Here is a 72,089-nt window from a genome sequence, read left to right on the forward strand (position 1 = left end):
AATGTTCAAATTATATCGTAATGAAGTAGAAAAACAAACTGAAAAGAGTATTAAAACTCTTCGATCAGATCGAGGAGGTGAATACCTCTCCAGTGAATTTTTGACTTATCTAGGAGAAAATGGGATTCTCTCCCAATGGACTCCTTCTGGTACACCACAATATAATGGTGTGTCAGAAAGGAGAAATCGAACTCTGTTAGACATGGTTCGATCCATGATGGGGTTTGCTAATCTGCCCATATCTTTTTGGGGATATGCTCTTGAGTCAGCCTGCTATATTCTAAATAAGGTTCCAAGTAAGTCTGTAAATAAAACACCACATGAGATGTGGACTGGACGTAAGCCGATGCTCTCTCACCTTAGGATTTGGGGGTGTCCGGCGTACGTCAAACGTTTGAAGACAGACAAACTTGAACCCAAGTCTGACAAATGTTTCTTTGTTGGTTACCCTAAAGAAACTAAAGGATATTACTTCTACTTTGCTGAAGAACAAAAGTTGTTCGTAAGTAATAGAGCAATTTTCTTAGAAAAGGAATTCCTTGATGAAGGAACAAATAGCTCTAATGTTGAGCTTAGAGAAGTTCAACATGTAGAAGATCCGACACCATCTACTGAACCAGTTGAGTCGGATTTGATTAGATCAGATCCAGAACCCATATTAGATGCACCATTAAGGCGATCGGGTAGAGTACCACGTCAGCCGGACAGATACTACGGTTTCTTGGTCCGGGATGGGGATCCTATCGAACTTGATGAAAACGATGAGGATCCGATCACATATATGGATGCAATGCAGAGGTATGACTCTGATAAATGGCTTGGAGCCATGCAATCCAAAATGGAATCCATGAAGGTCAATGATGTTTGGACATTAGTTGACCCACCCGAAGGAATTAAATCCATAGGGTGTAAATGGATATTCAAAAGGAAACGGGGCGCAGACGGAAAGGTAGAGACCTATAAAGCCCGTTTGGTTGCCAAGGGTTATCGTCAACATTATGGTATTGACTATGACGAGACGTTTTCTCCTGTGGCAATGCTCAAGTCCATTCGGATTGTGCTTGCGATAGCAGCACATTTAGACTATGAAATCTGGCAAATAGATGTAAAGACCGCATTTCTAAATGGAGATTTAGAAGAGGAAGTGTATATGATACAACCTGAAGGTTTTACATCTGCAGATGAGTCTAAAGTGTGCAAGCTTCAAAAATCCATTTATGGATTAAAGCAAGCTTCACGGAGTTAGAATATACGTTTTGATAAGGTAATTGTTGCCCAGTAGATACAACCCAAGAGGGGGGGTGAATTGGGTCTTTTAAAACTTTTATGCTACTTCTAAAACTTTTTGATTAACTATGCTAAGTTGTATAGATGCACAGTGAAAGTTAAACTTAGCAAGGGTATGATGTATAAACTTCGACTTGATTAAATATGCTTGCAACTAAAGGATGTGCAGATAAGAATTAAGCAAGCAATTTATCTAAGTAAGTAAGTGTGTTAGTTAGACTATAACAAGAGGCATTACAAACACAAAAGACATATAGTGGTTCGGTGCACCCCAGCACCTACATCCACTCCCCAAGACCTCTTGGGAATTTCACTATAATCCTACCGATTACAGCCGGTTGTTTTACAAGCTCACAACCCAACTTGTTGTTTTACGAGCGCACAACGAACTCGGTCGGTTTTCCCAGGCTCACCGACTAGAACCACTCCGATTGTTTTCCCGGGATCACAATCGAACCCTACTCGTTGGTTTTACCCTCGGCTCACCAACAAACCTAACACAGTTGGTTTTCCCTTTGGCTCACCAACAAACCTTACACAGTTGGTTTTCCCTTTGGCTCACCAACAAACCTTACACAGTTGGTTTTCCCTTTAGCTCACCAACAAACCTTACACAGTTGGTTTTCCCTTTGGCTCACCAACAAACCTTAACCCCTTGATTCAATCCCTTGATTGAATCAAGTTACAAGATATTAAAACAAAGTATAAAACAAAACAAAGCTTCTTAAGCAAGCAAATATAACAATATAAACAAATAGAGTAAAGAGAAGCCCTCAAACGAGTTTTGAAGATGGAGGAGCTCGGCTTCTTCTTTACTTGACCCTCTTCTGATTTGGCACGAGGTAGAGGATCACTGAGGCAGCACACGGATGGAGACGAAGCTTTGGGATTCTCTTGGATGCTCTTCTTCTCTCTATTTCGCTTTGGATGGCCCTTTTGTGCTTATGGGAGATTTCCTTTATAATCTCTTTGAGATCTCTTTCCTAGATGATCTCTCCCACTTCCATTAGTTCTCCCCTAGCTCTCTTCTTGTTTTTATAGCTTTAGATGGCGTGGAAACAAGAATATAGCCGTTAGAGACAAAAATAGAGCCGTTGGACACAGTCTGCACTTCCTGACAATATTACCGTTGGGATCGGAGTCGACTCGCGCGATCAGGAGTCGACTCGCCTGTTGCAGGAGTCGGCTCGTGCTTTACTGGAGACGACTCGGCCACTGTTCCAAATTTGAATTAAAGTGCATGCCTTGACTGGGAGTCGACTCGTCTTAACCTGGAGTCGACTCGCCAACTTCTGGAGCTGACTTGGCAATTTCGGAGTCGGCTCATCCACTGAAGTCCGTGGATCCAATTTTGAATTTTGTCCACCCGAGTCGACTCGACTGTCCTTGGAGTCGACTCGAATCTCAGAGCCCGAACTCCCGATTCTCTGTCTTTTGGCTCATCCAGTCTTGGAGTCGACTCGAATTTCCTCGGAGTCGACTCGACTCTCAGTTTCTGAAAGTTGGTCTTCTGCCTTTTGACGTGAAGCTATCTTGGAGTCGACTCGAGCTGTCTGGGAGTCGACTCGAATCTCAGAGGCAGTAACTTGGTTTTCTGTCTGTTGATGGTCGCGGAGTCTCGGAGTCGACTCGTGTAATGTGGGAGTCGACTCGAATCTCAGAGTCCCAAAAATGCTCTCTGACTTTTTCCTTGTGTTCCGCTGAGAGTCGACTCTTGCTTTCTTTGGAGTCGACCTACCAACCATCGGAGTCGACTCGCGTTCCACTGGAGTCGACTCGAATCTCAGACCCGAAAACTGTTCTCTGACTTTTCTGCCTGTGACTCCTAGGAGTCGACTCAAACTTCTCCGGAGTCGACTCGGTAAACATTGGAGTCGACTCGAAATCCTCAGGAGTCGACTCGAAGACTATTCTTTTGAATTTTTCCTTTGATTTTACTCCTCCAAATTGAATCCTTTGAACTTTAAGCTTGGGCCAATAAATTGTAGCTTTCTTCCAACTTGAGAGCTTTGGAGGCCTTCTTCCAACTTGCTATGTTCCTTGCAAAATAAATATCTTTCTCCTTGCAACATAAACATTAGTATTTATACTTCAAGGTTTTGTGATCATCAAAATCAATCTTTGGGTCATCAATCTCCCCCTTTTTGATGATGACAAAACTTGGAGTATATGCAATATAAAAGATATTGTTTTCTAGAAGTAATACATAGCTAAGTTGCATGAAGTAGAAGACATGTATATTTAAAACATACTTCATGATAATGCTTTTAGATTTAATCAGCTTAACATAATCAACATATTTCAATTTCAGCTTTGTAATACAATTCAAAAACACAACGCATTATGAGCATATACTTAAAGATTTCTCCCTCTTTTTGACAACATCAAAAAGATAGTGAAACATTAAGCACAAAGATCAGAATGCTCATATATTTCTTTTCCTTATTGTACTCTGATTTGCAAGTCAAATTATTGCAAGGATATGAATCATATAACTCAAGGCAATAATATTAGAATCAGATTAATGAGCATAGATCAGAGCCAATTAAGATAATTTCAGAGCAGAACACATCGAATGTGATACCACAGATAGTTTTCTAAGCAAGTGTAGGTGGAATCTTTCTTAAGTTAATTCAAGAAGTACCACACGAATGAAAATCTAACCTCTCTTCAATAATAAGTATGAAAGCTTGTTCATTTAGGACCTTTTGCCCAATCTATTAAGTATTTTATCAACCATGAGAGCAATTTAATTAATTTTCTTAATGACTTCAAAGTTCTTTTATGATAATAGGAGCATTGGGGCACAAATATCAAAATATACATTCATGCAATTTTTGATACATCTTATAGCTCTTTTAAAGACTTTCTTTTATTTCTTTAGAAAATAAGCACAATTTGATACATAAAATAATGAATTTGCACAAAATTGAAGTTCCAAAAAGCAAGCCAATTAGAGCTCATTAGTGAAGTTTAAAAAATAGATTTTCTAAGAGATACTCAAGAAAATTTAACACATTATTCTCCCCCTTTTTCATTAAATTAGAGGCTCTTAAGATTTGCAATTTGGTTCAAGAGTGATACTAACCAAATAACACGCCTCAAGGTGTATCATAAAGATTTTCAGATTTAAATTTCAGATGATACATATTGGAGAGTATTAGAATCACTTTTCATTTAGTATTCTTTCTCTCTCCTTTAGTTATAGATTTATGCGATTAAGTTCCATAAGACCTCTCATTCTGAAATTTTCTTTCTCCCCCTCAATTGATCATTCCATTTAAGAGTTTAGAATCCTAAGATAATGTTCAATAAAATTGTCAATCTCAAAAATATATTTTCTATAAGTTTCAGCTTATTTTCATAAGACTCAAGGTTTGAGATAAGACAACCTTTATAGAACTCATCTCAAGGTAATTTAAAGCATGTCTTGCAATATAAGGAGGTTCATAAAAATCAATCCATAAGATTCAAGGTATGCATCAAATTAAAATATCTTTAGGATAAGATACTGAATATCTAAAACTCCCCCTCAAAAGATGCATTCCTCTTTAATCATTCTTTTCTTTTGATATCAAGAGTGTAGAGTGATCTAGAATTATTCAAAATTTATAGTAATCACTCTTCCTAATCCTTTAAGAACAAGTTATGAATCTTAGAGAAAATGTATAGAAATATTAATCAGAAAATGATTCAATTGAAGCTCAATTTCTTTCAAAAGCATTTACATTTTCTTTCTTTTAGAATCATTTGAGTGAGCTGGAATATTTCTAGTTTTAAGATCATTCACTCTATTGATGGAAGTTTTTAATAATGTAGGGGAGAAAAACATATAGATGATCATTGAGGTATATATATTTATAGAACTCAATTTCTTAATCATAGTTTTTCAGCAATGTATACATGAAACACAATAAATCCTTTTAATATCAAAATAAAATCATATATTTAGAAATTTTTGTTTGCAATCAAGATCATCGAAAGACACATCATTTGAACCAATATTAGTATACTTTGAAGATAAGAAATGATATGTTTCGGATGCGTATCGGAGCAATCACCAAAGGCATCAAAATTAATTCTGTTTTTCTTAAAGTAAGACTTTATTTAAAAATCACATTTAGTTTAAGCTTTTATACAAAATCAGATTCTGAATTACATAGGATTTTCAATAAAGGCTTTCAAAATCATACTTTGAGATATGTATCTTCCACATTATAGCTCATCTTAAATGATTACAATTGAAAATACATATTTCAAACATATAAGAGCATATTCAGAATCTTTGTATTAAATGTTGAGTTTTGGTACGAATTTGAACATTATATACCAAATTTAGGCAAGTTGAAGGATAAAACAAAATCAATTCATTTTTCCTAAATAGATATATCCTTCTCTTCCCCTTTTTTTTTACAAATTTTATTCTACTTTCAGATTTTAGAGATGATTGTGAATGACAAATCTGAAATAAAATAAAAATAACTTCATATAGTACTTCAAACATTCAATCATGGAACATTACAAAATATTGGGAATTCATAATTCAGAACATCAGGCCACATGCAAAATATGTTATGTGTTAAGTCATGCATTAAAATAATAAGAACACGCATGTCAAGGATCAAAATCAATTCTTTTCAAATAAACTCCCCCTATTTAAATATAATCTTGCATTGATTTCATCCTTAAATTATGTTTTCAAGTGATAAAAAAAAAACTTGATTCTTCTTATATACTTTCATTTACTTTGTCTTTCATTTTTTACTTTCTTATGCTCTATACTCTATTTACTCCCTATCCGGTGGAGTTGGGAAGGGGCACGAGGTACTACCACTAGCCTCCCTCTTGTGCCGTCCCTAATATGCCCTACACCGAATAGTTGGGTCAAATAGTGCCGGGTACTACCACTAGCCTCCCCATTGGCACCATCCCTATGATGAGCAATATAGAAAGGTTAAAATGTTCACTCCAAACTCTCCCTGTTTGAGTGTAATTAATTATAGATTTTATCCCTTCCAAATGTGCCGAATATATTATGCTTGTTTTGCTTTTTCTTAAGATTGAAGTACTTGCCTTTGCTCAGATTTTTCATCTCTTGAACAATGTCCATTTTCTTTTCTTTATCTCTCTCTCTTTTCGTTATTCTCAAGTAATTTACATGAAAGAGCAGAATAAAGAAATAATCTTATGTATCATATAGATGTATATCATGCAAACAACATTTTCATTGTGCTCAAGGATTCATAACTTCTCACAAGTTATTTTACATCAAAATTTTAAGCATATACTTGTGTATTTCATGGTTATGATATAGGCAAAGAAATAATTTAGTTTGGGCAAACCATGAAATAATTTCTAAAGTATAAGTCAGTCAATACATATATAGACATGATATCAAAAATTAATAATTAAAGAATTTAATCATGCCATAATAAGATTTAAGTTATTGACTTTGCTCAATTAATGTATGAGAGAGGTATCTAAAATTACCTATTCATTCTATATTCTTCAAGCCAAATACCTACTAGATTTCTTATGTACGAACTTTTGGCTGAAGGAGGTCCTCTCTCTTGTTTGCATGTGAATGTTTATTGTATCTTACATGGAGATATCCTTCAAGTTGAAATCTCTCATTTTCTTGCTCAAGGATCCTGCATTAATAACAAACTCCTTTTCTTTCTTGAAAGAAAGTCATTAGTTTCTTCAAGATACAAAACATTCATAAAGCATATTTCTTAACTAGGTAACTCAACATAAGATATGATAATAATTGAATGTCGAGTCACTTTACTCAAGAGATTGCCTAAAAATAAGCAAATATATGTCACTTGAACTAAGGAGATAGTTTCATTAACCAAGATGGTTCAAAGACAAGCATGTGAAGCAATGGAAAGATTCATCAAGATCAAATCGATTTCTTATTTTCAACATCAATTTAGCTTAGATTCTATTTGCTTAAGATAATTATCAATAAGGCATGCTAGCTAAGTTTTGATCAAATTGCCTTAAACAATTGTTTCTATCAAAATTTAGATTATGATTCATTTGTTATCAATAAATTATGATTCATTAGAGTTAGATTGAAGTCTTGCACAAGGGCACATAATGATCACACAATCTGGTCTATTAGGTATATGATAAAATAATTATTCTATCATGCTTTTGATGCTTGTTCCAAATCACAAATTGCTTTATCATATTTGTAATGAGTGTTTTCAAATATGGTGGTTATCTAACATATATAAAGTAAGCACATAGGAGTCCATTCTACACACTCATTTGATAGGATATAACGTTTATAAAGCAAACAAATGATAAAGGTGATTTTTACTTCTAATCATGCAAGAATCTTATCAAGATCTATTTCATCTTTTCTTGATTTAATCTTTTAGTAGTCATCATTAAGTGTATATCTGAAAAATCCAATTTGGTTCTAATTAACAAGTTTTTCAGATTGTTATATGTAAAAGATTTAACCATATAATTTGATTTTAGTATTTTGATAATAGATCATTAGTCTCATAAAGAATAAAATGAATTGATACTTTTACATCTAGAATTTTTCATGAATGTTCTATATGCATTGCTTGATGAATGATATCCAAGGATAGAAATATCTTTATTAGATTTGGCATTATTTTTCAAGAGAACATATCAAGCATAACATATACGACTGAAAAATATGAGAGATACGCAATAGTTCGTTTTCTATTTTTTAGAAGATCAAAAGAAGTTTTCATCAAAGATAGATCTAATAGAAGTCATATGTATGACAAGCAGTGATGATAGCTTTTAAAAATCATTTAAGTAGATGACTATCATACAACATTGCCTTTTTCAATTCTTCAAAGATTCTATTAATCCTATTTTACCTATAGTGTTCTTGGTGCAGAAAGAATTGTATTCAATATTATTTTCTGTGCACAACTTAACACAAAAATTGGTTTTCAAAACTATGCCGTGATTCATAGTTTGCAAACCTTTATCATTTGATCGCTTTTTGTGAGTTTGTGCCAATGCAGAAAATATTTCAATTTGAGTGCCAAGAACAAGGCTAATGTAAGCTTTTGAAAAATTAGTGTTGGAAACAACATCTCTAGATTTAGAAATTATTTTTGTTTGTTTCCTTAGTTAGCATGCATAGTAAAACTTTGACCTTTAAGAGGATAATCTAAGTAAGCCTATGGCAAGGTCTTTTGAGATTAAGTACATACTAGCATGAGCTGATTTCATATGCCAAATATGGTTTCTTTAATCTTGGTATTCATAGTGCATATATTCAAAAGCATACCAAGTACACATTATCATATCTATGATCAATAAACAATAATGCCATAGATAAAAACTCTCAATCAAGCATATAGAGAATTCATAGAGTTATTCTTAATAAGTTGATTAATCATTTAGCACCTTATCCAATAGTGAGTAAAATGAAATGATTTGATTATATTTCCAAAGTATTTTCTATATCACAAAATTGATCACTACTAGCAAATCATATCAAATACTAAAGCACAAATAATGATGAGATGCAAGAATTACTGATTTCATTATTTTATTTTGTTAATAACTTTTTAAGTTTCTTTATGTTCCATGGGTACCTTGGTACACCTATGTGTACATCCTCATTTTCTCATTTTGGGTACCCAAGCTTGCTTGAGTCCTTGAGAGTTAGGACATATGGTTCCTTTTGGAATCCATATCTGTTTAATAGTAATAACTTTACCATTTGATTTAATTATACTAGAACGATAGGTAAAGTTGTTATTCCCATCCTTTTCATTTTTGAAATAAGTTATCTTATTTAATGGTTTGCTTGGTAAATTGATAACCTTTTTCTCTAGAGATTTATGGTTAAGTGAAGGAGTCAAGCTAAATTTTGATTTATCAAAATCAGCATGTTGGCTTTCAAACATCATTTTTAATCTTTCTGAGCTTACGGTGAATTTGTTAATACAAGATTTTAATTGATTAATTTCTTCGCTTAAGTTTTGATTTTCTTTAATTAAGCTATGATTTTTCTGAATCAATTCTTCTGAAAATGACCTTAAGCTTTCATTTTCAGAATTTAGTTTCTCTTGTGTTTCATCATTAGAATTTCTTTCTTTTGAAATTTTCAGATTTAGTTTCTTAAGATTTTTATTCTTTACAGCTAATTTTCTACATTCACCATACAAATCATGGAAAGCATTTAATAATTCATCATTTCTTGAAAATTATTTGATGTAAGAGTAGATTCAGTTTTTACCTTGTCTTCTTGTGCCATAAAGCACAAGTCAGTTACCTCTTGTAGTTTCTTGGAGCTAATATCATCATTGTCGCTCCTAACTTTTATTTTCTGGCTTGACTCTTTCTTGGTCAAGGCTTTCTTCCTTTTTATCTCTTTCTTCCTTTCTTCTTGCTTCCTTTTCTTCTTTGTCTTTAGGAAGCTGATTTGCCTCGGAGTCGACTCGGACCTTATTGGAGTCGACTCGGTGAACTTGAGAGTCGACTCTGAGATACTTGGAGTCGACTCGACTGAGGGAGATTCAACACCCTTTTCTGCAGTCTCATTGTTAGTATATATTTGTAGCACATGTGAGCTAGTCTGAGATTTATCATAAATATTTTCTAAAGTATCCCAGATCTCCTTAGCAGATAAGCATGCAGAAATTTCATTAAACTTCGTTTCTTGAATAGCACAATATAACATGTTCATAGCATTAGCGTTCAATTGTGCTAAGTCCTTTTTATTAATAGTTTGTGAGAGTGTGTGAAGGTCATTTGTTATGATTTTCCATAAATAATAGTTTTGTGATTGAATAAAAATGCGCATGCGTATTTTCCAATGTGTATAGTTTATGCCATTAAATAGTGGAGGTGTATCAATTGATTGTCCTTCTCCTAGAAAACTATCTATTTGAGTTGTCATGATCTTTGGCTCTAGTCGGTTAAGACTACAAATAATATTTGAGCACCTGCTCTGATACCACTTGTTGCCCAGTAGATACAACCCAAGAGGGAGGGTGAATTGGGTCTTTTAAAACTTTTATGCTACTTCTAAAACTTTTTGATTAATTATGCTAAGTTGTATAGATGCACAGTGAAAGTTAAACTTAGCAAGGGTATGATGTATAAACTTCGACTTGATTAAATATGCTTGCAACTAAAGGATGTGCAGATAAGAATTAAGCAAGCAATTTATCTAAGTAAGTAAGTGTGTTAGTTAGACTATAACAAGAGGCATTACAAACACAAAAGACATATAGTGGTTCGGTGCACCCCAGCACCAACATCCACTCCCCAAGACCTCTTGAAAATTTCACTATAATCCTACCGATTACAGCCGGTTGTTTTACAAGCTCACAACCCAACTTGTTGTTTTACGAGCGCACAACGAACTCGGTCGGTTTTTCCAGGCTCACCGACTAGAACCACTCCGATTGTTTTCCCGAGATCACAATCGAACCCTACTCGTTGGTTTTACCCTCGGCTCACCAACAAACCTAACACAGTTGGTTTTCCCTTTGGCTCACCAACAAACCTTACACAGTTGGTTTTCCCTTTGGCTCACCAACAAACCTTACACAGTTGGTTTTTCCTTTGGCTCACCAACAAACCTTAACCCCTTGATTCAATCCCTTGATTGAATCAAGTTACAAGATATTAAAACAAAGTATAAAACAAAACAAAGCTTCTTAAGCAAGCAAATATAACAATATAAACAAATAGAGTAAAGAGAAGCCCTCAAACGAGTTTTGAAGATGGAGGAGCTCGGCTTCTTCTTTACTTGACCCTCTTCTGATTTGGCACGAGGTAGAGGATCACTGAGGCAGCACACGGATGGAGACGAAGCTTTGGGATTCTCTTGGATGCTCTTCTTCTCTCTATTTCGCTTTGGATGGCCCTTTTGTGCTTATGGGAGATTTCCTTTATAATCTCTTTGAGATCTCTTTCCTAGATGATCTCTCCCACTTCCATTAGTTCTCCCCTAGCTCTCTTCTTGTTTTTATAGCTTTAGATGGCGTGGAAACAAGAATATAGCCGTTAGAGACAAAAATAGAGCCGTTGGACACAGTCTGCACTTCCTGACAATATTACCGTTGGGATCGGAGTCGACTCGCGCGATCAGGAGTCGACTCGCCTGTTGCAGGAGTCGGCTCGTGCTTTACTGGAGACGACTCGGCCACTGTTCCAAATTTGAATTAAAGTGCATGCCTTGACTGGGAGTCGACTCGTCTTAACCTGGAGTCGACTCGCCAACTTCTGGAGCTGACTTGGCAATTTCGGAGTCGGCTCATCCACTGAAGTCCGTGGATCCAATTTTGAATTTTGTCCACTCGAGTCGACTCGACTGTCCTTGGAGTCGACTCGAATCTCAGAGCTCGAACTCCCGATTCTCTGTCTTTTGGCTCATCCAGTCTTGGAGTCGACTCGAATTTCCTCGGAGTCGACTCGACTCTCAGTTTCCGAAAGTTGGTCTTCTGCTTTTTGACGTGAAGCTGTCTTGGAGTCGACTCGAGCTGTCTGGGAGTCGACTCGAATCTCAGAGGCAGTAACTTGGTTTTCTGTCTGTTGATGGTCGCGGAGTCTCGGAGTCGACTCGTGCAATGCGGGAGTCGACTCGAATCTCAGAGTCCCAAAAATGCTCTCTGACTTTTTTCTTGTGTTCCGCTGAGAGTCGACTCTTGCTTTCTTTGGAGTCGACCTACCAACCATCGGAGTCGACTCGCGTTCCACTGGAGTCGACTCGAATCTCAGACCCGAAAACTGCTCTCTGACTTTTCTGCCTGTGACTCGTAGGAGTCGACTCAAACTTCTCCGGAGTCGACTCGGTAAACATTGGAGTCGACTCGAAATCCTCAGGAGTCGACTCGAAGACTATTCTTTTGAATTTTTCCTTTGATTTTACTCCTCCAAATTGAATCCTTTGAACTTTAAGCTTGGGCCAATAAATTGTAGCTTTCTTCCAACTTGAGAGCTTTGGAGGCCTTCTTCCAACTTGCTATGTTCCTTGCAAAATAAATATCTTTCTCCTTGCAACATAAACATTAGTATTTATACTTCAAGGTTTTGTGATCATCAAAATCAATCTTTGGGTCATCAGTAATCAAAACATATGGCTTCATTAAAAATGAAGAGGAACCTTGCATTTATAAATGGGCAAATGGTTCAGTTATTATATTCCTTATTTTGTATGTGGATGACATTCTTTTAATCGGGAATGACATTCCTGCATTACAAGGAATAAAGGTTTGGCTATCATCTCAATTTGCCATGAAGGATTTGGAAGAAGCATCTTACATCCTAGGGATGAAGATCTATAGAGATAGATCTAGAAGATTGCTTGGATTATCCCAATCCACATACATTGATACTATACTGAAGAGGTTCAGTATGATTAATTCCAAGAAAGGCTATCTTCCGATGGGCCATGGAATTAACCTCTCTAAAAGGGATTGTCCGACAAGCCCTCAAGAAAGAGAGAGTATGGATAGAATTCCATATGCTTCGGCAGTGGGATCTATAATGTATGCCATGACATGTACTAGACCAGACGTGGCATACTCACTAGGAGTAGTGAGCAGATACCAGTCTGATCCAGGGAGCAACCACTGGAAGGTTGTAAAAACCATCCTTAAGTATTTGAGAAATACTAAAGATCAGTGGCTTGTCTATGGTGATTCTGACTTAAAACTTGAGGGATATACTGATTCAAGTTTTCAGTCAGATCAAGATGATAGCAAGAGCGTGTCAGGATATATCTTCACTCTTAAGGGTGGGGCCATCTGCTGGAAGAGTTCCAAGCAGCATACAGTGGCAGATTCTACATGTGAAGCAGAATATATCGCAGCATCTGATGCCGCCAAGGAAGCTGTATGGTTGCGGAAGTTCATCACCGAGCTTGGAGTGACACCCTCCATTGATGGTCCAGTGCCTGTATTTTCTGACAATACTGGGGCCATAGCTCAAGCAAGGGAACCCAAAGCACATCAGCGGACCAAGCATATTCTACGTCGCTACCACCTGATTCGAGAGATCATCGATCGAGGTGATATTGATCTTCAGAAGATTGACACAAAAGAAAATCTGGCTGACCCATTTACCAAAGTCCTCGGCATCAAAGAGTTCGACGAACACAAGTCGAAGATGGGTATTAGATACTGTGCCGATTGGCATTATGCCAAGTGGGAGTTGTTGGAATTTGTATCCTAAATGTCAATCGTCAGCATATTGATGATTGAATTTTGTAAATGAATTGACAAATTAATAAAGTGTTATTTGGCATTATTCATCATTTTATCTTCAAATGAACTCTTATATGATGAAGTCCTTAGGACTTATGTTATGATAAAGAAGGATTTATCTTTGAGTCCTTAAACTTGTTTGCGACGAAATGATATGTTGTTACTAGGACGACAACATTATCGAGATTAGGTCGTTGTGTGACATATACGTTGGTTGTCCTCTTAACCAAGGAGTGTGGAGACACTGGTATGCCACACAAGTGAAGTGTAGAAGTACATTTCACTAAACATGACCAATTCCGGAACGCTCTACTGTCGAGAGATGTTCCGAGTGGATATGGGTATAAGTTTGGCCCTCTGACCTGAGACCGCAACCTGTGACTAGCAAGCAACTCACTGTACTTTGGTACCGGACTACCTGAATTTCTAATTCAGTGACGGAAGGTCACTGGGTGCAGTCAAGTACTTGCGTAGTCAGTTGTGAGTCAAGATGGAATTGACCCCTCCTGAAAACAGGAGATAATGTCTTGTGATTAATTTAGCAAAACTTTGGCCAGGGTAATCCCAGTGAGGAGTCACGGGATATCTAAAGTTAATCACATAATGGATGTACTAATTATAGGGTTGACAGTGAGCTCTAAGTCATCCTGGCATTAGGAGTCAAAGGGATTGAATTATACAGTAACCATAGTTCAGGGTTCCAGAATATTTGCTTCGCATATATTCGACCTATCCGGACGTCGGGTACCATTGCTAGATGGTCACATCGATTAGTGTAGAAAATTGTTCCTATACTACCGGCTTAGGTTCGAACCTATGAGGTCACACGCATAGAAGATTCCTGATTGATCAAGAAAGCTGATGAATGATTAAGAATCATTCAGGAGTAATTTGGTCAATTTGATTGACAAATTATCTTATAAAATAATTAAAGTAATTATTGAAGGATTAATTAGTAATTAAATTACTAATAAACTCAATTTGATTAAGTAATTGTGCTAAGGATGAGCCAAATTGAATTAGATTCAAGTTTGGGCTCAATCAGGGTTTTGACCTGATTGGATTAGGTCAGAACCAAAAAGGACTTAAGCTGATCAAATTAATTTTAAATTAATTTGTTCTTAATTGGGGATTGACCTAATTGAATTAGGTCCAACACAAAGTAATAATTCAATTTGATTGAGTTTGCATGAGCCAAAATTGAATTGGATTCAATTTGAGCTCAATCAGGGTCTAACCTGATTAGATTGGGTTCAACCAAATTGCTTTGTTTTAATTCGGGTTTGACCAAATTTGATTAGGTGCAACCCAAGGGGATTAGGCTCAGATGATGTGGCAATTATTGGTGACATGGAATTGGATTTCATGAATTTTAAATAAACCAAAATTATTGCATGGCACATGGACCCATTGCTTGACACATGGCGACATTGTTTGTTATTTGAATTTAAATTCAAACATTAAGCAATGTGTTAAATGATTTTAATCACTCAAACCATCAGCCAAGGTGGCGTCTGAGTTTTTGAATGGATTAAATTTGAATTTCAAGAGGTGATTTCAAAATTATGAAGTGTTTTACCTTGCCGCATGGATTTCAAATTCCTTCCCTCTTGCACATGTGTTTAAAATTTGAATTTAAATCAAATTTGGTTGAGATCTGATTTGGGTTGTTCCTATTCCTTTGCATGTGCCAACTAAAAGAGGTTTTCTGAAAATAAATTTTGAATTTTGAATGAAAATTCGGAGGCCATTAAAAGGGGTCAAACATGGGCACCAAAAACATATCCTTTGCAGCCTTCTTCCTCACCCGCCTCCTCCTCCTCTTCTTCTCCATTTTAGATAGGGTTTTCAGGGTGAATATCTAGAAGATTCAAGATCAGATCTGAGTCCTCTACTTTCCTTACAAACCTCATCTCTATCTGCTTCAAGACGATTGATCAAGAGTTGATTGAATCCCGGTGGGCAGATTTCAGCTTTCAAGTGTTCTGCAGCTGCTAGCACTGTTGCAGAAGAAGATCCTTCAGGACTTCGCGTGTACTTCTCGTAGAGGCCATTCGTGTGCGTGGCTGCGAAGTCAAGAATCAGATTCACAACTTTCATCCATCATAAAAGGTATTAATCTAGCATTAATCATTTATTATGGTGTCAAGGTCTAGGTCCAATTTTCCGAGGTTTTACCCTCTTTTGGGGCTCCTCACGGAGATATCTCCAGAATCCATTCGATGAATATTCGGAGATTAATTGGAATAGAGTTCTTAAGTTTCAGATCTGATAGTTAATCATGCATAAAAGTTTTAGCATAATTGTTTAAACGATTCCGGCATAATCCTATATGTTCTTAAGGTGCTGATTTCTAGATTTGATCTTGTAAGCATGCATGAATTAAATTGTTTGATTCGGTTTTTCCGCTGCGTTTTAAAACTTAAAAAGAACTACGTATGGCTTGATCCCCCTTATGAAGGGGTACGTAGGCAACCCGATCAGGTTCAGCCATGGTTTTCAAAAAAAAAAAAAAAAAATTCAGCATGCTAAACACTTCTTGTCATATATTAAATAGAGTTTTATTAAGACCCATCATAAAGAAAACACCTTATGAACTTTGGAAAAACAGAAAACCAAAAGTGAACTATTTTCATATTTTTGGATGTAGGTGTTTTGTTCATAATAATGGGAAAGATAATCTAGGAAAATTTGACTCTAAATCTAATGAGGGTATATTCTTGGGGTACTCCACAACTAGTAAAGCCTATAGAATCTTTAATAAAAGAATCCTAGTTATAGAAGAATCCATACATGTTGTTTTTGATGATTTTAGTGATATCTCTTCTAGCAAGAGAGTTAATTTTGATGATGATGGTGAAATTCTTGAAGAGAAGATAGATGAGATGACATTATAAGATGATAATCAAAAATTAATTGGAAATGCATCATCAAGCCAACAGGCTATTATGGATCATGGGCTGACTAAGGCTTGGAGGTTTGCTCACGGGCATCCTAAGGAATTAATTCTAGATGATCCATCTCAACCTGTTAGGACTAGAGCATCTCTTAGGAACTTAAACAATCATCTAGCTTTCGTTTCACATTTTGAGCCCAAACACATAGAAGAAGCTGAAAAAGATGTAAATTGGATAAATGCAATGCAAGAAGAATTAAACCAATTTACTAGAAACAAAGTATGGAATCTAGTTGAAAGACCTACTGAATATTCAATTATAGGTACCAAATAGATTTATAAAAATAAACTTGATGAAAATGGAATTGTAATAAGGAATAAGGCTAGACTAGTAGCAAAGGGTTATAATCAAGAAGAAGGTATAGATTTTGATGAAACCTTTGCTCCTGTAGCTAGACTTGAAGCAATTAGACTTTTACTAGCATTTGCATGCTCTAAGGACTTCAAATTATTTCAAATGGATGTAAAAAGTGCATTCTTAAATGAGTATATTAATGAGGAGGTATATGTAGAACAACCTCCTGGTTTTGAAAATCATCAATACCCTAATCATGTATATAAATTGAACAAGGCACTTTATGGTTTGAAACAAGCACCTAGAGCATGGTATGAGAGGCTTAGCAAATTTTTATTAGAACATGAGTTTTCTAGGGGTAATGTAGATACAACATTGTTTCTAAAGAAGAAAAACAAAGATATGTTGTTAGTACAGATTTATGTTGATGATATTATTTTCGGTGCTACTAACAATCGCCTCTGCGAAGAATTTGCTGACTTAATGCAGAGTGAATTTGAAATGAGCATGATGGGAGAGCTGAATTATTTTCTCGGGCTTCAAATCAAACAATCTGAAGAAGGCATCTTCATCAATCAAGCTAAGTACATCAAGGAGATGCTTAAGAAGTTTGATATGGAGGGGAACAAGTCAATCAGCACCCCCATGAGCTCATTATGCAAATTAGACCAAGATGAATCAGGTAAATCTGTAGATCAGAAATTATATAGAGGTATGATAGGATCTTTATTGTATCTTACTGCAAGTAGACCTGATATCATGTTTAGTGTTTGCATGTGTGCTAGATATCAGTCTAATCCTAAGGAATCTCATCTAATTGCAGTCAAGAGAATCTTTAAATACCTAATAGGAACAAAGAATATAGGGTTATGGTATTCTAAAGAATCTAGCCTAAACTTAATAGGATACACAGATTCAGACTTTGCTGGATGTAAACTTGATAGAAAAAGCACCAGCGGGTCATGTCAATTCCTAGGAGAAAACTTAATCTCATGGTTTAGCAAGAAACAAAACTCGGTTGCATTATCTACTGCTGAAGCTGAATATGTTGCAGCCGGGAGTTGTTGTGCTCAAATCTTGTGGATCAAACAACAATTGGAAGATTATGGCATTAAACAAGATAAAATTCCCATTAATTGTGATAATACAAGTGCCATTAACCTAACTAAAAATCCAATTCAGCATTCAAGAACTAAACATATTGAGATAAGACATCACTTCATAAGAGATCATGTACTGAATGGTGATGTGACACTTCAATTTGTTTGCACTGATGATCAATTAGCTGACATTTTTACAAAACCCTTAAGTGAAGAGAGATTTAGTGTGCTTAGGAGGGGATTAGGAGTGATTGATCCATCCTAGTGGTATTTTCCACTAGTTTATTGATTTTGATGATTAAAAATAGAGTTTCTCAACTATGATCATCAAATTGGATCATAACTTTGTGAGTGTCGCTGGTTTGGTACGAAAATAGCATAACTTTTAGGTGCGTGCCAGAGTTCGAGTCGACTCGAGTAAGTTTTGGAGTTGGCTCATAAGAAGGAGTCGACTCGCACACAGACGGGAGTCGACTCGAGGAAGATGAAGCATAAGAGGAGTCGACTCGCACATTGACGGGAGTCGACTCTAAGTCGATGGCTCATGAGGGGGAGTCGACTCGCGCATACTTTGGAATCGACTCGAGGTCGAGTCGACTCGCGACTCAGTGGAGTCGACTCGAGGTCGGGATCCGAATTTTTAACCCTAATCCAAGCGTTTTATCAACACTTCTATTCACCGCCGCCACTGTTCAAAAAACCCTAGAGCCGTCTCCTAGATCGTCTCCGACCGTCCTTAGGACTTTTTCCGTCGACCTTCCTCCGTCCATTAGCGTTCTACCCCATTCTAGGTCGACCATGCCTCGTAAAGCCATTGTCCCAAGCCGGAAGAGGCCCCAACCCGCGAGCGGCACCGAGCGACGGTCCAAAGCTCGGAACGATCCCGTGAGGCCACAACCTCCGGCTCGTTCCCCGCCAAGGGAGGTTCCCTCGAGGCCGTGCGCCGGGAAGGCGGTCTCCACCGGGAGATACGTCGATTTTGACTATCTCTCCCGGGAGGGCTTTACCATAGGAGAGAGATTGCGGGCCCAGGGTTTAGAATATTTTTGTTCCTTAGATCTCCCCACATACCCTAGCTTAGTTAGAGAGTTTTATGGTACTGTCCATAGGGACAATGGGAGAATAGAGGGAACTGTAGCCGGTGTCCCATTGTTTATTTCCGAGGATTTCATAGCCCAAATCCTCCACCTTCCACAAGTAGGGGTAGCTCCCACACACCCCGAGGATAGGACTGAGGCCCTTACGGCCATTCTAGGACATCCACCTCAGTTCCCCTTAGATGAGGTGTCCGCTAGCTCACTTTCTGTTGAGATGCGGCTCCTCTTGAGTATCATCTCTAGGTCCCTCTTTCCGAAGACTGGCCGCTTCGATTTTGTATCTGAGAGAGACCTAGCTCTTATGTTCTACATCCTCCAGGACACCCCAATCAACTTTTCCAAGATGATGTATAGATACCTATGTGAGCCACTAGATAGACCTAGGCTCACCCTCCCCTATGGCATGATGTTCACTCTTCTGTTTAGGGAGGCCGAGATTCCCATTCCTGAGGGGGAACCCTCTCACGCATTGCGATGGACAGATCGCATGCGTCCGGGAATCCTACACAGGATGGGGTTTCGGAAGGTCGAGGGAACCTGGGTTAGGAAATCATCCACCTCCACACATACCACCAGACATTCCCCCAGTCCTGACCCAGACTCAGACTATCCTACCTTTCCCTCCACTTCTGCTCCCACCACCTCAGCCGGACCCTCCTCCTCAGCTCCACCTACTCAGCCCATGGAGGTCTGGATCGCTCCTGAGCAGCTCCGGGAGTTGCGGCAGGAGATAGTTAGAGATCTCCGGGACGACCTACTTAGGGAGCTCCGGGGTTCAGTGCCTGCTCCTTCTCCTGCACCTTCTTCAGCGTTGGTCCCTTCCCTGTCCGCCGTGGCTGAGATGACGGCCCATGTGCGGGAAGAGATCGACAATGTAAGGTTCCCGATCCAAGCCCAGTTCCACAGCATGAGCGAAGTCACGAGCACTACTCGGAAGATGCGCGATAACGTCCGACAGGATATGGGCACCACTACCCAGGGGGCAGAGCGCTTGGCGAATGTACTGATCGCCAAGTTGGACACACTGCAGGAGACCCTGACCGAGCTCTCCACCACACACAGCAGGGCCACTTCGGCCATTATCTCCCAGCTTGGGAATGTCACAGACGGGGTCACTCTCCTCATGGAACAGAACAGATTGAGAGGAGGAGCCACATCCTCGAGAGGAGGAGCCACATCCTCGAGGAGACCCTAGCTGCTTTTGTTTTATTTTGACATGTATCTTTTGCTTTACTTATTGTATTCACAAATGTATTTATATATACATCAATACAATGAGTAGACATATTCATTTCAATACTGTGCCAATTGATCTCTACTTGCTTGTGTGTTCTATTCACTTCCTTTTTGATACGATGACAAAAAGGGGGAGAAATATGTAATAGATATGTAAAAGGAATAAATGAAAATCAATAAAAAAAAAACTTTGAAAACACACAATAATTTATTCTTAGTGGATTTGATACCTCGAGGCTCATTATCTCTCTGTTGGGGCTCCTAATGGAGTAATCTCCAGAATCTATTCAAGGGATATTCGGAGATTAGTTGAATCCTACTCAAGAACAAATTGACAGATTTTCCCTCTAAAAACCAAAAATTTCAGTTCAAAAACTTCAATGCATTAAAAGGAAATTCAGAGAATCAAAACAAAGTAGAATGCATATGTTGAGGGGGAGAATCTGAATTTTTAAGAAAGTCAAATCATTAAATATATATAAGCCAAACAATTGAGTGCATGACATGAAGGCTTATATAATTCCAAATGAAATGGGGAGCTTTAACTCCAAAATTTATTGTTTCACACCTTTCAAGCTTGGATAAATTAAATAACCAGACACTTGAATTCATTTATAGATCGTATTTCCTTGTTTATTGAGCAATTCACTTTACATATACTCAATGTTTTGTCATCATCAAAAAGGGAGAGATTGTGGAGTGATTGATTAAAACCCTATTTGATTTTGATGAGCTCAAAGCATTTGAGTATATCTTTTGTTTACTAATGAATTCAATTGAGTGTTTCAGTGGAAATCTTGTCTAAGTGTTTCTAGACTTGGTTCAAGATATTTTGGATAAGTTAAGAAGTCAGTTTGAACCAAAGTCTGAGACTCGAGTCGACTCCGGAATATTACGAGTCGACTCCAAGCGTATCAGAATCACTGGCACGGGCTCGAGTCGACTCCGGATCATTACGAGTCGACTCCGACTGAGAACTGACAGACGAACAGAAAGACTCAACTCAAAACCTGTCAGCGAGTCGACTCCAGATCGCGCGAGTCGACTCCGACCCCGACGGACATATTGTCAGGATGTGCAGAGTGTGCAGAACGGGCAGAAAAAAGTGTCTAACGGCTAGTTTCCGTGGGGGATGGCTTAAATAGCCACAGAGGACTGTAGCAAGGTAGAGAAGCACTATTCCACTTAAAGAAATCAAGCATCCTATCTCGGCCAACTGGTTTTCAACAGAAAAGAAGGAAGAGCGCCATTAACTCCATCCAGCTACCTCTTCCCAGCATTTAAAGAAGTCTCCTCCTGCCTTCAAGTCGACCAGACATTCAAGAGGAGACTCACAGTTCAAGAAGCCCTACTCTCCAACTCAAACGTGTTTGAGGGCTCTTAACTTCTCTCTAGTTTATATTGCTGTATATCTGCTTTTTAGAAGCTCTATTTTTCTATTTGTCTTTGTTCTTTCCATCTTGTCTTTGTTTGATTCAATCAGGGGATTGAATCAAGAGTGTAGAGGTTGGTTGGTGAGCCGAGGGTAAAACCAACGTGTAAGGGTTCGATTGTGATCCCGGAAAAACAATAAGGGTGGTTCTAGTCGGTGAGCCTGGGAAAACCAACCGAGTTCGTTGTGAGCTCGTAAAACAACAAGTTGGGTTGTGAGCTTGTAAAACAACCGGCTGTAATCCAAGGGGTTATAGTGAATTCCCAAGTGAGACTTGGGGAGTGGACGTAGGAGCAAGGGATAGCTCCGAACCACTATAAACATTGTGTTTGTGATTGCTTGTGTCTCTCTCTCTCACTCTCATTTCACTCACAGCACATAGCAACTAATTAATCATCTTGCAAAGTATTAATTAGTCATCCACAAACGTTTTAATTGCAAAATTATTTTAAAACCCAATTCACCCCCCCCCCCTCTTGGGTTGTCTTTCTGGGCAACAGGACGGCTGCTGATCGTGGGATCTGGATCATCGGCTGCTGGCATGGATCGCGGAAGATGACGTGGCTTGGGGCGTTGGGATTGAAGGCTGAAGATGATGGTGATCTGATGGACGGCGCGGATGCTGGCACATCGCTACATGTTGAAGATGTGATGCTGATGATGAACCGTGGGATGGCTAGCACAATGTGGGGAACGAGCTGATTGGGCTACTTGCACAAATGAAACATTAATTAGTTAATTTTATTATTAATGATTAGCTAAAATACTAATTAAGATGGTCTGACGATTGCACTTTTGTGCTCTCATCAGTGGGGTTTGCACGGGTTTCTGCATGGAATTTTTGGAAGAGTGATAAGGATCTTGCATGACTTTGTTATGTGGAGGTTGGAAGCTCGGCTAATATTACTTAGGAGCCTGCAAGTTTTTAGAATGTGACCAAGTGAAGAGTAAAGGAAACTCCGAGAGAAATTTCTATAATTGGCTTTTAGATATCCTCTATCACCACAACAGAAGCAATGGCCCAATTTAAAGGGTTTGATCTAGGGAGAGAAAGGAAACTAGGAGGAGTGGGTAGGTGACATAGGAGAGGGGTGCTTGGTTTGAGAGTGGGTCGAAGGTATGGACGGCTTATTGTCGAAAGAGAAATGTGGGAGTGGTTGAGCTAAGCTTCGATGGAGGTGGGAGGTGTCAAAGGAAGAGGGAGTCCATCTTGGTGCAGAGGTTTTAACAATTTCAGCATATGACTTGTTTTGTTGTCTGACCGCTCCTTCAGCACGAGCTTTGAGAGATTTTGGGATCCAAGTTTCAGCACAGTGGGGAGTGGACATCGAGGGTATGGAATGAGAGTCCTCTGTGCTAGTTGAAGGACGAATCCTTCTCAAAGTCGAATGTCTCATCCATCCCGCTACAAGATGAAGGATAAAGTGGTAGGATAGTGGCCCACGCCTACGCATGGAAGTGATTTTAGTCCATCTTCCTTCGGCAGCAATGCAAGGCACTTTCAGGAAGTAGGAGGTGGAGAGAACGTTTCTTGAATGGGATGATGAAGTATGAACATTTTGGTGGAGTTTTGTATTGTGATCTTGCATATATAGAGTGGGTTGAAGGTTTTGTGGTGAGGAAGGAAGGTGCAAGGAGTGTATATGTGAGTGGTGAGATTAGGGGCAATAGATATGGAAACTACAAGGGGAAGAGAGGTGGGTAGCTGAGAAGGGTGGCTGGAGATAAGAGGAGTGTGGCTGGAGATGAGGGAAGGTTCCTCAACCTCCAAGATGGGGGTGTTTACTCTGGTCAGAGACAATCTTTGTAGGTGGTAGGAATATGGGGAGATTTCTAGGCGATTTCTAGTATTTTCCCTAGAGCTTCTCTCTCTAGCACTTATCTCTCTATTTTTTTTTTTGCTTTCCTCAGCCCTGATTTTCAGAAGTGCTTTATATAATAAATAGCTTAGAGGCCTATCAGTTCTTTGTTTACATTCAAAAATTGATATCAATTCTAGACAAATATACATACACATATGTAGGCAATTGAGCATGTGGAATGCTCCTATTAGAAAAGAGTGAAGAGAGTTTACACAAACAAGTTTTAAGTAAGAAGAATATAAATTATATATTTTATTTTTCATATTATTTTTAAAGTTATTTTCAATTAGTAGGCTTTGAGGAGAGCTTAATTTGACTTGTAGAGAGAGGGTAGGTTGGGAAGTGAAAAAGTGGGGGAGGATATTATTGGTAGGGAGGTGGGAGGTATGAGGACTAGATATGTTTTAATTTAATCAAAAAGAGCTAGAGTATATTTCGAAGTGGAATTAGAGTGTATAGTCCAATTGGGAACCCAAATAGACGCACACATATATATAGAGAGAGGAAGGGAGAGTCTACTCCAATCCGGTCAGAGAAGGCATGGGGAGGTAAGAGCGCATGTATAATGATCAATATGGAGGTGAAAGCAAACACATGAAATGGTATTCTCGATATAAAAAAGACAAACAATCAGAAAAGAATATTATAATTTTGATATTATCATTTTACATAACAGCACGTGTATATGTAGAGCCAATATTTTTTCAGAATATTTGTTTCAAAGACTTTCAATCAAAATCAATGGACCTCTCAAAATGAAAACCAATATCATTAATCATGATATAAAATATAAAAAATACTCATAAAATAGAAATTGTTTATTTTAAAACTCTATTGCCTGTTCATCAAGCCAAGAAAAAAATAAATGGCACTAGAATAGCTAGTGAGCATAAACAGAGTATAAATTGTATAATTTACAATTCCATACCATCAATCTTGATCTAGATATTTTAAACTATATGTAGATGAAATTTTCGGTAATTTAGATTATTCTGAATTGTAATCAAACTGAAACATATTTGAAATTGTTAATTTTTTTATTTAATTTATCAGCCAAAGATCTCAAAAATTTGTGACTTTTAGTTTCTAGGCCATTTAAATGTGATCCATCATAATTAATAGAATCACCCACATATAAATACAAATGTACACACTTTTGTATGTATATGTGTATTTGAATGTCATTCATGTTTAAGGTTCTGATCAATGGATTATTTGAATTGTTTGGATCAGATTAAGCTTTAATTCAAGATTGATACCAGCTTGAGTTGATTTTGGCTCAATTTAGGATTGGCAAGCCATTGAAAGAAGCACAAGTTCTAATCCTTTCAATATTAAGCTCAATTAGGCTTGATGAAAAAGCAAATAAATCGAGCTTCATTTCGAACTTCAAGCTGAAAATTGATTTCAAGCTGAGCTGTAAATGTGCCAATGGAGTTGTAAAGTCCCTAATAGTTGATGTTAGAGACCTTGCTAAATTTCTACCTCATCCATAAAGATCAGCCTCTGCATCTATCCTTCTCTCAGAAATTTCAAGCGAAGCTAGAGCAGTCCCAGATAACCGGGACTCAGTCAAGCTCAGCTCAGAAATAACCCCACTCTAGCCCTCACTCAAGTTCCATACTGGTGGTATCTCTTTATAACCTAACATCATTTGTTCCTAAGTTGCATGAAGGATGCAAATAGTTAGAGAAACCAACTTATTAGACACCTTCCTTTTGGTTTAAGGTTCGATGTTTGCACTTGCCATCCTGCGCCACCCAAACAGCATCTTGAAGTTGCTTGCTTATTATCCTCCAGTTTTCAATAGAAATTACGTAAGTTCATTCCATTCAACCTATTCCTTGGTCCAATTGCTAATAGCTTGTCTAAAGCTACAAAAACTCTTCATTAGCAGCTGAAAGTTAATAACAAATGCCCATGATGAATCCACTCCGTACCAAGAAGCTAGTAGTTACACCTACAACATCGTAATGAACAATAGACTTCCCTGCATCAATCCACATACGCTTGAAATAAAATTGCACATGTTGGGATGTTGATAAACCCAGATAACCAGACTTGACAACGTATAGCCATAACTGTCGAGCCTTGCACCTAAAATGGGGGTTTGGCCAGCATGATCATATCATAGTTTAATGAATTATAAGTTGCAAGAATACTGCTGCAAATATAGAATCTTCAATAGCAGTAATTTTAGCTCGAGAAACCCACATGCAAATTTAAAATCAAGTAGCACAATCCGGTGTTACGACCAAATGCTGTTCCAATCCAAGTACAGATATTGGAGAAACACCAAAAGATGTTAATGAATTCAAATATAAATAGGCAGTTAACTGATTCCATGGACTCAATTATTGTACAGTTGACAAGATGCAAGGTTCAACACTACGCCCAAAAAAAAAAAGAGCCAAGATTCAACTGGCATAAATTAATATAGGCACTGACAAAGGAGAGCGTTACAGCAAATTGGTAACGAAACTGGTTCTGGTCTATGAGCAAAGGGAAGCTCTAATACACTATATATTGGATTAGACATGGAGCAAATTTTACAGTCTGCAAATGAGTGCAATCCTCGTTAATTCCTCTGTTTAGATTGAACGCAAGGTAAATCTTTCACAAGGATTTCAATGATGTCAGGATCATAGCATGCCCCTCAAAATCTGTGATTAAGTTAGCCATAATGTGGGTAGGAGACAACTAGCTCCTATGCTGCTCCAAATATAGCACACATGCCAACTTAGCTGTCCAACTTCGTTGAGATACTGAGAGCATGGCATTCAAGAGTTCGCAAATTAAGCTGCACACAGAATGTCAAATATCTGTGAAATCGAGCAAGCAATCAAAAATAGCAATACTGATGTACTAAAATGTTGGTGCATTAGATAGACAAATACATATATATGCACAATTTTTTTTTTCAGATAACAATTTAAGGGTACTAAATTTAAACAAGTGCATCTTCAAGGCGCTTCAACTCATATCTGAGTTGATTTGAACATGAAATACAAATAACTAATGATAGTCACCTGAAGCTCGAGGCATGTTTACATCATCATGCATGAAACTCGCATGGGATACGATGAAGCTGCTACCAGGATTCAATAAGCCTTTGACAAACAAGATAACCATCATATCCACTTCTATTGTAGAGATGCACACAACTAAGCAATATTACGTAAAGTACCCAATTGCTAGCATTATGCTCAGGGAGATGGCTATTTTAGATGTGGGGTATAAACATTCATCAAACTATTTAGCACATGGCAGCTTTTGAGTTATCTAGCAGGAAAACAGAAGGTGCAGTAATTTAGAGGAAATTGTTCTTTACCTCTTACCTATACAGCATTAACTCATGGATTCTTCTCACAATGAGTAAGTTTGCTTTCTCAGTGTAATTGCAAGAAGCAATGGAACTGAGTTCCTGGTGAGTTTTCTTGAAAATGAGATCCACTTACAAGCATTTGGCATTAGAAGCCTTCTTGGAATGCTTCTCTTCGAAGCACAGGACATCTAATCCCACCATGGCACCCATCCGGAACCATATTTCAGCATTTTGGAACTGTATTCAGCTAGGAAAGGGGTTACAGATATCCCGAAGTGCATATCAGAAGTGAGAACACTCCATCACTGTAATCCTTTTCTCTCACTCATAAATATAAAAAGAATTGCAAACTGAGACCTCAATTTTTTGGTTTCCATATTTCCTTGGGTGAGGATCCAAGATTTTCTTCTAAATATTTTTTTGCTTTAATATTTTCCTTAATATAATAAAAATGTATAAAAGTGAGTTAATTACCTATTTGGATGCGTGCTCCACCATCTATGATGTGATCTCTCTTTGCTTGGAGGTGATCCTTAATATTTAGGGTTCTCGATGTCCATGGTAGACCAGAGTAGGTGGGTTCTCCAACCCAAGAAAGAGATAGAAGTGGGGCCATGGTGGATGGTGATGATGGGGAAGAAACTGACATGGCGAGGTGTAAAGAGAGGTGGGTCCGTAAAAGGGGTAATGATGAGGCAGTGATGGGGCAAAGAGGGGGAGAGCAAGAGAAGAAGAGGTAGGGTCATTGGAGGCACAACGAGGGAGGTGCTGATGGGGTGAGAGAGAGATGAGGCAGGGCCGCTGGAGGCATAATGAGGGAGACTGATGGGTAGAGAGTGAGAGAAGCATGATTGAGGAAAGAGATGGAGTCACCATAAAAAAATTCTGCTCCACTATCTCATTCCTTAGGATGCAATGGTCAAGTGGAATAGTTTGCACCATTTGGCACCACCTAGAATCTTTTTATCCTCTTATCTTGTCCGTACACAAGAATTATTTTAAACAAAGAGGATAAGTAGTCAAAAAAAAAATCAGTTATTTATCAATATGTGTGTATACATATGTATATGCATGTATATGTGCATGTGTACAATATACACACATGCACGTACACATGCACGTACTTCCTAGATGGTTCCATCTCCTAAGTTTTTAAACCTTGCCGCTTCCACATACCTACACCCGTACCCATGCCGGCACCTGCTTTAGGCTACCCAGGTTTGCCTTCTCTCACATGGATGTCCTAAACCCCACTTCAATCATTTAATTATTTCTTGAGACATTTGAAATGGAATCAGAAGCAGTGGTAAATGGGTGGCTTCTATGCTAGAAGGAGTGCTTCCAGTAGATTTGGAACATCACGTCATGGAGGTTATGGATAAGTATATAAGTGCAATATATAGGTAGCAATTTGTTCATTTTCTTAAGTTACACGACCTTTTGAGTTTTGTCAAGAAAAGGATTATTAGCAAGCAAAATACAATTAAATACCGTAATTCATATCCAAGTATGAAGTATCAAGTTTCAATATACAAATTTTGGCAATCATTCAAGCAATGAATAAATACGGTAATAATGTAATCAATATATAAATACATTCCTATCAGATCTGTACAATCAACAACCAGTACAAAAATTCTATCAAGAATCATATTAAACATTTTATTTTATGATATCAAGCATTATAATAAACAACCATGAAATAAGTATAGACAAAGAGTAAGAGTTTTACTTGATGACATTTTTTTTTTAAAAAAAAAGCACAATTTTGGCAAAACATAAATCATCAGATATAAAAACAATGCATCAAAATTACTTGACTTCAAGATCAAAGTATTTTGAAAAACATCAAATGCAAATAGACAACAACTTCTTTCATGTATCTATTTCTTTTTTGTTGGCTTTATTATTCATTGTCCTTCCATCTACAACATCCCATATGTTGGCTCAACACTCTGTTGCTAGAGGCGCCAGCTACACCACCACAACTAGCGGCAGCTGCTGCTTCTGGCGGCACCACTAGCTAGCACTTGGCACCCTATTGCTAGAGGCACCTGCAGCACAAGTAGCAGCCAATGTTGTAGGGAAGAACCACCATACGAGCAGCACCCACTGATGCTAGTGGCATCACCACCAGCAGCAACCAGTGCTACAAGTTGCAATCCTAGCACCTGTGAAGCAAAAGAGCAAAACAGAAAGAAAAAGGGCATCAAATGAACAGAGAAGAAAGGAAAAGGAAAAAACCTATAAGTGCAAAGTCCACCCATCATTCGAAATTCATCTTTCACCGCTAACCAATCTCCAACCATACCACTGCCAACCACTAGCATTTGGCCACTTAGGGTTTAAGGATATGGGATAAAACTAGTCAAAAGAAGGGAAAGGGAGAAACATGGAGACTATGAATAATGAAAGGGTAAAACTATTTGCGTTGGTTACTAGGTTGGTGGCTACCCAAACCTCTTTTGACCACATCACTGATTAGATGATGAATGAGAATAAGAAGCTAGGCCCTTTTATACACTCATTTAATAGCTTCATGTTGCTCCTTAGGCCACCAAAATCCAGTTACACCTTTAAACTTAGTAGGAAACAGGTTTAGCTTCTTGCATGGGGCATGCATCCCATTGTTTCAGCTAATAGATGCTTCTCTTTATAATAATAGGGAAGACCTTGAAATCTCTCTCGCGCACACACATACACACACTTTAACATGACTAGTCTTACTATAGTGCTAATATTTCTAATTCCATGAAAAGAAAAGGAGAGGCTTTCAACTCCGACCATAAACAAATTGAGAGCATTTCACTCTCCTTTAGAAGTCAAGTGTCTCTAACTTATTCTTTGTTTATGCAAAGTTCTTTGACTATTTACTTCAATTACTCTGTATCAATAAAGGACTGCAAATAGATAATTGATGATTTTCTTCATCTTCGGTTCTCAGTCTTGAGATCTGTCATATGCAAAACCTTCTCACTTGATGCAGGAGCATGAGTCCAAGCCTGGGGCGTGCGTGGAGATTGAGTTTCTTCCTTGGGTGAGCACCAGATCACATTGAGTCCACAAAGTTCCAGCACCAAATTACAGTGGGTCCAAGATTTTCAGCACCTAGTTACATTGAGTTCAAGTGTTCCAACGCCTAAATCAATTGAGTCCTTAGGCGTTAAAGAGTCCTAGTTTTTTTTGAGTCCGTGAGTTCTAGTTGATTAAGAGTCTTGAATTAAAGAGTTAGGTCCAACATTAGGTGTGTCCAATGTTAGATTGAGTCCATATGTGTGAGAATTGAGTCCATGTCTGGAGTGGGTCAAGTTACATTGGGTTTAGTTATTCCAACGCCTAATTTAATTGAGTCCAAGGCGTTAAAGGGTCTTGATTTTCTTTAAGAGTTGTGTGATGAATCCATGTGTCATGTGGGGAAGAGTCCTAAAAAAATTGGACTCTCTTCTCAAGCGGCATGAAGAGTCCTCATTGAGTTGGACTCTTGGTCATGCGGCATGAAGAGTCCAAGCCAACTTGGATTCTATCCCATGCGCCAAGAGAAGATTCAATTTAGGTAAGAGTCTTAATTAGTAAGTTATTTGAATGAGTCAATTGTTTAATTTAAATTAAAAGAGTCCATGTTTAGTAGGAGTCCATATTTAGGTGTCTCTAAAATTTCTAGTTGTAAGAGTCTTTATTTTTCCAACCTCCTCTATATAAAGAAGAGGTTGAAGAATAAAATTCAGAATTAATTTGAGTGAAATTTTCTTGAATTTTTGAGAGCTTTGAGAGCCCTTCACGTGAGGAGAGAGACTCTTCTCATTCCTTGGTGAGACGCCAAGAAGAGATGAAAGAAGAAGGTGCGACTCCTCTCTTTCGCCTAGCTTTGTGGGTATTTAAGTGGAAGTGAGACTCTTTCCTTAAACCCATATTTATCCCTTCCTACTCTTGCCACCTAGCCCTAATACCTTAGAGTCATAATCCTATTAGGACTCCTCTTCATTAATCATGCCATCCCCTTGAATCACGCCTAACCCAATTCAGCTTTGGGTCCAAACCAATTTCAGCCGCCACCCCCCATTGAAGTTTAATCATTTCATTCAGTTCCCATCCATTGAACCCAATTAAACCCTATTAGCAACCCATCTTCTTCCTTCTCCCTTCCACCCACAAAGAACCTTAGCCGCCATTAGCAAAAAAAAAAAAGGAAAAGAGAGAGAGAGAGTTTCAGCCCTCATCCACAAAAAAAATCCAGCAACACCCATCTCCGACTGCGTCAGCACTCTATAGCAATTTTTGCTGAAAATTAATGGGTGACTTGCCTTCTGATTATGGTTTTAGTTGCTACTAATTATAAGCAAAAGAACTCTTATTATCAAGAATTCCAGGAGAAAGTGAAGTTTGCATCTGATCTGTGAGAAGAGTCCATTTATTGTTGTTCTAAGCATGAGTTAGCAACTTTGCTCTAATTTGCTGCAAATATGGGCACAATTTGTTTTCCTACTTATTAACTAAATTTTTCTCATGTGTGCAGTCTTAAAAGACTCACTAGCATCTTTCAAGGATGGTCTCCTTGAGCATAAGCTGGTGTTGCATGAGATCCGGTCAAGGATTTAGGTGTCACAAGCCATAGCCATGCTCGATTTCTTATGGGGCAATAAAAGCAAAAGTTGGGCCATGCCATCATCCTTGAAACACACATTCCTGAAGCATTCGGACCAGCTGCAGATGTTCGGAACGCATGGTAGCATTCTATCTCTCCTAAAGGCTGGAAGGACTCCTCGAGGTTCAGAATGGTCATGGTCCACACAACGACTGACAAAAAACTAGCATTGCCTCTTGTCGACCTCGGCAAGCCAGCTGATCCTCTTGATGACGTCGGGGTGGTCCACGGTAGCATTGCGAAAAGATTTACTTCCTGGGGCTTGACAAAGATTTCTAGGTGCTACTTGATAAAATGCTCAAAAGCTCTGTCCAACAGTTTTGGGTCAGCTGGTCTGAAATTTCTAAGAGCGGATCTTGGGGTTCGCTTGATTTCTAGGTGCTACTTGATAAAATGCTCAGAAGCTCTGTCTTGGATGGCTGGTCTGAAACACCTTATAAAGGATCTTGGGGTTGGGTTGTGATTTGTTCGAGAGATTCAAGGTTGAGCAGGCATTAAGATTGGTCTTTAGCCTTTTTTCCATGATAGGGGAGTACAGGAGAAGCACAGACTTGAGGAGAGAAAGACTGGTCTGAAACAAGAAGGGAAACATTAGAGCTCAAAATGAAAAGAGACTTCCTCGTGTCTCAATTAACTATTCATCTTGATGAGAGGTGCAATAAGATATACAAAAGCTCTCACAGTTCTTCTATCTTGATTCTGTTACATGCCGTCAATTCAATTTATGTGCAGTTACAATATTTACCTAAATCATACTCATTTTTTAACATGTTTCTTTTGAGTGCAACAATATAGACTTTAACTAATGGCTTTTCAACATCACGACCTATGTAAGGACCTACCCATGTTAGCCTCCCCCTCACTAGTTTAGCCAGACTGGTGGTTTGCGCCAAATCAACAAATTACCATACCAATTAGTTTTGCTGCCACTCCATATCCTTCCATCAGAACTGAGTTTGTCTCTGATCCAGCCATAGTCATCTAATTTCCATAATCAGCCAGCAATGTGTGCATTTTTCTATCGTAAGGTTGAAAGGGTTGAAGCTAAGTTACGCTACCCAAGCCTCAAAATGCATAATCTCATACCTCTGTGACCTATAACATTATTTTGCGCCTGCCATTTAGGGCCGCAGGTCTCAACTAACCTGGACCCTATTTTGGACCTAATCTAGATCCATTTATTTATGGGTCAGGGCTCCAAAGGAATATACATAAGGTATAAGAGTTTTCATCTCCATTGTTTGGGCCCAATAGACGTATCCAACTTTCACATGAATCAACCTGATTATAAGTTTAGGAAGTTGTAAGTGTAAAATTCATAAACCCAATCAGCCCAAACTCATCACTTGATAATTTATGGCATTTAGCTAAATGATTCTGTGCATATAAGGTTTGTCTTCAATAGTCTGTCTACCGAATCAGAGTCTTATCCTAAGCTACATCAAACTGTATGGACTTTGTTTGAATCAATACCAAGAGATTTAAGCTGTTCCCTCCGTACACAGCACCATGCCTGTGCCCCATGTCAGTCCAGTCCTAGCACAATACATGTCTAGTGGCACCAAGTAGCATGGATGAGCCTCAATCCAATAAAAATGTACTCATTCTGCATAGCATGGGCCCATTGTATCGTAAGGCAAGGTCACCTAAATATATGCACTATTGGGGCACTTCATGTCACAAAAAAATCTGACTTACGTCACACAGCTCGAGCTCAATATTGTCTGTCCACCCATAAACATAACCATCAAGCATTTTCCCAGCTACATGGCATCTATGGATAATACATCCTATTGCTTGCACTTTTTGACTAAAAATTAACTAGCAAAAAGAGTTAAAAGTACTTTAAGAACTGCAGTTTGAATTTACAACTCTCAAATTGTTACCAACAAAGTTCATTTACAATTATATGACAATACATCCATATAGTCTAAAAGAAAATCATATAACCGAGGTTAGCAACCTATATTTTGAGCAACGATCCAATAACTAATTAAGTGCAAACAATGGTGTTATGCCAGTCCTTCACAACTCCCCATGCTAAATTATATAGGCATGTCAGTATTGATTTTACTATATCTTGGTTTCTTTCAGTTATAGACCAAGGTATATCTTCATTTTTATACTATTCAGATGACCTGAAATATACTTTAATTGCATATTAGAACATACCACAACAGCAACTCCAGTCTCACAAAATCTGGGAATGCAGATTAGCCTTAGCAGTTGCTTCTCAGGTCCTACATGGAAGAAAGACTGACTTATTACTTTTGAACATGATAACAACTTCAAGGAAGGCCTTTTCAGGGTCAAAATTACCTTGTAATAAACGGGTTTCATATTTATCCTGATTGCCAACAAAGTATACATGTGGACAGCTCTCAATGAGGAAAGGGTCCTTGTCAGTATAGGGATAACATCCTGACAGTGTAGAAATAGATAAAAACATTTTGATAAGTAAAACTACTTGCAACGATGTAATAAAAACTCTGCAAAAAAAATGACACATACTGGATACTTTATTCGTCTCTTTCTTAATTTTTGTTATGACAATGCTGTTAAGTTACACCCAAAATAGCAAGATAATTTTAGCAGCACTTCAGCTTGTTTGTCAAGTGTTTGAATGAATACGGGAAGCAGGAGAAGAAAAGGATATATTTTATGCAGTAGCAAAGTGATACCAAGTGTGTTTGGAGCTGTTGGTGCCAGATGCCTCCATTTTAATGTTCTTTCCATAAATTCAAGCTTGTCTTTGGCATCAGAATACTTACTAAGATCATCTATGTTCTGACCAGATGTCCCAAGAAACCTAAACAGCATGTTTCTTAATTAGATCTCTAAGTAACTCAAGAAGAAACAGAATTTAAGGGATGCTCATTGCTTACAGAACATCATCCAGTTCAAATTGATGAGGATTTGTACATGAGAGGAAAGTGTTATAGACTGATGCTCCTGGAAAAAGACACCTATGCAAAGGCTGAACAAGAGTAGAATATAAGTAAATTAAAAGGGTATTATACTATTATGTAAAAAAAGAGTTTGCATAAGTGCAAAATATTGTGTTTCAGTAATATTTCCATGCAAATAGCAAAAACCTGCTGGGGCAAGGAAAAATTAGCTGGATCACTAGGCCCTGGCATGATATCCACAGGCATAGCAGCTGCAAGCTGCAGAAGTAAAATAAGTAAATCCAATTAATTATCTCAAAAAGAATATTATAAAAAACTCAGAGCATTAAAAACTTCAATGAGCTCCTTTTGAAAAAGAGGCCATAACTGTTCTAGAGATTACACATCACTAAGGAACTCAATGATGAGAATTAAAACCTGAATCAATGATATATCAAACTCTTTGATTGGTTCTGTTAGCCTAGACTGATCCTTGGGAGCTAATGTCTGCAAGTCCTCAAAAACATACAATTCATGTGCATATTGTCAGTATATACCTCAATAATATGATGGGAACAGTAATTCATTGCATAATAAACCTAAGAAAGATACCATCTCAAGAAATTAATATTTAGTACTTGCTGAACTTCTTTACCTAATAAATAACCATTTTACCTGACCACTAAGAATGCCCTGTGATATTTGTACAGAATTCCCAGCAATTACAACACGAACTATTTGAGATGCAATGCTTTGCTCCTGCTCCATGTTAAAATACAAAGAGTGATTCCAAAATTAAGTAATTTTCTTAAAGAAAAACTGCATACATTTTCATCACCCAAATGCCCGGTTATATGGTCAACGAGAAGTTGGAATTGAAGAGGATTGAACATGCTACTCCCAACACTCAATCCTGAGATGAAAACCACATGTTTGTCTTCTCCTGCAGTGTAGTCAAAGCTTTGCAGTATCAGATTTCAGATGTATTGAAGCCTGAAACATACCGCTAAAGCCCAACATAGGATTATCTGTTGCAGTAGAATAATGTTTTCGTAAAACTTATAACTGGCCTTGTGATACAACATAGTTTTATGAGAAAACATCATAGACAGAAATATTAATAGTCTAATGGCAATCATATTGAGCACCCTAGCAAACCAAAGAACATACTATAAACAAGAATACAGAAGGAAAATTTCAGGTAAAAAAAGCTTACAAGGTTGGTGTCGGAGAGGAGAGACAAGCCCCAACCATTTAAAACTTAAAAACCCTGATAAAATTGAAAGATCAAAATACTGATTATCATGCTCTAGCAAGTTATATGACCAGAAATTCTGGTGATATAGGATATGATAGTCCCAGGCAATAAAGATATTGCAGGGCAGTTGAAAGGCTGAAACTTCTGAGTGGATCCGCACGAGGCAATGGAGAATGTTCAATAGAATAAGATGTAGTAACAGAGGTGAGAAGTCAACATGAAATGAAAAAAATAAGAGAATAGTACAAGGATAGAAGCTCAGGATTATGACCAGTAATGCAGAAATTCTGATTTCTGAATTAGCAGTTCAACTAAGCTGCAGATGGCACCAGTCAGCTGGGGACCCAAGGTTCAAATTAATGAGTCACAACAAAGGATGAAGAGAAGAAGGAAAACTGGAAAACAAAGACACTTCAAGAATAGGATATTTAGATGAGTAGGAACCAGTTGCAAAGAGGAAACTACTGAAAAAACCACACAAATGGATTGCTGATAGTGTATCCAATACATATAAATCCTGCTAACAAAGCTTTTTTGTTTATATTTGAGCAAACACAACAGAGAAACATAAAACCAAAAAGTCAGTATGACAAAACAAGTAATTGACTGACCGACAACTGAAAGAACAGCAGAGAGAAAATCCATACCAACAAAAAACGAAAATCAGTATATCTCATATTTTATTGTACTTTCAGAACTTTTATTTGGATCATTTGTAAAAAAAGGTTTTAGGGTCCTATTTTAAGTGGTATTGGTGTGAAAAAGTTTTGCTTTAGGTACATTCTGGGTTGGGCAAGTCAGTCTTTAGGATTTGATCTCTTTTACGTAGGGTGGGATTCTAAATTTTGTTTTTTCAAGGAAGATTTTAGATCTTAGTTAATTCCTTAGAACCCTAGTTTACTTGCAAGCCAACATATATAAAAAGCTATGAAAAGGCCTTATGGTTGGCCACTAGAAACAACGTACATGATTAGCTTTGAACCATGGTATGCTGAACCAGATCAGCCCGTACCAAACCAATACCGGCTCTGACCGGTCCGGTTCGGTGTTAAAAATCGGTACCGCCCCATACCGGCCAATCGTACCAGCCCGTACCGGTTCTAAATTTTTTTCGAACTTTTGGATGTGTGAACCAAGCCAAACCAGTGGTACCGGTTCGGTACCGGTCCATACCGGTCCAAACCAGTACCGAACCGGTACCGGTGCCTACCAGTACGTCAGTACAGTCGGTACGGCGGACCTTTTGAACGAATGAAAGATTTCTCTTAGCCAGTTTCGGCCCATTTATCCCCTCTCTCTCTCTCTCTCTTCCTTCATGATATCTCTTCGATTGTCTTTATTTTCTTATCAATATCACCTTTATTCTGCATGCACTGTTTTCTGAATTTTAGTTATACATCAATTATGGAACCTCTTATTTACCCTAGAATCCTTTACAACTCTATTCCTCCTCTCTGTCCCAACATCAAAACCCTAGAACAAGTTTATTTACCTTTTATTTGTCTTTAGTCGAAATAATTGATCACTGTTGTCCCATATACACCAAATTAGATATATTCCTAATCCAATCCTTTTCCTAGGTCCTACCACGCATTGTAGGTCCTACATCTCATACTCTTTGAAATACAATGATAACAAGAGAAGAATGTAAGAATCAAAGTATGTCGTACTAGTCCGAACTAGACGCTATGGAGCATACCATACCATACCGGTTCGGGACCGAAATCCGGTACAGGTGGAGTACCGATACTCGGTACGCCAAAAAAATTTCATACCGTACCGTATCGATACTGTGCTAGTATAGCACCGATATGGGGTCCAGTACCAAGACGGCAAACCTTAGTAAAAATATTTAAAAATTTAAATGAATTAAAAAACACTTGAAAGATAACAAAATGAGGAGGAAAATCTAGACAAGCTTTATTGCCTCGATCCTTCTTTTTCTACTATTTTTTATCCAAGGCTGAGTCCTATCGCTCGATCCTTCTTTTTCTACTATTTTTTATCCAAGGCTAGGTCCTATGAAACATAAAATAGCTTAGCATCATTTTTAACTACTTCAATCACACCTAGTCCGTTCTCCCCCTTTTAATGTCAACCTGATTTGGCACTCCTGTTACTCAGCCTACATAATACATGTCCAATTTGACATAAAAGTTTATCCTCTCTTTCAACTCAGATTGTAATATAACATTCCTCTAATGTACTCTGAATTCATGTATAAAAAAAAAAAAAAAAAATTCAGAATTTTTCTGTTTGTGCCTGGGATTTGCCAAGTTTATAATGTAAGCTTATGGTATTCTTGTCATCGTGGACTAGTGTATAAGATATTCAGTAAACTGCAGATAGGAAACAAGAGTATTTAAACTGATAAGTTTAACTAAATAAAAAATTGATCTCAATGTGCTTCATGAGCTTGTCAAAAAGTTCAACAATCTATGATCTTAAAGACATTGTATCATTATGCAACCACACCAAAATAGTAAGAGCAGCTTAAAAATTGGGTATAAAAGAAAAAATTGTAGCCTTCACCTTCACGAGTGTGAGACATCAAATTTTACTTCGCCCCGCTCAACAAATGGATATAAAATAGCCTTCACAATTGTGGGAGACATCAAATGATACTTTAACCCCATTCACCAACTCAACATCTACATAGATACAGACTTCCAGCAAGAAGCATGAACATATAACAATAGCTAGGCCTCTCCATGGATTGGATCCTAACCTGGAAAAGCCCAATCAGTACCGATTTAGAACCTGATAATCAATAATGACCTGGATACAATTACTCGACCTAACGGACCAAAATTGAGTTAGGGTTAGTCCCATGCGGAGGGACATATAGTAATAAAACCAATAACTTCCCCCCTCCCCCAATTGAAACTCTTGCACCCCTCGCCGGTCTTCCTTCCCATAGTCCATCCACCTGCAGCTCTTCCTTTCTCCTTGTGATCAACTTCTTTACAATCTCCTTGTCAATCTTTGCAATCAGTCACTGTTATCATCTTCCTAACAAGTTACTAACATCATTTAATTTGGCAATAGTCTTCTTCAAGTTTCAGAGTATGGATTTTCTACATATATAAAAACTAGGAAAGCATTGTTAATAAGCATGTGCTGTCATTCTAATTGTGAGAAATGAATTTCATTGTCTTTTCAGTAGTCATTATTTTATTCAAAATAATACCGTTTGGATGGAAAGTAACCTAACTAGAGGAATGAGGGGATGATTAAAATTCAATCATGAAGAGATTAGCTATAACATTATCATGGAAATAATCTCCAATCTGCAGGTTCCTTAATCCCTATTAAACATGTACACTCTAAACTCACCAAATCAAACTAACCTAAGCATCCTTAACATGAAACTAAGGAAAAGTAACATAGTAGTAGTATCACAAGGTTACAGAACTCCTACTAAGATCCCAGGCTAAATATTTGTGCTAGAAACCCATGATAACTGAATTTGAAAAACTTAAAAACTGACAGTTGTTGGACTCAAGGTCAGTTTTTGCGCAAGTATTCACATGTTAAAATGAGCAGTTATAACTCGGATTATGCCTTTGAGTGGGCAGTAAGCTTAGGTTGCTCTATAGTTGCATTTTCTTTCTTTCTTTTCTTTCTTTCTTTCTTTCTTTTTGTGTGTCTCACTCACCTATGGAAGCAGTCAATACTGTTAATCTTGTCTTATGACAAATGTCCCAATAATATATATAAAGTGTGTCAACTAGCCAGTAAGGTCAGTCAAAACTTTTATATCTTTGAACTTGAGATGTTTGACATTTATGTTTAGACAATGTCACACATTTAGTTCTTTGCCCTCCAAATGCATGGAAGTTAGGAAACATTGGCTGAAGCCAGTTTTGCAATTCCCTTGCCAAAAAATCCTTTAGTGCAAAAAGAAATGAGACATAATTTCTCCACTACCATTTTGCAGGTTGATTCGTCCTACTGTATTTTCACATCATCATTTCTAGCATCCCAAGGGAAATGAATAAAATATTGCCCAGTTAAAAGGTTTTAAGGGTTATCTACTGACAACATATTGCTTGCAACTATATTTATTAGCTTACGTCAGGAAAAAGACAACATTAACTAACTCCATCCAGATCTCATCATCTAGTGAAAGCTTTTCAATTTCACTAAGAACAAAAAGGTTCTATGATTGCATGGTTGGCACCATAAATAGTACTCCCTAGCAAATCCTATATGCCAATTATTCTGCACCCCGGTGGTGTCAATTCAACAATGAGCACATGAGCCCCCACAACTTTGACATCACCCCCGCCCGCCCCCTCTACTAAAGAGAATGTCTTACTTTGGCAAAGTTGTGATGGTCCTTATTATTGTCCTCGTGCAGTTTGTCCACATCCCATGCCTTAACCATTTTGGAAGTAGAAATGATTGTTTCCAATTTTCATGTTTTTTAAACTTGATCTATACAACTTCTCTTTGTTTCAATGGAACAAAATAACAAGGTAAATAGAATTTGAAAACTTTTAGTGGTATATAAAATATTGAAACACAGTTTTATCTAGATGTAATTATGCATTCAACTTGGGTTGGGCTAACACAAAGAGACCCAACCCAACCCATAGTTTAGATCAGAAAGGCCCATAAGACATCAATCCAATAAGTTGAAAGTCTGGGCAACCAAACTCAACTTCGACACTGAGGTTCTACATGAAAAGAAACCAAGAACTAATGCATATTTCTATTATAGGACTACCAATCTAGACAACATAAAACATACCCAAATCAAATTGTAGATTTCAAATGAAAATCCTACTTAGATACAATCCAGACTAGCATGATTTTATCCAAGATAAAGTTTGCATTAGCTGAATTTTAAAGCAAGTTCAATTCGGTTCTGGATGAGGCTAAGGTGGGGCATATTGTTGGCTAAGTTAATCTTGGAGTGGTTCTCAACTGAACCAGCATGCTCAAGTTGCATCCTTATTGTAGGCAAAAATATAAGATATTAAATGCAAAAACCTCCCAAAAAATGGCTTTAACTGTTATTGCATATTTATAAAATAAAACACACAGCATTGGTTCACACTAAAACATAGTCATGGATATGGAAACACCACATGCACATTTGAAAAAATAAAACACATATGCACATATATGTATATGCACGTATGCGTGTATGCATATTAAAAATTGTATCTTATTATCATACTCTCTCAAGTACATTCGCTTGCAGCATCAATATTATGTAACCCTGAGAAAAAGAAAGTGCCACAACCCTGCCATCACAAATCCAACATTTTCCATTGCCTAGCTTCTTCTATCAATAAATTTTATGGGAGAGTGAAGGACACCTCCAACGATGCAAAGGGCTGAATCAAAGCCCATACTCATCCAATCATGTATTGATGAAAAAGCATTTTCTAGAATCTAATGGAGCAAAATTTCTGCATAATTCTTATAAGAAAAATTTTCCCCGGCAGGAGGCTTTCTTTAAGCTATCCAAACTCTATCAGAAGATTAGAACCCTTAATTCATATGATTGATCCTACACAGAACTTTTTCTTCCTTCATATTATATATCCAAGAAGATTGCTTAATATTTATTCTTTACAAAATATTTCATTTTTTCAGATTAAAAACTAATAGCATATTAAGTATCTTAATTTCAAACTTCAAAGGGACCATATGCTATCTGATACGTGCAACTTAACGCTGGCTTAGTTTTCATGAACTATGGGCATTAAGCTTCTGAGAAAACATATATGATCCCACCGAAAGTAACAAAATGAACATGGCCATAGCACCATGCTGAATTATTGGAAAATTCACCTGTATGAGAACAATATTACCAAATTTGATGTCTGATGCAGATTGAACCCTTGGGAATGAATCCCTAATGCCACAAGCAGTGATGACATGCGAAATAGGAATTTTCGGGGACTCGATCTGACTTCAAAAAGGGGTGGATAGCTACAAAGTTTAGTATCCAAGATTTAGGGTATAGAGAAAAGCAATACATTTCATTGATGACAGTGATAAAATTGGACCTAGATAGATAGAGCTTGTGGTACAATATTATAGGAGGGATATGGATGGATGGACGGATAGAAGAGAGAGGAGGGAGGGGGGGAGAGAGAGAGAGAGACGAGTGTAAAGAGACTAAACAAGAAAGATAGAAGCAGACAGGCTTGTAAGCCACCCTACTGACTTCAGAAATTAGCAAATGCAGCTGATATCCCAAAAAGAGGTACTTCTGGATAAAGAATCTCCTCAAAATCAATCCTCGAATGAATCATGGAAACCCCTCCAAATCAATCCTAGGACAAAAATCAAAAGTAAAGAATGCTTTAAAAATAAATCCTAGAATTGCAAGAAAAATGAAACTAAAAATCCTGCTAACACAGAGTTCTAGGATAAAGGAAAAATCATTCAGTAAGTCCTAACTAACCAGGAAATATATTTTAAGAGCAAATTCTAATGCAAGTACGAGCCCTTTTTCAGTATGATTTCTAAAAATCCTATATTGAGTAGGAAATCATACGGAATAAAAAATTAATATAATATCTATACTACTCCCTTTCTTCAAGAAACAAATTAAAAGAGGAAAAGCCAACAGCAAGCACCAAATAAAAAAAAAGATCACTTTCTACAATCAACTACAATCCCATAGTAACAAAATTGCAACATGAAGGACCAACATTCCCAAAAAAATAGCAGCAGTTAAATTATGAAATAATATTTGGCATAGTCATTTTCCATATCAAATGAATTTAAATAATACTTAAGTCAAGTGGTTGCTCAATTTGGGGTGGTAGACCAGCTTCCAGAACATCTTGAACAAAAAAATCACCATCACTTGTTTCTTTACCATGAAGAGCGACTACAATCCCTGCTAGACAGAAATAAATACAATTTTTAAATAAAGAAGTTGATCAACCTTGGGTTATTTAATACCATTTTAAATGCAAGTTTGCAATGTGAAAACCTGTCACATAAACCGAAGGGGCAAGGAAAGTTCCAGCTAGTTTAACCCTTCCACTCTCATCTTCCAAAATAAGATGATCATCAGGATGCATAAAATTATGAGGCTTGACAAGAGGAACCGTAGACCTCTGGATATAATATAACGCATTAGAAATGTAGACCTCTATAAATCAAATGATCAGCTTTAGACATTACAAAGACAGTGATGATGATTTGAAGATTATAATACCTCCTTAGAGTACTCATCAAGAATAGAAGACTTGAGTTTCATATGCTTGTACATAGTTCCAATTATAATGCACTCTTTGCCTTCTTCAAGTCCTAAAATAGTATGAACTGCAAAAAGAAAAGGTCAAGAAAGTAACATCATAGAAAGGTTCAGAAAGTAATATCTTGCCTTCTAAAACTGAAGATAGCACAGTCTAGAAATATTTTTAAATTAGAATCCAAGATGATATAATTTCGAGTGAGGTGTTAGAAGGGGTAGGAGATGGGGTGTTGAAACTACTCTCTTGATCCTTTCCTCAGGACAGCCTAACTGTAGCCGCCAAGGTCCGCCGAACCGATATCGGAACCCGTACCAGTCGGCGACGGGTTGGTACAGTACCGGTACCGACACACGATACACTTGGGCGTGTCGGTTCCATACCAGCATGCCCTTTTTTCTAGAATTTTTCAAGTTGATTTAATTGGTAATCAATCATTTTGAACTTTTTTAATGATTTTAAATTTAATTTGATATTTTTTGATATTTTTTGATATTTTTTATTTTTTTGATATTTTTTGATATTTCTTGATGTTTGTATGATCCCGATTTAATCTAAATGATGCATCTTATTATTTTAAAATAATACAAATCATAAAATGATGAGTGAAATATTGTATGCTACAAGAATTAATATGAAATATTCTCAAATCAAATAGTGAGATAAAAATATAAAATAGTACAATCAATTACATATATTTAAAGTACAACATACATATCGATATTTAAAATCTCGTTGAATGACGGTGCCTCTCGTAGATATCCGGATCATTAGCATAGTCAGAAAGCACATCAACCCATCCCTCTAACCGAGTGACATTGTAGTTTTGTATGTTCATCCCATAAGAAACGCACTCCGGGTTATAAGCACTCTCAAATCCCTCGCTAAAGCTCTGGCTCTGAGAGGTGTCCTCTGCCGACCCGTAAGATGCTCCGGGCTGCGTAGAGTAGTAGCTACCGAAAGATGCCTCATGCATCATATCCATATCCGTATTCGTATAGGTTATAGGCTGCCTGTGGCTGCGGTAATAGGATTCAGTATATAACTCGAAACCTGATACGTTTATGGATCCTACTCCACATGCAAAATCATCTGCAGCTACATCGTATCATCCTGAATGACCTCGAGGAGCCCTTCTCCTATATGCAATCCATCCTCACGGGCTCCATTAAATTGTGCACCTTAGTCTCTATCCTATATAGCATGCGTAAACTAGAACTCACCGATAAATCAAAGACCATCCGGCGGTTGTCTCATAAACGATGGTCTCATGTCTACCATTCTCTCCTTGGCCAGCAAATCTACGACCACCAGAATTGCTGCTCCTAGTCTCTGAATCTGAGTGAACTGACTTCTCGACACTCTTCATTGGGGCTGCAGGTGCCTTTTTTTGGTGTGCTGGGCAGCTGCTTTCTTATCCTTCGTGCCACTCGCTATTTGCTTGTCCTTCGTGCCCCTTTCTGCTTGGCCATATTAGAAGGATGTATATCGCCCTCCTGATCGAGTCGACCGATAAGCATAGTGGCTTCATCTAAGCATCTCTCAATCATATCTCTAAGAGGATGTCTTGAACAAAGAGTCATGTGGTGACCAGCTCCCCTGTGGCTGTGACTGATCAGATGAAAAAATGCGTAGAATATTGCTCTCTGCCCATTGTTCTGCATCGACCTTAGTCTTGTTGGCTACGAAAGTGGCCGGTCGTAGAGGCGATCCTCGCTCATCAAGCTTCGGTTCCTGCTGCTAGCCCACAAGCCATCCAATCATAGGATCATCCTCATCATCAACGAAAATACTATCGATCGGATCTATGTACTTTAGCTCCACTTCCTGCTAAATGCACTTCAGCCTCAATCTCAGATTGTAGTGAACAAATACAAGGTCATTTGAGATGCTTCTTTGTCAAACGATTCCTCTACTTGCTGTGCATAAGGGCGACAGTGGACCAGTTGTGCTCACAGCCACTCGAGGAGACCATCTAAAAAAGAATTTGAATAGCTAGCCGCTTAAAATTTTTCATAAACAAACCAAAATAAATCCACCATTCAGCTACAAAAATATTGAAAAAAATTACATATAAGATAGTACTATATTAATAACAATCTTACGCCATATAAATGTCCTCATAATGTGTAATAAACCTAGATTCATACTTTTCTTACTTACGACAACTGTCGAGACTCCAAAGCTGTCAGTACCCTCTCTAAATATTTTGATATGTGAAAAAAAAATATGTTATAATATGTTAATAATTGCAAATACCAGTTAACTTACACGTCACTTAAGTTAACTTACCTCTTCTAAACATAGGGCCCCGACTTTTAAATTAGGCTCCATCTTGTAAATTACATTACACAGAGTGGCCAGAAGTTTATCATTTATATCAATTCCAACTACAGTATACTAAAACCAAGGGTTCAGGTAGTATGCCACAGATAGAGTTCGTTATAGTCTTAGCAAAATTGTACAAATATAGGAGCAGTCTAATTTTCAATATTCTTGCTTACTTGCTAGATGCAACTCTCTACCCATCTGGTAGTCCCACCGCCGCTCAATGATGTCGATGTATTCCAAGGCATACGTTGGATTTGACTTCATGATCTGAATCTTTGTCCTTTCCAACATGTGATACAAGAAACCCATCCGGAAGTATCTCTCACTATCCATAGCTTGAAACACTTCATACAATAGTCCGATAGCTTCACTATCGTAGTGGTCCGCTTCAAGAATGTCTGCTTCATCACCAAGTCCTTGATAATGCTTCCTTCAGTGTCGGCCCTCGCATATCTACTTTCATGCCACTCGGGATGGACAACAATCTGACGCAAGGCTACTTTCTTCTTAAAAAAGCTATCAAGTGCAATATAGTTGGTAGCAAACCGTATGACTTCTAGTCTCAAGATCTCTTTTCCTGCATATCTCCTCATCAATAAAATGACCCATGTATGGTTATAAGTATATCCGATGATGGTTTAGGCAGTCTCCACTGTCCGTTACACCTTACGAATTTTCGCAATGTCCAACAACTTGAGGACAATACAATGTGCAGCACATAAAGTCTACAAAATATATGGTCGTCGCTCCATCAAGATCTCCTTGGCGGCCATATATTGTAGCCCATTATCAGTAATAACCTGCACGATTTTCTCCTCTCCTACCTGATCAATCATCTTCTCCATCAATTTGAGGATGTACGTGGCATCATGCACTTGATCAGAAGTATCAACCGACTTGAAAAAGAAAATCTTCGTATCACAATATGTCAGAAAGTTGATAATACTCTGTCTGATAGGGCCGATCCAACCATCACACATCACTGTCAGTCCTAATATGGATCACTTACTCTTGTATGAGGTAATATATTTTTCTAGCTTTTATTATTGTCAAGAAGCTCACCGTAGTAAGGTTCATGCAAGGAGACATGACATCCACCAATTGATCCACTAATATTACATACTCCCGATGAGCATCAAAAAATGATGGAATTTGAAACAGCAGCCTAAGACGTGGATGAGGCTACTTAGTATGGCTGAACTAACATTAGTGAGCTTCTCCGTACGATAACATTTTTATTTTCAACTCCACCAAATTAACTTATCTCTTCCATGGGCATGTCGGAAAACATGTGTTGGCCATACTTCATCATCTCTCCAACATTCCAAAGACAGACTGTCCTGAGAGTGCGAGACTTGAACCCTCTTACTGCATGGTTTAGAAATTCTTGCCGATGACCCATGTGCCTACAATTAAAACTTTTAGCCATGCTTATCTCATTCCTATAAGGCAAATTTATAACGTCAAATGTTCTCAAAATACTACAAAATAAAGGTAATATACCTGTCATATTCCTCCTGTTCCTGACTTTTTAGGCCCATGAAAATGTTAACATGAAGAATGATTCAATTTACAGTTGTAATCTAAGATTGAATTTGGCCAGAATTTCTAACCCAGTCCACCAACTTTAGCCACTTCAGGATCCTTCTCACAATTAGAAGCAAAAAGTAAAAATGAAGAAAGAGATTTACCTAGATATAAACCTTAACTCATTGAATAATAACACAAAGCCTAGTCAAATGATTATTGACTGAGGGTTATGGCACACTGCAGGGCTATTTCATTTTTCAGTGTCAAACTCTGGTATCCTCTTTCTTTGAAGCAATATCTACAAAGGACAGAGGCTTTTTAAGTATTGCCTCAAAATAATAGTGTGTAGTTCCTAGTCTTGTTCGATTTCACGACAAATGCAAACTTGAAGGAAAATTGATGGCCCAGTTTCTTTAATTTCTTTTGTCCAATTTCCAGAGGAGGGCAATAAAGCAAAATATTACAATTTAAATGGAACTGGGTAGGTATCCCTCTTATTTCCTCCCAAAAAATGTAATAATAGAAGGATATGGAGTCTTGTAGTTGTTAACTACTTCTGGTTTCTTCTTTGCATCTCCTTCAAAACCATTATCAGCATCCTTGCAAAATATTATCATATTTGAGCTCATAAAGTGAAAGAACAAATTTCATATGGATTAGCACTCTAATGCCATCACTCCATTCAATCCATAAATTGGTCATTTTTCTCTACTGGTCTACTTAGCATTATACTTCATCCCAGCTGTTGGCTATAATCCAAACGACCTTACACCAAACTCTTTTTAATAAGATGCTATTCTTGAATTCTTCTGCTTGTAATTGGAAGGTTGGAAATCTACAATCAGTCTCATAAGCCTTTACACAAACCCAATTAGTCTCATATAATGGATTTCACTCAAAAAAAGAAGCATCTATACACTGAATCATGGATTTAGAGCAAGAGAACCCTAGGTTTCTAGGGTTTCCTTACAGAAACAAGTAAGGCGGAACAAATTCAAAAACTACAGCCATCAAGTAACACCAAATAAAAATCCTCAGAAACCTGCAAGAAATCAAAACGAAGCGAGCAATGAAAAGGAGGCACGAATTACCAGGGAGGTGAGGCTTCCACTTGGGGACAAGGGAGTTGAGGAGATTCCTCATGTGATGGAGGCGAGTGAAGTAGATTTGGCTGTATTGCTGCCCTCTATACCTCTCTCCATGGATCACATACCTCTCGTCCTGGGATCAATAGGAAGAAGTGGAAAGAGGTCAAGGAAGAGGGAAAAGAGGGGACAAGCTATGAAATCTCTACATAAAGGAAGAGGATAGACAGAATCACGGAAAGAAGAAGAGAAGATACAAGGTTTTGATAGACGGCCTGCTTCCTATCGAAGTGCTTCGGGCTTCCGTCTCCCATCTCTGCGTCTTCCATGGCGGGAAAAGATGTGGATTTTGGAATTCCCTCCTGCCGTCCGCCTTCGGCTCACGGAGGTATTTATACAAAAAATTCAGGTCAAGAAGGCCTCGAGCCTAAAGTTTATACAAATCTAGGTGTGTACATATGTGTGTGTATATATATAAATGATAGGAAAAGGTCCAATCTAGACACCAAGGTCCTGTTTGGAGGAGCTATTAGTAATAGAGCTTTTGGAAGTAGAGCTGTTAGAAGTAGAGCTGTCTGAAGCAGAGCATTTATAAAAAGCTGTTTGCTGTTTGGTAACTACATTTCTAAAGTGCCGGGGCACTTTAACATGTATTTGGTAAACAAACTAAGAAAGTACTTTTGTGTGACAAAATAACCTTAAAGAATATTAGCAGTATCATATAACAGAGCATAATAAAATATAATATGTATAAATACATAAATATATGATATAGTATAATATTAATGTAATATAATATAATATTATTATAATATAGTACTATAATATTATGTATTATAGAATAATAATTTAATATAATATTAAATTATTTAACACAACATATCAATGTATTATGATATAATGTAATATAATATTATATTTATAGTATAATACAATAATAAATATATAAAATATTATAATTATTAGTGTAAATTAATTTTTCATCCTTCTAACAAATAGAGAGAAAGGAAGAAGAATATAGAGAGGGAAAGGAAGAAAGGAAGAGGCGGGATAAGGGTTTTGGGGGAAAAAGTGTGATTTAAATTAGGGTATTTTGGTCCAAAAAACAGCTTCCCGATAAAGCTGAAAACAGCATTTTTGGAAAGCTCGAAATTGGAGCTTCTCCCCAAAAGCTGTTTTCAGCTTCCCGCAAAAGCTGAAGCAACTTTCCAAAAATTTTACCAAACACCATTTTTTATCTAAAAGTACTTTTGGAGGGCCAGAAAGTGCTTTTTGGCCCTCCAAAAGCTCCCCCAAACAGGGCCTAAGTTGCTGGGTGTCGCTAGAGATCTCGCATTGTCTACAATCCAAATTGGAGCGATCGGATGGATCGCAGTACGCCTCTATGGTGATGTTCTGATAGCCACTATACTTGACCAGTGATGATCCTAATGTCAAGCACCCACGAGTTAACATTGGATGGTGAATGAACGGCTCTTCAACGGACTAAGTTTTACTGCTTTCTGTCTTTCCACTATAACCTTTCGGAGGTTGACTCACTTGTTTCTAGGGTTGACTCTTGTTTGTTTTTTTCTCTCTGGCCATTCATGGGTCGTCTTGCTTGTCTTTAGGGTCGACTTTTGTTAGATTGATTCTTTAGAGACATTTTGGTGTCAACTTACGATCTATTGGAGTCAGCTCGTAAAAAAATATCAATCAACGGGAGTGTGCTAGGGTCGACTCGTTGCAAACTAAGAGTCTACTTTTAAGACAGCTCGGAATAAATTCTTTGTATTTTCATGTGAGCTTGCAAGGATTGTTTTAAAATCTTTTGACGTTATATTTCTTAGTGTAGAGCATTAGATAAATGATCTTCATTTAGAGAGTTACTGAAGGCTTTCTTCTTGGCTTTCTGATATCAATCAAACTTACTCAAAGCAATAGATTAGTAAATCTTTTACTCTATTGTTTTGCATCATCAAAATCAACCATTTAGGGTCAACAATCTTCTTCTTTTTGATGATGACAAAATATTTAAGTTCCAAAAGAGAATAGTATGAATAGTGATAATATCTTTTAGAACTAAGTTTAAATTTGCAAAATTCAAATAGTAGTATAAGGAAGAATAACATTTGAGTTTATATTTGCAAAAGTTAGGGAGTTGTTTAAACAAGAGTAATATCTTTTGAAACAGAGTTTACATTCACTCTTATATTGAAATTGAATATACTTTTACCACAATGATGACTTTATAAGAAATTCTCCCACTTTTTGATGTATATATAGAACTTTTTAAAGAGGATTTCAAATTGCCATTTTTAGAGAATTTATATCTACTTGATTGCTTCTCTTAGTTCAACAGCAGTTCATATGCAATGCCTTTATACTTATGACTTTACTCTTATTTTCCATTAATTCCTCTTTCACTTTAACTTTTCTCATTTTTTTACTCTTGTTTTTCATTTACTCTTCTTTTGCTTGAAATTTTTTCCCCCTTTTTGTCATTATCAATAAGGAGGAAACTTGAGAGAGGAACATTTCACAAGATAAACATTTGAGAAATACTTAAACGTACAAGCTTAAATATCCACTCATCAAAGAGAATTGCTATATTGAAGCATTATCACAAATAGATCAACACATATCCTTTTAACTTGAATTGTAAATATCCATTCATTAAACAAAATTGCCATATTGAAGCACATCAAAGAAACAAATAGATAAACACATGTCACTTAGAACTTAAATTGCAAGTTTTCATTAAGTAAAAGAGTTTAAATACAAATATGATTCATTCAAATTGTGGGCATGAAATATAGGAGTTAGTTTTAGTTCAAATTAAGCTTAGGAATCTATACAAAATTAGAGGATAAGAAAAATTCCTGGGTTTTAGACTCATTTGATGAAGTAGATGAAGATGAGGATGAAGGTGAGACATGATAAGGGCGATATATAGTGGATCTTCTAGATCTAAATCCTGGTGCAGGACTAGGTGGGGGAGATGGACCAAGTTGATGGGCTTGACTGGATCTCAGCTCTCGCATGAAGCGATTGATCATCTCAACAAGAGTAGAGGCCACAGAGTAAGTGATTTTGTTAGACATCTCGATTCATCTCGAACTTCTTTAAGCATTCCCAAAATCTACTCTCAGATCTTCTGAACACTTGCAATGAATTCACTGATTTCTCTTTTCACTGATGCCTACAAGTGTCTTGTCTCCCTCTCAATATCTACAGTTCTCCTAAACTGACTAGTCACCAAGAACCAAATGTTACAGATATCATGCCACAACTCAACAACCATCTGGGTCAATGAAGAAATATAAGGCTCCAATCTATGATTCATGGGAAAAGCACCATGTGGTGACTCAGGGGCTTGTTGTCCCTTCTGTCCAGTAAATCCAAAAGCCCATAGTCTGACAAGCACTTACTCAACAATAGACTTCATCTGCTCCTCATCCATCATAATAGTTTGACTCAATCTGCTCTTTGGATGTGGAAGCTAAAAGTCAAAAGATGCGATGAAGTTCTCGCCTCTATGTTTGTCAATTGAATGCATCTTTGTGGGGGCATGTGGCTCAGTATGCTCATCACTAGAGGCTACAGGCTCATTAGGTCCAGCTTTTATAGGCTTATCTTGTTTCCCAGCAGCACCATGTTGCAGCCAATGACCGTCTATCTTGGAATAACCCATTTGATGCAAAGACCAATCATGGTAGGTGTCAATGAATAATAGTGCTCTCGAGGTTTCTCCTTCAAGCACAACACTATGTTCCCTAAACACTAAGGTTAGAATCATGTCGTAAGGCAAAGATACCTTCGACCTGCTGGCTGCCTCGTGCATATGGAAAAACATTAGTGACGGTAGATTTAGGAGACTCACCCTGAGCACATGAAATATCACCAAAATATCTCTTTCTGAGACAATCAAACCTTTTCATCTTGAAGAAAAAGATTATGCTGATCATATGATGAAGAAGTCTCATCTTTATGAAAAGTTGGCTTGCACTGACTTCTTCCATTTTGACCATGGACTCCATGCTCCCTACCCTGAACTTTACATTTTTATAGAACTCTCTTACTAGGTTGGGGTACGTAGAAACATCTAGAGCATATGAACTCCCAACCCATCTGCTTTAGTTTGCTTCCAATAGAGAAATCCTTTCGTTCCAAAAATTCAAAATCAATCTTGCGACCAGTAGTTACTACTATAGTAGAGAGGGGTACCTGACTTGGTGTCACACCCCCGGCCCGAGATCGCAAGCTGGGGGTCCGCACCAACTGTTAGGATCTCTCACATGCCGCAGAAAATTTCAAAATTTTTTTAGATTGTAGCGGAAAGGCATGCAAGATCCCATTCATCGCATGAACGTATTTTTACAAACTTCGTTTTAGACAGATTAGGATTAAATTCTTATGAACCATTTTTAAGTCATTAAGAAGATCAGATCTTCACCTTGTGTGGGTAGATGGTCTCCACAAATCTGATATTCGTGGATTTGTTGAAGGTTCGATGGAAGCCGCACACGCGTCTGGCCTCTACGGATATCCACACGAGATAGTGAACCGATCGAAGCTTTTTGATCTCCCCGGGGTGCTAGCTCCCTTGCAGAGATGGCTATTGATGGTTGAGGTCCTCTCTTTTAAATCAACTCTTGATTGCCTTGAGAGGAGGAAGAAAAAGGAAGGTTCAATGAAGAAGATCCAGAAGGCCCTTCGCAGCCTTTCTATTTTTCTTCGCGTTGGAACCAAATGGAGGAATTAGGAGGGCCGCCAAGGCTCTTCTTTTTCCTTGTTGCTTGCGGCTCAAAGGAGGAGATGGGAGGAGGTGTTCACGGCTGAAAAGGAGAAAGAAAAGCATGAAAAATTCGCAGCCTCTTGAACCCTTCTTTTAATGGCATGTGGATAGAGATGAGCTCCTAAATTTTAGGAGCTCATCTTTATCCTTTCAATGTTCAAAATAGGAGGGGCGTACGCCCCTCCTTTTTCCCTCACGCCATCAGCAAAAAGAGGGGCGTACGCCCCTCCCTCTTCTCCCATTTGGTTGGCCCCCACTTAATCAAATTAAGTGGAGAAGGTTGAGTCCAAAGGTTGGATCCAATCCTATTCAAAATAGAATTATGTGCACCTATTTTAATTTCCTCCAAATCCTAATCCAATTAGGATTTAATTGAACCATGACTCTATTGAACTCTTCAATCCTAATCCAATTAGAAGTTTTTTAATTAATTAAATTAAAATTAATTAGGACTTAAGAAAATTCTAATCTAATTAAGACTTATTAAATTTCAGCCCTAAGGCAATTAGGACTTTAGAAATCCTATTCCAAGTAGGACTCTAATTTAATTTGAAATCCTAATCCAATTAGGACTCCAAGGATCCTATTCCAAGTAAGACTCGTGATCAAGTCCAATTAATTAAATCCAATTAATTAAATTAAATTGCAATCCGATTGTAATTATTCCTTCTTCAACTCACTAACTCTTAGCGGGTTAACCAATTATCAATCAAATTGATTATTTGTGATTTCTAATCACAATTCAACCATCGGATCGGTCAATACCTCTAATGTTAGATGTATGCCCTAGAAGCCAATTTTGGCTGACACATTATTAATTCTAGGACATAATTTGTACTTGACTTTATTATTATTGAATAAATAAAAGGCATCTTTTTCATTCATATTGTTTATGTGTCTATGAATCGTCCAAGAATTAATAAGATAATGATGCATATTCTTAAGAGTTAAGAATTTGAGCCATGCATCATTGGTGATTAATTTCTGAATGCTCCTGATCGATGGATCATCACGAGGGCGGTGATCGATCCGATGAGATCAGTGCACACATTACTTTCCTTATGGATGGACGAGACTCGAGTCCACGGTGTGGGGATACTGAAGTAATAGTGCAGGTGCTTGTTAGAGAACAAGGGTACTGAGCGTGACCAATACAAGAAGTCACTTGGATGTCTATCCACTCGTCAGTGACTTGCTTGATGTTGCAGTAGTGTGACTGGTCCTTTGACCTGCGGTGCTTCGGCTACTCACAGTGAGGTTATTGTAGTTTGACTGCACACATACATGGTCTCTAGCCATATGGGTCCATGCAGTGTAGATTGGCTACAGTAGGTTCACTGTAGGAGTAGGGTATGTACCTATAAGGAATCTATCGACCTTGATAGATAAGGAGAGATCCTATGTGATTTATAAGACTGAGTTCTTAAGACTTCGGCCGGGGCAGATTGCACAGTAGAGAAAGAGTTCTCCGCTCTCGAACTTAAGTCGAATAAATCTTCACATATGACAGACGATGGGGTTTGACGAGTTGTCTATGACCTCCGTCCTGTAGAGATCCACGATAGTAGGACTGTATCACATAATAACTGCACCTAGAGGTTCATCATTCTATTCTGCTGGGTAGCCACTACATGCTGCTAGGTGTCACTGGTGGATGGTGGGACTCACAGGGATTATCTCGATGATCGATTAACCCTAATAAGTAGAGTTGGAATCGTTCCAACCCATTGAAACGAGTTTTCAATGATATTGTGATAGAGATCGCAATATATCTCACTACCAGTCAGAGTAGAACCTATGGGGTCATACACACTAGATGTATTGACCGATCCGATGGTTGGAAAGTGATTATGAATCACGAGTAATCAATTCGATTGATAATAAGTTGAAGAAGAAATGAGAATTGATTAATTGAACTTAAAACACGAATCCTACTTGGAGTGGAATTCCTAGAGTCCTAATTGGATTAGGACTGGGAGTCCTACTTGGAGTAGGACTGGGATTCCTACTTGAAGTAGGATTCCCACAATCCTAATAAGATTAGAATTTTTGAATCTATTTTGGATTCCTACTTAGAATAGGATTCCTAGAAATCCTAATTGGATTAGGACTTCGGATTCAAAATTAGAATCCTAATTAGATTAGGACTAAAATTAAATAAGTTCTAATTGGATTAGGACTTCTTAAGTCCTAATTAATTATTAATCTAATGAATTATGATAACTCCTAATTTGATTGGGATTGAATGGTTCAATTAAGTCATGATTCAAACGAATCCTAATTGGATTAGGATTTGAAGGGAAACAAGTGCACCCAATCCTCTTTGGAAGAGGATTGAATCACCTAGAGTTAGGACCCACGCCCCACTTGATTAGATCAAGTGGGGGCGTGCGTGATGAGGGGTGAGGAAGAGGGCTTGGCCGAAATCCAAGAGAAAAGAAGAGGGGCGTGCGCCCCTCCTCTTGGTTCTTAAAAGGAATATAATGAAGCTCCTAAAAGGTAGGAGCTTCATATGACTTTATAAGGACCAAAAGGCCTGATTGACCCAAAGATTGATTTAAAGATTGATTTTGATGATCACAAAACCTTGAAGTATAAATACTAATGTTTGTGTTGCAAGAAGAAAGATTATTTATTTTGCAAGGAACATAGCAAGTTGGAAGAATTCAAGAAGGCCTCCAAAGCTCTCAAGAAAAGTTAGAAGAAAGCCACACCTCATTGGCCCAAGATTCAAGTTCAAAGGCTTCAATTTAGAAGAGCAAGTTTTAAAAAAAATTCAAAGGAAAGGCACTCGAGTTGACTCCTACAGTTCCGAGTCGACTCCAAGGAGCAACAGACAGCCGGACAGAAAGATTCATCTCAAAATCTGTCAACGAGTCGACTCCTGAAGAGCGCGAGTCGACTCCGATGCTTGCCGAGTCGACTCCAGGGTAGTACGAGTCGACTCCGGAGGAACTCGAGTCGACTCCAGGGTAGTCAACTCCAGGGAGTTACAGATAGAAAGATAGAGAAGTTATTTTGGACCCTAAGAGCCGAGTCGACTCCGGAGGAACTCGAGTCGACTCCGATGGTTGGCAGGTCGACTCCAAAGGAAGCGAGAGTCGACTCCCAGTGTGATACAAAGCAAAAGTCAGAGAGCAACTTTCGGACACTGAGAGCCGAGTCGACTCCCGCAAAGTCCGAGTCGACTCTAAGGCAGCGCTACCTCAAAAAGACAGAAGACTGCTTTTCGGATACTGAGAACCGAGTCGACTCCGAAACAGTTCGAGTCGACTCCAGGACGGCACGAGTCAAAAGACAGAAGATCGGAAGTTCGGACTCTGAGCGCCGAGTCGACTCCCAGAATTTTCGAGTCGACTCGAGTGAGCAAACTTGAAAAATACATCTCAGGATTCCTTGGAACGAGTCGTCTCCAAAGATGCCAGGTCAGCTCCGGACATTGGGGAGTCGACTCCAGGTTGAGTCGAGTCGACTCCAAGTCGAGACAGCACTTTAATTCAAATCTGGAACAATTGCTGAGCCGTCTCCAGAAAAGCACGAGTCGACTCCTGCACCAGGCGAGTCGACTCCAGATCGCGCGAGTCGACTCCGATCCCAACGGAAACATTGTCAGGAGTTGCAGAATGTGCAGAACGGCTCTATTTTTGTCTCTAACGGCTAGATTTGTGTTCCCACACTCTCTAAAGCTATAAAATCAAGAGGAGAGCAAGGGGAGAAAATATAGAAGAGGGAGAGAACACTTAGGAAAGAGATCTCAAAGAAAAATCTCCCAAGAGCACAAAAGGGCCATTCAAAGCAAAATAGAGAGAAGAAGAGCATCCAAGTGAATCCCAAAGCTTCCTCTTCAACTGTGTGCTGCCTTGCGTGATCCTCTACTTCATGCAAAATCAGAAGAGGGTCAAGAGAAGAAGAAGCCGAGTTCCTCCATCTACGAATCAGTTTGAGGGCTTCTTCTCTTTACTTTACTTATTTATAGTTGCTATATTTGCTTAAGTTAAGAAGCTTGTATTTCCTTTAAATTCTTTGTCTAATATCTTGTAACTTGATTCAATCAAGGGATTGAATCAAGGGGTTAAGGTTTGTTGGTGAGCCAAAGGAAAAACCAACGGTGTTAAGGTTGGTTGGTGAGCCAAAGGGAAAACCAACGTTGTAAGGTTGTGGTTGGTGAGCCTTTGGGAAAACCAACTGGGTTGGATTGTGAGCCCGAGAAAACAATCGGTTGGTTCTAGTCGGTGAGCCTGTGAAAACCGACCGAGTTCGTTGTGATCTCGCAAAACAACAAGTTGGGTTGAGAGCTTGTAAAACAACCGGCTGTAATCTGGAGGATTATAGTGAAATTCCCAAGAGGTCTTGGGGAGTGGATGTAGGTGCTGGGGTGCACCGAACCACTATATGTTTGTTGTGTTTGTGATGCTTTTTGTCATTGTCTAACTTGTTCACTTACTTACTTAGATAAATTGCTTGCTTAACTCTTATCTGCGCATCCTTTAAGTTGCAAGCATATTCAATTTACTTAATCAAGTCTCATTCAATAAATCAAACTGTTGCTAAGTTTAAATTCCACTGTGCGTCTATACAACTTAGCATAATTAATTGAAACGTTTTATAAGTAGTATAAAAGTTTTAAAAGACCCAATTCACCCCCCCTCTTGGGTTGTATCTACTGGGCAACAAGTGGTATCAGAGCAGGTGCTCAAATATTATTTGTAGTCTTAACCGACTAGAGCCAAAGATCATGACAACCCCACATAACGTATTACTTGCTGAGGGACTTTCCACAAACAGACCTCCACTGTTTGATGGATCTAACTATATTCAATGGAAAGCTAGAATGAAAATCTTTACTCAATCACAAAACTATGAGTTATGGAATGTCATAACAAATGGCCTACACACACCCACAAAATTAATTGAAAGTATGTTCGATAAAAATTTGGCTGAACTAAATGCTAAGGCTATGAACCTTCTCTACTGTGCATTTAATAAAAATATTTTCAACCAAATTTGTATATGTTCATCTGCCAAACAAATATGGGATACTCTTGAAGCAACTTATGATATTTCCGAAGAACCCCATGTTAGTTTACTTGAGGATAATTGCAAGACTAATATTGAGCATGCAGGAAACACTCTAAATCAGGAAGAAAGATTCAAAAGCTTCCTAAAGACAAAGAAGAAGAGGAAGCTAGAAGAAAGAAAGAAAGAGATAAAAAGGAAGAAAGCCTTGACCAAGAAAGAGTCAAGCAAGAAATTAAAAGTTAGGAGCAACAATGATGATATTAGCTCCAAGGAACTACAAGAGGTAACTAACTTGTGTTTTATGGCACTAGAAGATAAAGTAGAATCTGAATCTAATGAATTTCATGAAGAATATTCTTATGATGAACTATTAAATGCTTTTCATGATTTGTATAGTGAATGTAGAAAATTAGCTATCAAAAATAAAAATCTTAAAAAGCTAAATCTCGAAATCTCAAAAGGAAAAAATTCTATTGCTGAAATATATGACAAACTAAATTCTGAAAATGAAAGCTTAAGGTTAAATTCAGAACAATTGATTCAGAAAAATCAGAATTTAATTAAAGAAAATCAAAACTTAAGTGAAGAAATTAACCAATTAAAATCTTTTATTAACAAATTCACTGTAAGTTCAGAAAGATTAAAAATAATGTTTGAAAGCCAATATGTTGCTTATGATAAATCAAAATTTGGCTTGACTCCTTTACTTAATAATAAATCTCTAGAGGAAAAGGTTATCAATTCACCAAGCAAATCATTAAATAAGATAACTTATTTCAAACATGAAAAGAATGGGCATAACAACTTTACCTATCGTTCTAACATAATTAAATCAAGTGGTAAAGTTATTAAAATTAAACAAATCTGGGTTCCAAAAGGAACCATATGTCCTAACTCTCAAGGACCCAAGCAAGCTTGGGTACCCAAAATGAAAATATGAGGATGTAGACATAGATGTGCCAAGATACCCATGGAACAAATAGATTCATACAAATGGGTGTTCTAGACACACGTCAAAAAATGAAACTTAAAACATACTTATGAAAAGTAATTTTAAATAAAAAATAAATAATAATAATAATAATAATGAAATCAGTAATCCTTGCATCTCATCATTATTTTTGCTTTAGTATTTGAGTTCGAGGGGGCTTCCCAATTTCCTGTCTTGGTTGTTTCTTTTAAAATATGAATTGCAAGTATTGACCAATTTTGAGATATAGAAAATACTTTTGGAAATATAATCACTTCATTTTATAGTATACTTTACTCACCATTGGATAAGTTGCTAAATGATTAATCAATTTATTAAGAATAACTCTATGAATTCTCTATATGCTTGATTGAGAGTTTTTATCCATGGCATTATTGTTTATTGATCATAGATATGATAATGTGTACTTGGTGTGCTTTTGAATATATGCACTATGAATACCAAGATTAAAGAAACCATCTTTGGCATATAAAATCAACTCATGCTAGTATGTACTGAATCTCAAAAGACCTTACCATTAGCTTACTCAGATTATCTTCCGAAAGGTCAAAGTTTGCTATGCATGCTAACTAAGGAAACAAACTAAAAAATCAATTTCTAAATCTAAAGATGTTGTTTCCATCACTAAGTTTTCAAAAGCTTACATTGGATTTGTTCTTGGCAAATAAAATTGAAATATTTTCTGTATTTGCTAAATCTTGTAAAAGTGTTTCAAATGATAAAGGTTTCCAAACTGTGAAGATAAAGAGTATCATGGCACAGTGTTGAAAACTAAAATCCTGATAAAGTTTATACAGAAATTAATTATTTCAGCACCAAGGACACCTTAAATAAAATAGGGTTAATAGAATTCTTGAAGAAATGAAAAAGACAATTGTGTATGATAGTCACCTACTTAAATATTTTTTTTAAAGCTATCATCACTGCTTGTCATACATATGATTTCTATTAAATCTATTTTTGATGAAAACTCCTTTTGATCTTCTGAAAAATTGAAAATGATCTATTGCATATCTTTCATATTTTTCAGTAGTTTATGTTATGCTTGATATGGTCTTTTGGAAATAATGCCAAATCTGATAAAGATATTTCTATTCTTGGATATCATTCATCAAGCAATGCATATAGAACATTCAATGAAAAGATTCGAGTTGTAGAAATATCAATTCATTTTATTCTTTATGAGATTAATGATTTATTATCAAGAAACTGAAATTTAATTATATATGTATATGGTTAATCTCTTACATATAACAATCTGAAAACTTGTTAATCACTAGAACCAAATTGAGTTTTTCAGAAATGCACTTAATGAAGAGAAATTGATCTTGATGAAATTCTTGCATAATTAGAAGTAAAGATCACTATTATCATTTGCTTGCTTCATGAGCTTTATATTCTGTCAAATGAATGTGTAGAAAACACTCATTACAAATATGATAAAGCAATATGTGATTTGGAACAAGCACCAAAAACATGATATAAAAGCTTGAGTAACTTTTTGATAGAAAGTAATAGTGATAAATCTATGCATCAAAAAGAAGAATTTGTGATATCACTCTTGGTTCTACAAACGAGGATTTATATGAAGATTTTACTAAGCTCATGCAAGGTGAGTTTGAAATATGTATGATGAATGAATTAACATTTTCTCTCAAACTCCAAATTAAGACAAACAAGAAAGGGGATCTTCATTGACCAAAGTTAGTCCACAAGAAACTCTCATAGAAGATTGGCATGAAGAAGGTATGTCTATGACCCCATCTTGTAGAATTTGAAAAGGATGAGCAAAGTAGATCTATTGTTTTAAAGCTGTATTGAAGTATGATAGAATAATTATTTTATCACACAGCTAGTAGACCAGATTGTATGCTCATTATGTGACCTTATGAAAGACTTCATTCTAACTTTAATGAATCGTATTTTATTGATAACAAATAAATCATAATCTGAATTTTGAAAGAAACAACTGTTTAAGATAAGTTGATTAAGACTTAGCTAGCATGTCTTGTTGATAATTATCTTAAGCAAATAAAATCTAAACTAAATTGATTTAGAAAATAAGAAACTGATTTAACCTTGATAAATCTTCCTAGTGCCTCACATGCTTGTCCTTGAACCATCTTCGTTAATGAAACTATTTCTTTAGTTCAAGTGATATGTGCTTGCTTATATTTAGGCAATCTCTTGAGTAAAATGACTCAATATTCAACTATTGTCATATCTTATTGTTGCTGGGGGTCCAAACCGAGAACGATTGGCACAGCGGTGTGAACGGGGTTCCCTTTGAATTGCTTTGGTTGCGCTCCGCCCTCCGCCGGAAAACCTGCAAGCAAGCCTCGCACCACTACCAGGGTAGTGGGGGCCCTCCGACGATCAAGTCAGGGGAGATCGAAGGAGAAGGAGAAGGAGAGGTAGCAGGTAAGATGATACTCTGGAAAATCTTTCTTACTCTCCCCCTTCCCCCCCCAGCCCCATATATATCAGGCTGGGGGGTTTTTCTGGGGATTGGTCATCGTGTGGCACGATGGGGTTGCCACTGACGTGGCCGTTACTGGGCGTCGTGGGGCAGTGCTGGGTACGGCCATGGCAGGGCGTAGTGGAGCTCCGCTTTGTACGGCTGTTACAGGGGATCGTGGGGCAGCGCCGGATTCGGCCGTTGCAGGGAGTAGTGGAGCAGGGGGCCGCGGCGTGCCTCAGGGGAACAGTCTGTTGTTGTCAAGAGATTGCCGACCCGAGGTCGGATTGCTGGATCAAGGAGCAGCCGACTCGGGGTCGGGCTGCGGAGCCGAAGATATCCGACCCGAGGTCGGATTGCTGGATCAAGGGGCAGCCGTAGTCGGGGTCGGGCTGCGGAGCCGAAGATATCCGACCCGAGGTCGGATTGCTGGATCAAGGGGCAGCCGTAGTCTTCCTGGGCGCGCGTGCCGGTCACGTGGGGCATGGTGGCTAAGTTCCCCCGTAATAATAGCCCCCCACTTCCGAGCCTGGAACCAGGAGGGGAACGGGTGAAGGGAGTGACGCTTCGAGATTGCTGCCATCCCTCGGAAAGGCGCGCGCGCTCCGAGCTCCCCGCCTTCTTTATGGCGTATGGCGGTTGTCGCTGATCTGGCAGTCTGCGGATTTCGGCGGACATCCTTCCTTAATGGCGTCGATTCGCCTTTGGGGCGCGAACGATCCTTCGGCAGCTAGGCGTCCTCTGGCGTCACCGAGGCTTCACCCGCCTTTCCGCCTATTTAACCGGGGGCCCTCCCCGTCCGCCTTTCTCTCCACAGGCATCCTCGAGTTTCTCCCTTGTGCTGCTGCCGTTGCTGTCGGACTGTTCGTTCGCTCCTCTTTTGACGCTCTCGGAGCCGTTCTTCCTTCCCTTCCGGTGAGTTGCCCCATTCTTCAATTTAGGGCTCTCCGTACTTTCTCCTTTCGTATTAGTGTACCCCAGTCGTTCCGGTCCCTTCTCCCCTCTTGACCCCGTCCTGACCGTAGATTCTCTGGCCGTTAGGGATGGACGAAGTAAGAGCGGACCGCATTCAGTCGGAGCTGGTCCCCGAAGACCTAGATAGGTTCGTGGACCGGTACCACCTTCCCGAAGCCTGCAACGTTACGCTCCCGGGGCCTGAGGAGAGGATGTCCCATCCTCCTCCAGGGAAGGTCGCCATCAATGAGGACATCCTTCGGGCTGGGTTCCGCTTTCCCCCCTCGGACTTAGTCGTGCAGGTGCTTCGAGGTTTAAGAGTGGCGCCGACGCAACTGGTGCCGAACTCATGGCGTACCCTGACGGCCTTCCAGGTTCTCTGCCGCATGCACGAGGTTCCCGCCACCCTGAATGTCTTTTGGGAATGCTACGGCCTGAACGGCCACCCCCGGGACAGAGGGTGGTGGTGCTTTGCGGCGCGGCGAGGGTGCGGCCTCGTCAAGGAGGCTCCTTCCTCCATTTATGGCTGGAAGGAGCGTTTCTTTTTCATCGACGTAGATCCCTCTTGGGGAATCGGGACAACCTGGGAGACGCCGATGAAGTCCCCGATCGGCCTATCGAGGTTGTCAAGGGAGGAGTCCGATGGCGTCGCCGTTTTGAGGGTGTTGGTTGCCGAGGGCCGGCTCCCCCCGGTGGCTCGCCTTATTTCCGAGGATGCCTTGGTGAACGTCGGTCTGAGCTCGGTCCCCGCCGACCGTGAGCCCGCCATCACTCCTTCTTTTTTAGCTCTTTTCTCCTCTTTCGTTTCTTCTTTCCATCAGTTTCTCAGTTTCTAACCATCTCGTTCTTTTTGCAGAAATCGACGACGTCATGCAGTCGGACAGGGCAATGGCTGTTAGTAGGGCGTCCCTACTGGAAGCGGTCCGAAGGAAGAAACGGACTCCTCCGAGCGGGGTCCCACCGGCGAAGAAGCCCCGCCAGCAGGCGACTCCGACGCCGACAGACGGGTCCGGGCCCACCGATCAGGGGGACGCCGCGGGCTCGGACCGACAGTTGACGCCGTATCAGCCCTCCGGTGATGAGACTACCGCTTTTCCGGAGGTGTCATCCGGGCGCGCCCGAGACGGCCGGGTCGGACGCGGTCGGTCCCCAGCCCGGCCTTCGACTCGGTCGGCCTCGGATGATACGAGAAGGAGGGGCGCGCCGAGGCCCCGGCCGAGCGGGACCCTGTCGATTTCTGGCGCGGCCCCCGCCCCGAGCACGGTCGGCATGACTCTCCCTCAAGCAATGGGTAAGGGTAAGGCCGCAGAACCACCGTCCGGCTCCGGGGCGAAGTCGGGGTCGGCCTTCACTTTCGCCGGCGCCCGAAACCTCATCGAGACGGTGCTGTTGGAGGGTGACCGTAGGCAGGTCCGGTAGATGAGGATCCCTGAAGTCGGAGCTGCCAGCTGCGTCTGTCTCATGTCGGTGAGTGTTCTTTTGGTCGCTTTCGTCATTTATAGGCTCTATTGATCCCCGTCTGACGCTCTCATTTTTCCTGTCTCTTAGCTCGCCCAGTACATGATCCGTCTGGAGGAGAGCCACGAGGAACAGGCGAGGCTCCTGGCGAAGGCCGAGAGCCGACTGAAAGCTGTAGAGGAGGGAGGCCAGGCTGCGGCGGGGAGAACGACCAGGGACCTCGAGACGAGACTCCAGGTGGCCGAAGAGCGGGCACTCGGCTTCGCCGCTCTCGAGAGGCAACTGTTGGAGGCTCAGGAGCAACTCAAGGTTGCCTCGGGTCTCGAAAGCGAGATCAGGAAGGCGGAGGAGCGAGCCGAAAAGCAGTCCCGGAAGGCTGCCGACTTCCGGGAAAGGTGGGAGAAGGCCCAGCAGTCGGCCGACAACGCCCGCAACCGAACCCGATCTCTTGAAGCCAAGATGGCCGAATTGGAGTCGGCCTTGGAGGGGACTCGTGCGAGCAACCAGGAGCTTCATTCGCGCCTGGAGGAGGCTGAGGCTGCTCGCGTCGCTGCCGAGGCGAAGCACATGGAGGCTCGGGCCGATCTGCTGAGGGTCTCCTCCGAGGCGGACGACCGGATTGTGGCGAAGGTCATGGAAGCGAAAGCTCAGATTACGGAGCGAGCGGAGGCGGCGCTGGCCGAGAAGAGCGCAGAAATCGGGCATCAGGCGGGACAGGCCTATCGTCAGTCCGCCGAGTTCATCCGTGACATGTCGGATGCGGGGTCCGACTCCTTTGCCTTAGGCTTCGATGAAGGCCTGGCAAGGGTGTCCACTAAATACCCCGGAATTGACCTGAGTGGGGTCTCCCTCCTCGACTCCCCTCCGATGCCATTGCCTGCCGGTTCTCCAACCGTCTCCCTACCCTTCGCGGACGTGCTCGCCGTTCCCGATCCAGGGGTTCCTCCAAGCTGACCCTCTGTACTTTTTCTTTGTTCTTTTCTTTGTATGTTGGCGTTTTGCCTTGTTGTATGGGTCTCGGCCCTGATGCAACGAAAGTTAATGCAAACAAAGTGTTTCCCCATTTCACTTTCGTCCTTCCTCTTTTTAACTCTTGGTAGCGTCTCGCCGACTCCTGACTCTTGAAGTTCCTCCGGCACTAGGCCAGGCATCCGAGGGTTAGGCCTCAGGAAATTCTTCCGGCGCTAGGCCAGGCATCCGAGGGTTAGGCCTCAGGAAATTCTTCCGGCGCTAGGCCAGGCATCCGAGGGTTAGGCCTCAGGAAATTCTTCCGGCGCTAGGCCAGGCATCCGAGGGTTAGGCCTCAGGAAATTCCGCTCATTGGTCGGCCAAGGCTGGCGCAAGCCGAGGCGACCGGTCGGGGCTTCAGGCTAGTCTGCTCCCGGGATGATCATCGGGTTAGCCTGGCATCCGAGGACCGAGCCTCGGGGAATTCCGCTCGTTGGTCGGCCAAGGCTGGCGCAAGCCGAGGCGATCGGTCGGGGCTTCAGGCTAGTCTGCTCTCGGGATGATCATCGGGTTAGCCTGGCATCCGAGGACCGAGCCTCGGGTAATTCCGCTCGTTGGTCGGCCAAGGCTGGCGCAAGCCGAGGCGACCGGTTGGGGCTTCAGGCTAGTCTGCTCCCGGGATGATCATCGGGTTAGCCTGGCATCCGAGGGCTGAGCCTCGGGGAATTCTGCTCGTTGGTCGGCCAAGGCTGGCGCAAGCCGAGGCGACCGGTCGGGGCTTCAGGCTAGTCTGCTCCCGGGATGATCATCGGGTTAGCCTGGCATCCGAGGGCTGAGCCTCGGGAAATTCCGCTCGTTGGTCGGCCAAGGCTGGCGCAAGCCGAGGCGACCGGTCGGGGCTTCAGGCTAGTCTGCTCCCGGGATGATCATCGGGTTAGCCTAGCATCCGAGGGCCGAGCCTCGGGGAATTCCGCTCGTTGGTCGGCCAAGGCTGGCGCAAGTCGAGGCGATCGGTCGGGGCTTCAGGCTAGTCTGCTCCCGGGATGATCATCGGGTTAGCCTGGCATCCGAGGGCCGAGCCTCGGAGAATTCCGCTCGTTGGTCGGCCAAGGCTGGCGCAAGCCGAGGCGACCGGTCGGGGCTTCAGGCTAGTCTGTTCCCGGGATGATCATCGGGTTAGCCTGGCATCCGAGGGCCGAGCCTCGGGGAATTCCGCTCGTTGGTCGGCCAAGGCTGGCGCAAGCCGAGGCGACCGGTCGGGGCTTCAGGCTAGTCTGTTCCCGGGATGATCATCGGGTTAGCCTGGCATCCGAGGGCCGAGCCTCGGGGAATTCCACTCGTTGGTCGCGCGCCTATCACTTGCCGCTCGACGGGGTTTCTCCGTGGCCAGCTGCGATCGTATTTCTCCTCCTCTCGAAGCGTCGCCTGGGGAACACCAGAAGGCTATTAAATGCTAATTGAGGCGTTACCTGGGAAATCGGATCGGCCAGTTGCTGCTTGCGAGGAGTGCCAGTTAAGCGGCCGCGATACGCGCGTTCTTCGAGGCGGATGCGGCCTGGGCGCGTGCGGAGATACGTGGGCCGTGGGATACACGCCGCCCGGAGTGTCCTGCATGAAGAATGCAATTAAGAAGAACGACGCTTAGGAGGTCGTGGGAGGATACGCCTCGAGAGCCGGAACGGCTCCGGATTCGATGCGTCCGCATTTATTGGAGCCACCCGCATCGGAACGACCGGGGGGCCACAGTTTGGCTATAAATATAAGTGCAGGTGCGGTGGAGCCTGCCAAGCCGGAGCTGTTCAGGTTGCCATGGATCGTGGACCTCCTCTCCGGTGCGTGGCTGGGAAACCCCTGCCGGAGGAACGGGAGGCGCGCCCCTCGCGACTTCCGCCAACTAGCCGTTTCATCTGGGATCAACAAGGAGATTCTCCCCGGCGGAACTCCGCTCTAGGCGTTTCATCCGGGATCACATCCCCCCTCTTTTCAGTCCCACCTCCCGATTGAGCTCTGCGCTAGACGCTTCATCCGGGATCGCGCCTCCTCACGCTCTTCTCCCTTGTATTCCTTTCCTCCCCTTCTCCTGGGGAGGACCGGAATATCCCTTGGAGGTGGCGTTCCTCTATAAGCAGTGCGAACTTCTTCTTCGTCCGCGCCGGCTCTTCATCTTTTGCGTGAGGCGTCGATGGTGCCTCCGGGGGGAAGCACCCACGCCCGGTGGGATGGCAGCTGCTTCGGATGGAGGGTTCGGGATCCCAGATCTTCAGCTTAACGGAGTCCCCACCTCTTCCTTACTTTCTTTACTCCCCAATTCCCCTCTGGGAATTCTTTGTAATCACACGAACACGCCATTGTAACCCGGAATTATGGAGATGAAAAGGACTATACATTTTTTGAACTGTCTTTCTGGCTTTGTCTTTCTACTGGTAATACACCCGTAGGTTAGCGGAATTCCAGCTCCTTGGAATTTCTCGACCATCTAGGGCCTCCAACTGGTAGGAGCCAGGTCGGTTTACCCAGCGAACCCTATACGGGCCTTCCCAATTTGGCGCCAGCTTCCCACCTTCCGCGGGTTGAGATGCTTTGGCTCGCCTTAGCACCAGATCTCCGATTCTGAAAAGTTTTTGTCGGACCTTGGAGTTATAATATCGGGCCACCCTCCGCTGATACATCGCCATCCGAACCTGCGCCATTTCCCTCGCTTCTTCCAAGAGGTCCAGGTTTCCTCGGAGTTGCTCCGAATTGGCCTCGGGTCGGTGCGTAGCCACCCGGGGCGAGGGGAGTCCGAGCTCCACGGGGACAACCGCTTCCGTGCCATAGGTTAGGCTGAAAGGCATCTCTCCGGTAGAGGTCCGATGCGTGGTCCGATACGCCCAAAGGACGTTCTCGAGTTCTTCGACCCAAGCTTGCCCCGTCCGACCGATTCGCGCCTTAATTCCTTGGAGGATTGTCCGGTTTGTCACCTCGGCCTCACCGTTGGTTTGGGGATGCGACACAGATGTGAACCGATGCTCGATCCCGAATTCCTCGCAGAAGTCACGGAAATGCTTGTTGTCGAACTGTCGACCATTATCCGAGATGAGGACCCGAGGTACCCCAAATCGGACAATGATATTTTTCTTCACGAACTTCAGGACTTGCGCCTCCGTGATAGTGGCCAGCGGCTCTGCCTCCACCCACTTGGTGAAGTAGTCGATTGCAACAATCAAGAATTTTCGCTGGGCGGAAGCGACGGGGAATGGTCCGAGGATATCCATTCCCCACTGTGCGAAGGGCCAGGGTGCGGTGATTGGTGCCAAGGGGACAGAAGGGACTCTCTGGACGTTGGCGTGGCGCTGGCAGGCGTCGCATTTCCGTACGTGATCCTTTGAGTCCTCCAACAAGGTAGGCCAATAATAGCCTTGCCTCATGATCTTGTGCGCCAAGGACCTAGCCCCCGAGTGCGATCCGCAGACGCCCTCATGGACTTCGCCGAGGACGTAGGCCGCCTCCGAGGGGCGGAGGCACCTTAAGAGGGGGGTGGTAAACGAGGTCCGATACAGCCTCTGTTGCCCAGATAGACAACCCAAGAGGGGGGGGGGGGTGAATTGGGTTTTTAAATTAACTTGAATATTTAAAACTTTGTGGATGATTAATTTAAAACTATAGCAAGTTGTTTAATTAAAGCTAAGTGCTGTGAGTAGTGTCCGGGGAAGAAGATGAGAGACAATGCACTACAAACACAAAGTTTTATAGTGGTTCGGAGCTAACCCTTGCTCCTACGTCCACTCCCCAAGTCTCACTTGGGAATTTCACTATAACCCCCTTGGATTACAGCCGGTTGTTTTGCAAGCTCACAACCAAACTTGTTGTTTTACGAGCTCACAACGAACTCGGTCGGTTTTCTCAGGCTCACCGACTAGAACCAAACCCCGATTGTTTTCCCGGGCTCACAATCAAACCCTTACACACGTTGGTTTTAACTTGGCTCACCAACCAACCTTAAACCCCTTGATTCAATCCCCCGATTGAATCAAGTAAATACAAGAGATAGAAGAAAACAGAAAATAGCTTCTCAAAAAGCAGATTTAAAACAATATAATCGTAAAGGAGTTAGAAGCCCTCAAACGCTTTTAAGCTGGTGAAGAGGTATGGCTTCTGGAACTCCGGTCTCCTCTTGAAAGAGTGGTCGACTTGAATGCAGGAGGAGGAAGCTTTGATTGTTGGGAAGAAGTTGCTGGAGCAGTAAATGCAGATCTCCCCTTTTTCGTTTAAGAGCACTTGGAGAGCTTGAAAACTTGAATGCTTGGAGTGGAATGTCTATTCTATGCCTTGCTACAGTCCTCTGTGGCTATTTAAGCCAACCCCCACGGAAACTAGCCGTTACTCTGCTTTTTCTGGCCGTTCTGCACACTCTGCGCAGCCTGACAATATGACCGTTGGTGGGTTGGAGTCGACTCGCGCGATCAGGAGTCGACTCGGCTGTAGCAGGAGTCGACTCACGCTTTTCCGGAGTCGACTCGGCAACTGTTCCAAATTTGAATTAAAGTTGCCGTCTTGACTGGGAGTCGACTCGTCTTGACCTGGAGTCGACTCGCCAACTTCTGGAGCTGACGTGGCAATTTTGGAGTCGGCTCATCCACTGAAGTCCGTGGATCCAAATTTGAATTTTGTCCACTCGAGTCGACTCGACTGTCCTGGGAGTCGACTCGAATCTCAGAGCCCGAACTCCTGATTCTCTGTCTTTTGGCTCATCCAGTCTTGGAGTCGACTCGAACTTCCTTGGAGTCGACTCGGCTCTCAGTTTCCGAAAGTTGGTCTTCTGCCTTTTGACGTGAAGCTTGTCTCGGAGTCGACTCGAGCTGTCTGTGAGTCGACTCGAATCTCAGAGGTAGTAACATGGTCTTCTGTCTGTTGATGGTCGCTCAGTCTCGGAGTCGACTCGCGTACTGCGGGAGTCGACTCGAATCTCAGAGTCCGAAAATCGTTCTCTGACTTTTTCTTTGTGTTCCTCTGAGAGTCGACTCTTACCTTCTTTGGAGTCGATCTGCCAACCATCGGAGTCGACTCGCGTTCCACTGGAGTCGACTCGAATCTCAGACCCGAAAACTGCTCTCTGACTTTTCTTTGTGTTTCTCTTGGAGTCGACTCTTACTACCCTGGAGTCGACTCGTTGAACATTGGAGTCGACTCGCGCACTTCGGGAGTCGACTCGTTGACAGTTTCTGAGTTGAAGCTTTCTGTCCTTCTGTCTGTTCTCAGTCGGAGTCGACTCGTACTGATCTGGAGTCGACTCGAGCTCGTGCCAGTGAACTTGATACGCTTGGAGTCGACTCGTGATACTCGGGAGTCGACTCGAGTCTCAGACATTGGTTCATGCAGACTTCTTAACTTATCCAAAATACTATGAACCAAGTCTAGAAACACTTGGACAGAATTTTCACTGAAACACTCAATTGAATTCATTAGTAATCACAAGATATACTCAAATGCTTTGAGCTCATCAAAATCAAATGGGGTTTTAATCAATCACTCCACAATCTCTCCCTTTTTGATGATGACAAAACTTTGAGTATATGTAAAATGAATTGCTCATAAAACAATGAAGTAAAATCCATAAATGAATTCAAATGTCTGATAATTTAATTTATCCAAGTTTGAAAGGAGTGAAACATTAAATTTCGGAGTTAAAGCTTCCCCTTTCATTTGGAATTATATAAGCCTTCATATTATGCAATCAATTGTTCGGCTTATATGTCATTAATGATTTAGCTTGATTAAAATTCAGATTCTCTCCCTCAACATATGCATTCAACTATGTTTTGATTCTCTGAATTTCCTTTTAATGCTTTGAAGTTTTTGAACTAAATTTTATCTTTTTAGAGGGAAAATCTGTCAATTTGTTCTTGAGTAGGATTCAGCTAATCTCCGAATATCCCTTGAATAGATTCTGGAGATTACTCCATTAGGAGCCCCAAAAGAGAGATAATGAGCCTCGAGGTACCGAATCCACTTAGAACAAATTTGTGTGTGTTATTAAGAGTTTATCTTTTTATTTATTTCCATTGATTTTTTTTACATATTTTTTCATATTTCTCCCCTTTTTACATATTTTATACATATTTCTCCCCCTTTTTGTCATCATACCAAAAAGGAGGTAATCACACACAATCAATGGCACAACCAATCATCAAATGGCACATAATTGAAGATAAAATGTCTACTCATTGTATTGATATGAATGTGAATACATGTGAGAATACAATAAGTAAAGCAAAGCAAGACAAAACACAACTCAAACACATCTATGTCCTCCTCGAGGATGAAGCTCCCCCTCTCGAGGATGCATCTCCTCCTCTAGAGGGTGTGGCTCCTCCTCTCGAGGATGTGGCACCTCCTCTGGAGGATGGTGCTCCTCCTCTCAATCGGCTCTGCTCCATGAGGAGGGTGACTGCATCTGTCACATGTCCGAGCTGCGTGATAATAGACGTGGTGGCTCTGCTATGTGTAGTGGAGAGCTCTGTCACCGACGCCTGAAGCCCAGTCACCGATGTCTGTAGTGCGTCCAGCTTGTCGATGAGTACATTCGACAAGCGCTCGGCCCCCTCGGTGGTGGTGTGCATGTCACGACCTATCTCCTCTCGCATCTGTCGAGTGGAGCTCGTGACCTCACTCATGCTGTGGAACTGGGCCTGGACCAAACTCCGGATATTGTAGATCTCTTCCCGTACATGAGCCGTCATGTCAGTCACGGCTGTCAAGGAAGGGACCAGGGCAGAGGAAGTGGGCGCAGAAGAGGGAGCAGGCACCGAGCCACGGATCTCCCGAAGCAGCTCGTCCTTCAGATCTCGGACGATCTCCTGCCGCAGTTCCCGGAGCTGCTCTGTATCAATACGGACCTCCATAGATGGTGGAACTGAGGAGGAAGGTCCGGCAGAGGTGGTAGGAGCAGGAGAAGTGGATGGGAGGTCTGGATGGTCTGGAAGGTCTGGGTAGTCTGAATCTGGCTCAGGACTGGGTGATGGTTTGGTGGTCTGAGCAGTGAGAGTGGACTTCCTAACCCAGATCCCTTCTCTCTTCCGAAACCCCATCCTGTGCATAGTCCCCGTACATAAGCGATCAGTCCATCGCAAGGCACGAGAGGGTTCCCTCTCAGGAATGAAAATCTCGTACTGCCTAAAAAGAAGAGTGAATAACATCCCGTATGGGAGTGAGAGCCTAGGTCTATCTAGGGGCTCACACATATACCTATAAATGAGCTTTGGGAAGTTGATCGGGGTGTCCTGAAGGATATAAGACATAATAGCTAAGTCCCTCTCATTCACAAAATCAAATCTCCCTGTCTTAGGGAAGATGGACCTGGACAGAATGCTCAAAAGGATTCTCACTTCAATAGGAAGTGAGCTAGCAGATACCTCATCTAGGGGGGACTGAGGTGGATGCCCTAAGACGACCGTAAGGGCCGCAACTCTATCCTCAGGGTGTGCGGGAGCCACCCCTACTAATGGAAGGTGAAGGATATGGGCAATGAGGTCCTCTGTGACACGCAACGGGACACCTACTACCGTGCCCTCGATACCTCCATCTCCCCGATGGACGGTACTGTAAAACTCTTGAACTAGGCCAGGATAGGTGGGAAGGTCCAAGGTGAGGAAGTACTCTAGGCCCTGGGCTCTAAGCCTATCGCCTATGGTGAACCCCTCCCGGGAGAGATAGTCGAAATCGACA

The 72,089-nt window shown here is 40.3% G+C and overlaps 1 protein-coding gene across 4 annotated transcripts; it reads right to left on the minus strand.

The window, feature by feature from the left end:
- Positions 1–25,776: 25,776 nt before the first annotated feature.
- POLD2 (DNA polymerase delta small subunit) lies at positions 25,777–48,239 on the minus strand. 4 transcript variants are annotated; one of them, XR_015987872.2, is made up of 15 exons: positions 48,038–48,237; positions 47,787–47,916; positions 42,798–42,904; positions 42,570–42,696; positions 42,366–42,473; positions 35,175–35,290; positions 35,023–35,106; positions 34,786–34,854; positions 34,555–34,626; positions 34,345–34,436; positions 34,141–34,268; positions 33,779–33,880; positions 33,632–33,699; positions 26,522–26,602; positions 25,777–26,292 (listed from the first exon to the last, which is right to left on the minus strand). XR_015987872.2 is itself a non-coding variant. In XM_008778887.6 (14 exons), the coding sequence occupies exons 1-14, from the start codon at positions 48,107–48,109 to the stop codon at positions 26,233–26,235; spliced, it is 1,335 nt and encodes a 444-aa protein (XP_008777109.1). In that variant the 5' UTR covers positions 48,110–48,237; the 3' UTR covers positions 25,777–26,232. The 4 variants fall into 4 exon arrangements, 3 of the variants coding, with proteins under 3 accessions (XP_008777109.1, XP_038975812.1, XP_088579407.1); XM_008778887.6 differs by lacking the exon at positions 26,522–26,602; XM_039119884.3 differs by lacking the exons at positions 25,777–26,292; positions 26,522–26,602 and adding an exon at positions 28,679–28,988 and having other exon boundaries at positions 48,038–48,239.
- Between the last annotated feature and the right edge of the window lie 23,850 nt (positions 48,240–72,089).

This window comes from Phoenix dactylifera, chromosome 6 (genome assembly GCF_051530095.1).
Source record: "Phoenix dactylifera cultivar Ajwa chromosome 6, Ajwa_hap1_PhDact_Kaust_v1.1, whole genome shotgun sequence".
Lineage (NCBI taxonomy): Eukaryota > Viridiplantae > Streptophyta > Magnoliopsida > Arecales > Arecaceae > Phoenix > Phoenix dactylifera.

Excerpts from the sequence above, each read along its gene's own strand:
- POLD2 (XM_039119884.3), bottom strand. The coding sequence starts at position 48,109 with ATGGAAGACGCAGAGATGGGAGACGGAAGCCCGAAGCACTTCGATAGG. Across the intron at positions 42,905-47,786 it reads GTGGAAGCCTCACCTCCCTG|TTCATACTATTTTAGGACTT; the intron begins GTAATTCGTGCC and ends TTCTTTTTGCAG. Across the intron at positions 28,989-33,631 it reads AGACTGGAGTTGCTGTTGTG|GTGCTAGGATTGCAACTTGT; the intron begins GTATGTTCTAAT and ends TTTGCTTCACAG.